At 44.6% G+C, this 71,742-nt stretch overlaps 1 protein-coding gene and 1 long non-coding RNA gene across 3 annotated transcripts; both read right to left on the bottom strand.

The window, feature by feature from the left end:
• Positions 1–26,759: 26,759 nt before the first annotated feature.
• On the bottom strand, positions 26,760–38,672 carry LMO2 (LIM domain only 2). 2 transcript variants are annotated; one of them, XM_030918046.1, is made up of 5 exons: positions 38,555–38,672; positions 37,923–38,201; positions 37,574–37,799; positions 32,825–33,040; positions 26,760–27,760 (listed from the first exon to the last, which is right to left on the bottom strand). In XM_030918046.1, the coding sequence occupies exons 2-5, from the start codon at positions 37,927–37,929 to the stop codon at positions 27,541–27,543; spliced, it is 669 nt and encodes a 222-aa protein (XP_030773906.1). In that variant the 5' UTR covers positions 37,930–38,201; positions 38,555–38,672; the 3' UTR covers positions 26,760–27,540. The 2 variants fall into 2 exon arrangements, with proteins under 2 accessions (XP_030773906.1, XP_030773907.1); XM_030918047.1 differs by having other exon boundaries at positions 38,038–38,201; positions 38,555–38,667.
• A 2,831-nt stretch (positions 38,673–41,503) lies between these two features.
• Positions 41,504–50,048, bottom strand: LOC115893577. The gene is made up of 3 exons (XR_004053611.1): positions 49,950–50,048; positions 46,038–46,111; positions 41,504–41,517 (listed from the first exon to the last, which is right to left on the bottom strand). It is a non-coding gene; the product is annotated as an uncharacterized LOC115893577 (long non-coding RNA).
• Positions 50,049–71,742: the final 21,694 nt, after the last annotated feature.

Below are 71,742 nucleotides of genomic sequence, written 5' to 3'. Positions count from 1 at the left end.
TGGGCTGGGTGCAGTGGCTTATGCCTGTAATCTCAGCATTTTGGGAGGCCGAGGCAGGAGGATCACAAGGTCAGGAGTTTGAGACCAGCCTGGCTAACATGGTGAAACCCTGTCTCTACTAAAAAAATACAAAAATTAGCCGGGCGAGGTGGTGGGTGGTGCCTGTAATCTCATCTACTTGGGACGCTGAGGCAGGTGAATCGCTTGAACCTAGGAGGCAGAGGTTGCAGTGAGCTGAGATTGCACTGTTGCACTCCAACTTGGGTGACTGGAGTGCAGTTGCCTTGGCCTCCCAAAATGCTGGGATTACAGGCGTGAGCCACCATGCCCAGCCCTAAACATTTCTTTCCATTAATGTTTCCACTCAAGCTACCATCCCATTTCTCTCCTTTTACCATCTTTTAAAACTCTTTTTCAAAAAAGTAGGTCTGAAAACTAATCTATGCTGTTAGAAGTAAATAAATCAGTTATTCATCAAGCTATATATATTTATGTGTGCTTTGAAATATATACATATATATATTACTTTAGTGCAAAGTTAAGAGAGAGAGAGTAGCTTAACTAACCTCCTCCTCTCCAGTTTTCCTTCCCTCCTCTCCCATTCAATCATTATTCTCCCTTGCAAATTGGCTTCCATGCATAGTGTCAAAACTGTGGCCCCTGCCACATCTCAGCTTCCTCACTATACACTGTCACCATGCTGTCCTGTCATTCTCCTGTCTCCAGTGTCCACTTGATGCTTCCAGTTCTTTGTCTGCTTTATGAGTCTTGCTTTTCGAGTCTTGCTTTCATAGGGCTATCTACACCTGGGCGGCCTTTCGTCACTATCTCCGCCTGCTAATGTTCTGCCCCTTTGTCGAGATCTAACTCAATTCTGCCCCCTTGTCAAAATCTAACGCCTCCTCCTGGAAGTCTTCTCTGGTTTCCCCAATTCTATGTCATCGTTACTCACTTAGCACTTTAGGATAGTGCCTCTTGTGGGCCAGGTACTGTCTGAGGTAATGGAATACATTCAGCCCTGCATTAGTTATTGGCTTAATATTAAGTTTTGCTATTTGCATCACAAGAAATACAGACTCATTTAAGATTGACTTCAAGTACCTGAGGTTGTATAAAGGTAACGTCTTACCACCTTTCTATCTGAGAATTTGTCTTCTGGGAATAGAAAATAGTAATGGATTCTTGGCCATTGTTTGTAAGCAAAGCATGCCAGAGCTCATGTCACTGTTTTCTAGTAAGAAGCTGTGAGTTTGCACTGAAGAATTATAATCAAAATGTGTAAAGCTCCCTCCCCTACCTCCACTTAAAGTTCTTTTGTTTAGGAATCCTCCTGGTTCATCTGAAAGCTCCCTAACTTAAGGGACAAGTCTTTTTTCCCTTAAAAGGTTTGTCTGGGTTTATAACTCCTCCCCTTCTCCCACTTTCTGCAGAGTCAATGGATTTAGCCTTGAGAAGATTCTACGTACAGCTCTGCCCTCTGTCCTGGGGCAAGTGATGAAAATCTCCAGCTCCCAGTGTGACTCGGGAGAGAAGACAGCCTTCTGCAGAAGTTGAATTATAGACTGTGGCCCCTCCCCTATTTTTCTGCCAATAGTATGAATGAGCAACACCAGACTGGACCTCAAGAATGTTTTTCCAATTGAAATTTCTCTCCTCTGATGGAGAATTGAAAGCAACTATAGTAAAATCTAGGCACGGTGATCTACATTGGGCACTGCACAAGCGCTCCTCATTCAACAAGGTGCCGTTCACGTCAGAGACCCTTTATTATTCCGATAATTTTTATATGTTTATTTTAATTTTGTTTATTGGAAAGATTGACGATTTATATGTTTCTTACAACTTCCCGGCAGATGGCAGTAACGTGTCTTGTTTTAAGACGTTTACTGCATTTTGTTCGGTGTCCATTTACAAAGGAAAAATGGGTCAATATTCAAAATCAACAACACGTCTAACATCATCTGAAAATAACTTTTACTTCTAAACAAGGAATCACTTTATCTAATTGGTAGGTGAGTGTTTAAAATTTTGTTTTAATCCCTATTGTTATTAGAGCTCTGGCTAATTAATATTTCATACTGCATTTCTCATTATCTGCTGTGTTCATTGCACCCAAAAGGTATTCCTGAATTCCTCATTTAAATCTACAAGAACTTTCACTATTAGATTGATCACCATCAAATGACATACACTCAAATGATCCACAAAACGAATTACATGCACATAAATTAGAGATTACCACTTTGTGATCTGGCTAATTCTATAATGGAAATTGCTTGTGCATATCCTGTTAATAAAAATATTAATGCTTGATAATATTTAGCAGTTTGTTAATTCTATATTTTGTATGTTATGTACATGTAAGTTCTGAAATAAAATACCATTGATTTTTTGCTCACATACTACAAAGGAATTTCTAAAATTAATTTCAGAATCAGAAAACATGGAAGGAAATCAAAGACAATCAATTAGACTACTGAATATAATTTTGAAGAAGATAAAATCGGGGCAAAACTGCTAAATTAGGATGTGAATTTAATTTCAATATTTACATCAGACATAACTTGAGGAAAAAGTGGAAGAGAAAAAGAAAACATTAAACTAGATTTTCTTTTCCCTATCCAGGTACTTGGCTATGTAATTTGAATTTTTGTCCACAGAACACTCCAGTTGAAATTTGTCTACAAAATGTATACATAAGAAATTTAACTTTTCATTATATTTAACTGCTATCAGTACAGGTAGGAAGTTTTCAGAAATTACTTATTCATAAATTCTTCCTAATGATAAACTGACCACGCCCCTTATTCTACCTTAATGGTTTCTGTGTTTTCTCTATATTGCAAATTCTTCAGGGATGAAAAAAATATATCAACTGAAGAATAAAGATGTGAGAATGGGTTGGCAGTACTTATCACATAATACTAATAAACAGAGGGTAAATGCACTTCAACAGTGTTAAGAATTCAAGGATTTGAAATATATGTAATATATTAAGTGATAAACAAAGATGCTATGATAATGAGAAGCAATATCATGTGCACATAATATATATGACTCAGCTTTGACAAAGCAACATCTAGGGAGAAGATTATCCGGGAAACTACTAGTGCAGTGATGAAAATTGTCTTCCGGTGGGGCATGATGGCTCCCGCCTGTAATCCCAGCACTTTGGGAGGCCAAGGTGGGTGAATCACTTGAGGTCAGGAGTTTGAGTCCAGCCTGGCCAACATGAGGAAACCCCATCTCTACTAAAAGTACAAAATTAGCCAGTCATGGTGGCGTGTGCCTGTAGTCCCAGCTACTCAGAAGGCTGAGGCAGGAGAATTCCTTGAACCCAGGAGATGAAGGTTACAGTGAGCCCAGCACTCCAGCCTGGGCAACAGAGAGAAACTCAGTCTCAAAAAAAAAAAAAAAAAAAAAAAAAGACAAAGACAAAGAAAGACAAAGAAGGAAAGAAGAAAGAAAGGAAAGGAAAGCAAGAAGGAAGGAAGGAAGGAAGAAATGAAGGAAGGAAGGATGGAAGGAAGGAAGGAAGGAAAAATTGTCTTCCTTAGCAAAAACTATCAAAAATTCAGTAACATATGGCACATTGATACCAAATAATGTTACACAATTTTAAGGGATAAAATATAAAACCAAATAGTTAAACTGATAGCAGAGGTAATGAATGAACTAATTTTGAAAAAGATGATAAATGCTAAATATTATCTTTACTATTTTAGATACAGTCTCTGGTATAAGCCAGGTAGAACACGTATTAGAACTGTAGATTTCCAAAAAGCTAGCATTTCATATGTGGATGTTTGGGTGAGGGAAGTTGTCCAGTAGATGACAAGACAAAAGAAAGCGTGTACAATCTTTTAGAAGACTACTTACAAAACTGAATGTAAAGAAAAGTTACATACAGCAATGCCAAAAGTATGCGTGGAAATCATAATGGATTGCAACAGAAGATCCTAAAAAAAATTCTAGAGCATTTTATACTTTTTGTTATGTGTCTTTACATTTGATATTGAATGACGCAGCAAGTATCTATTTTATAGCACTAAATTTTTTATATCATCTAAGAAATTATGTAACTACTCTTTTTTTCTTTTTTTTCTAAAAAAGAAAAAAAAGAGAGATACACGTGCAGAACGTGTAGGTTTGTTACACAGGTATACATGTGCCATGGTGGTTTGCTGACCTATTGACCCGTCCTCTAAGTTCCCTCCCCTCACCCTCCACTCTCAAACAGGCCCTGGTGTGAATCGTTCCCCTCTCTGTGTCCATGTATTCTCAATGTTCAACTCCCACTTATGAGTGAGAACACGCGGTGTTTGGTTTTCTGTTCCTGTGTTAGTTTGCTGACAATGATGGCTTCCAGCTTCATCCATATTCCTGCAAAGGACATGATCTCATTCCTTTTCACGGCTGCATAGTATCCCATAGTGTATATGTACCCCATTTTCTTTATCCAGTCTCTCATTAATGGGCATTTCTGTTGGTTCCATGTCTTTGCTACTGTAAATAGTGTGGCAGTAAACATACGTGTGCATGTGTCTTTATAGCAGAATGATTTACATTCCTTTGGCTATATACCCAGTAAAGGGATTGCTGGGTCAAATGGTATTTCTGGTTCGAGATCCTTGAGGAATTGCCATACTGTCTTCCACCACGGTTGAACGAATCTACATTCCCATCAACAGTGTAAAAGCATTCCTATTTCTCCACAGCCTCACCAGCACCTGTTTCCTGACTTTTTAATAATTGCCATTCTGACTGGTGTGAAATAGTATCTCATTTTGGTTTTGATTTGCATTTATCTGATGATGAGTGATGTTGAGCTTTTCTTCATATGTTTGTTGGATGCATCAATGTCTTTTATAGAGAAGTGTCTGTTCATATCCTTTGCCCACTTTTCAATGGGGTTGTTTTTTCTTGTAAATATGATATAATTAACTCTTTTTGCTTCAACTAAACGTTGGAATATATTATAAAGGCATTTATGGAACATAAAATTTTAAATCATTGTTGAATATAGGATGGGAAACTTGAGTAGATGCCATCTTGCTAGAAAAACTTCATTAGAGAGAGTACGCAATGCATGTTGATGATATGAATAAAAATGTAGATTCTAAAATGCAAGTCAGAAGTATACTGAAGGTATGTTCTTGAAAATGCATTATTCAGCACAGATTGGGAGTCAAGATCAAGTGAATGTTACATGCAAAATCAGACAGAAACCCAAAGTCAATATATAGAATTCCCTTGAAAGCATAACATTATGGGCTTAGAAAATGTCTGATGAAAAATGAACTTATGATATTCACACGAAGATATTATTGCTGCTAAACAAATTGCAGGGTTTCTCAACATTAAGCCCAATTTCTCCAATATAAAAATACCAGAAAGAAGAGGAGGATTTATTTATTTTTTTCTTTCTTTTTTTTTTTTTTTTTTGAGACCAAGTCTCGCTCTGTCACCTAGGCTGGAGTGCAGTGGCACAATCTCGGCTCACTGGGCTCAAAGGATTCTTCCACCTCAGCCTCCCAAGTAGCTGGGATTACAGGAGTGCACCACCAAACCCAGCTAATTTTCGTATTCTTAGTAGAGATGGAGTTTACCACGTTGGCCAGGCTGGTCTTGAACTCCTGACCTCAGGTGAAAATCCGCTTGCCTCAGCCTCCCAAAGTGCTGGGATTACAGGTGTGAGCCACCGCACCCGGCCAGGAAGATTAATTTCAAATGTCATTTCTACAGTCAATCCACCTGTGATCCCAAATTTATTTCTATTTTTCTCTATATTGGTTACAGTCATATTTTCTTTAAAGGAAAGATTTAGATTGCAGAAGGAATACATGGTCTTTTCTGTGTCTTAGATTAGTATTTCTCAAATGTTCCTGTGCATATAGAACATGGGGGATCTTATTAAATGCAAATTCGGATTCAGTACCTCTGGGTTGGGACCTGAAATTCTGCATTCCTAACAAGCCCCTGAAGATGCTCTGGTGCTGGATATGTGGAGTAGCAAGGTTCCAGATATCTCATGGGGTTTGAAGAATTGCTGTAAATATGAAGCACCAAGGCTGCGTTAAAAATGTATAATTGAAATTGATTGTTGGCCGGGCGCGGTGGCTCACGCCTGTAATCCCAGCACTTTGGGAGGCCGAGGCGGGCGGATCACGAGGTCAGGAGATCAATACCATCTGGCGAACACGTTGAAACCCCATCTCTACTAAAAATACAAAAAATTAGCCGGGCTTGGTGACAGGAGCCTGTAGTCCCAGCTACTCAGAGACTGAGGCAGGAGAATGGCATGAACCCGGGAGGCGGAGCTTGTAGTGAACCAAGATCGCACCACTGCACTCCAGCCTGGGCGACAGAGCGAGACTCTGTCTCAAAAACAAAAGCAAAACAAAACAAAACAAAAGAAATTGACTGACAAGCATATTAAAGACTTTTATAGATAATTCATCAACGTATGAAGCCCTAAAAACCTGAAGTTGTCTTTTAAAATCTAATGTTCTTTCACTAAAATATTGCAAAGTCTTTGTTAAAATAACTTACTAGATCCATTTCCAAATAACTCTGTGCCTTTCAAGATTCAACTAATTTTGCCAATAGCAACATCAATGGAGAATGTGGCTTATCAAAATTAAATACATTAAGCTGGGTACAGTGTCGTGTGCCGGCAGTCCCAGTTACTGGGGAGGCAGAGAGGGGAGGATCACTTGAGACCAGAAGTTCATATCCAGTCAGGCAACATAGAGAGACCCTGTCTCTATTAACAAATAAACAAACAATTGAAATATGTTAAAACCAATGTAGGCCAGGTGCCGTGAGCTCACGCCTGTAATCCCAGCACTTTGGGAGGCTGAGGCGGGCAAATTGCTTGCGCTCAAGAGTTTAAGACCAGCCTGAGCAAACGTGTCTCTACAAAAACCCGTCTAAAAAAAAAAAAAACTGGTTCTGGTGGTGCACACCTGTAGTCCCAGCTACCTGGGAGGCTGAGGTGGGAGGATATCTTGAGCCCAGGAGATCAAGCCTGCAATGAGCCGTGATCGTGCCACTGCATTGCAGCCTGGGGACAGAGCAAGACCCTGTATCAGAAACAAAAAAAACCAACCAATGTGAGGCCTACACTCAATAAGAAAAGTCTACCAATCTGATGATCATTTCCATAAAATATGAGCTATAAAACAAGTAAGCATTAAAACTGCCAAAAAGAATTTTACTTCCACAAAGATGTCTTTTTTACAACAAATTATTAGATCCAAGTGACTTTGAGTTCTTAATATGATAATTAATCATTTGAATTTTTCAATATTTTATAATGAATTATTTGCTTACATAATTTACATGGAATTACTGTCTTAGTCATTGTTATTATTGAGAAATAAATAATTTAACTTTTTAACTTGAGGAAAGAATAGCTTTTTCAAATTTGTACGAAATGCCATATGGGCTGATGATAGCCCTGGTTTGGAGAGTGTACTAAATAAAGAATGAAATTACCCATGGAACTTACCTGCCTGGTCTCAAGCTCTTGATATCCTGAAATTGCTCAGGTGGTTCAAATAATCCAAATATAGTCTGACCCAGAAGGCGATTTTAATGGGTCACCAGATAGATTGTTAAAAGGTTACCTGTGGGACCAAGGAAAACAGGATTCTTGGCCGTGGATCTGCCAGGAACACCAATTACCAAGTCTTCATGGGAAAAATAGGAACCATGGACCTGCGTGGCATAGAATCCTGGAATTGGAAGCTTGTCCAGAGTCTAAGGCAGCTCCAGCTATTATATGAATATAAAGCTTCTTTATCCCCTCCCCAGTAGTCTGCACTCCAGCCATTCAAATAACCCATCCTCTCCCTCTCCTTTCCCTTTCCTTTCTTTTTCTGCCTCTACTACTGATCTCTGTGTAGCTCAATTAGTAAGAGAATCTGACTGGACTAATAAGGTCACTCTTGTTCCTGCTGGACAAAATTCTCCTAACCCCAGACTCGTGTTAAAAGAAACCCTTGGGAAAACTCTTCTAACCAGGGGACAGTGGATGGGGGCCCTTCACTTACCAGACTGGGGATAAAAACTGACTGTGTAGAGAATCTTTTGAAAACAGTTCTTCAAGGCCGGGCGCGGTGGCTCAAGCCTATAATCCCAGCACTTTGGGAGGCCAAGACAGGCGGATCACGAGGTCAGGAGATCGAGACCATCCTGGCTAACCCGGTGAAACCCCGTCTCTACTAAAAAAAAAAAAAAAAAAAAAAAATTGCCGGGCGAGGTGGCGGGCGCCTGTAGTCCCAGCTACTCGGGAGGCTGAGGCAGGAGAATGGCGTAAACCCGGGAGGCGGAGCTCGCAGTGAGCTGAGATCCGGCCACTGCACTCCAGCCTGGGCGACAGAGCGAGACTCCGTCTCAAAAAAAAAAAAAAAAAAAAAAGAAAGAAAACAGTTCTTCGTTTAAAACACTCTTGATGGACATTATCTTTATGAACAGCATTTATTTTCCTGACTATAAAAGTAGTACCTGCTTGTTTTAGAAAAATATAGAAAAAAGTAAAGAAGAAAAATAAAATAATCACTGTCCATTTTTGTTGTTTTTTCTTCTAGTTAAATATGTGTGTGGCTGGGTGCATGGTGGCTCATGCCTGCAATTCCAGCACTTTGGGAGGCCAGTGCAGACAGATTGCTTGAGCCCAAGAGTTCAAGATCAGCCTGGACAACATGGTGAAATCCTATCTCTACAAAAAAAAAAAATTAGCTGGGTGTGGTGGTGCGTGCTTGTAGTGCCAGCTACTTGGGAGGCTGAAGTGGGAGGATCACTTGAGCCTGGGGAGCAACCTAGGCTGCAGTAAGCCGTGATTGTGTCATTGTACTTCAGCCTGGGCAACACAGTGAGACCCTGTCTCAAAAAATATCTAGAGCTCTCTAAATATAATGTATATACATATATATGTTTGTATGTGTATACTTACATGTGTATTTAAAACATATATAACATTTGAGATTATGCTACACATATTCTTTTTTCATTTATTTTGTGAGTTTTTTTCTAAGTGATAGAAAAATTCTTCATAAACACTTTTTGTCAGAAGAGATCCCTCATCTTCCGACAAGAGATGTGCTATTATCAGCAACTTCACTATTGTAGGACAGATGTGGATTTTAACCAGACTTCGCCTGTATGAAAATGTTGGAGGGGTAGCTGTGAGGACAACTCACTGTATTGTGCCTGGGGCTTTTCACCCCTAGACCTGACAGAAAAATTAGCTGGTTTCTGTCTCCAGGTCAGCTCTGGCAGCCAGGACTCCATCCACCAAACACAGGCCTCAAGAGGGGGAAGGCCTGGCACGGGGATGTGGTGCACCAGCTCCTTCTAAAGGGTTACAGGATTAGAGAGCTGAGCTGAAGGGGTGCACCTGGAGGCAGTCCTGCACGCTGGATTTACAACAGGAGCCTGGGAGTCATATAAATGAGTAATGCTTCATGATGCTCTTTTCCAAGCGAGCTGCAAAAATTGGCAGGGGCCCTTTAGTGTGCTGTCGATGTGTCTGGAATTCAAATAATTTGATTCTGAGATACAATGACAATGGGAAGCAAGGCATTACCTTGCAAGAATGATGGCAGAGACAGCTGCTGCAACCAGCATCCATGGAAGAGGTTGCGTGAACAACTGTTCTCCCTTTGCCGTCCCCCTGAAATCTCTATTATGCCTCGCTGCTACTGCCCTTACTCAAGGGCATTAAATTAAAAAGTAATGTAGCTGGTAATTCTTCCTTTCTTTTGCCCTAGTTCAGGCAGTGAAGAATGGGGAAAGTGAAATAAAAACCTTGACGGAAACTGATATGTCTCTTTAAAAAAATGATGCTGACATTAGACACAGCTCAGGAGGGTACAATTTGAATATTGAGTGGCATTGCAACATACAGTATCACTTGCTTTCTTTGCTTTAAAATGTGTCCTTGTTGGCTGAACACGTTAATATTTTTCCAAGGTGTAATAGCTGGGAGGGTTCCATCAGGAATAACAGGAGATCTGGTGAGCACTGGGTTCTTTTATCTTCCAAATCGTAAGGGATTTTGCTTGTGCTGGTTGTCACTTCCATTAGAGGAACTGATAAGCAGATTCTGACTTCATTTGCCCAGATATAATGCTCTTGTTGGTAGAGCATTTAGCTTCTCTGAAGCACTTTATTATTTATTTATTTATTTATTTATTTATTTATTTATTGAGACGGAGTCTCGCTCTGGAGTCTCGCTCTGTTGCCCAGGCTGGAGTCCAGTGGCACAATCTTGGCTCACTGCAACCTCCGCCTCCCAGGTTCAAGCAATTATCCCGCCTCAGCCTCCTGGGTAGGTGGGATTACAGGCACCCACCACCATACCTGGCTAATTTTTGTATCTTTAGTAAAGACGGGGTTTTGCCATGTTGGAACCAGGCTGGCCTCGAACCCCTGACCTCAGGTGATCAGCCTGCCCCAGTCTATAAAGTACTGAGATTACAGGCGTGAGCCAACGTGCCCTGCCAGCACTTTATTTTTTTAAGTCTTTTTTTTTTTTTTTTTTTTTTTTTTTTTTTTTTTTTGTCTAGGCCATTGCATTCTGGAGAAGAGCTCTAGACAAGAACTATGAGCTCTTAGTTGTGATTTCAGATTTGTTGTTGCAGCTTGCTATCTCTGGCTCTCGTTTTTTTCCATCTAGAAAAGGAAAAGTGTTGGGCTTTCCTCTCCAGATCCCCAATTCCCTGATTCTGTTATCTGATTTGATAATTTATTACTGATGGTAGCATTGGCAAAATTCCCAGATATTTTGATACCACCTTTCCTACAAAAGTCACAGTCCTTTAAAATGAATTTGGCAAACAACATTTTGGCTTTTTCTTAGCGTCATAAATACTTAGTTCTCAGAATGTGAACATGTAAATAGTAATGGCAACCAATTACACAGCATTTACTATGTAACAGGTATGGTTCCAATGCTTCATTTAGTCTCACAACAAACCTGTGAGGTATGTAGACAGATAAAAATTATTCTTCTAGCTTTACAATTGCTAAGAAATAATGTATGATATGTCCTGTTTCTGCTACCGAAGTACCTTGGACAGACAGTCAAAAAGGGGTAATGAATGGATAAAAAATCATCAGCGGCATGCCCCTAGATCCAGATTTTCTCCTAGATTCATGAATTCAGGGTAAAACCTTGGACAAAAAGCCAGTGTCCAAGGAGCACAGATAACTTCAGCAGTGGTATCTGTTCACTTTCATGAAAACTGTCTAGGAACGTGGTCGCAGGTTCATACTGACCTGCCTGGATAAACTTGAAGGTTTCTTTCTTGCTACAGAGTTAGGATTGCAACCTGCCTGCATGGAGAACAGGATTCCTTCCTAATTAGCAATTGCTTCTTTTGTAGCTATTGCTCCTGGAGCCAGAGCAACCCACTGGTGCACAGGGGAATCCTGGTGTGCCCATAAGTGGTTACAATGAACCTAAATCATCGACACCCTTGGCAAGGCTATGGGGCCCCAGAAGCTTCCCCGCTGTACTGCTGCATTCCATTCTGTATGTGCCAAGTTACAGGAACGAGTGGGAAACACCAGTAGAGAACGTATTCTCTCTTTTCTCTTTCCTATTTGCTGTCACTGAGAATGAGAATTCAACCAAAATGTCCATTTCACTTCAAGGTAAGGAATTCCTCATGGAACAGAAAAAGAGAAAATCATGTGTAAAACAGAATCGCCACTCAAAAGAATCCAGAGTTACGCCTATTCCAATGCTGAACAGTTTCTTCAAGAAATGAAATCATATTTATTTAGGGTTTCTCTTTGTCTCTTTTTCGTGTGTGTGTGTGTGTGTGTGTGTGTGTGTGTGTCCCAAGCAAGGTAAACTGTTCTTCTTGTACCCAAAAATACTTTTAAAGACCAAAAGTAATGTGTAGGTCAGCCCTCTGACAGTTACTGCTACCATCTTGTATTACCGCTAGACCACAGTGATCCAGAAATGGTGCCAAGGGAGAATCTACTCAGCTGGGCCTCTCTCGTTCCACACAATCTAGGGAGTCAGGTTCTTAGCCTTGCAAGTCTAGATGTACGATCTTCTCAGTGTCCCAGAGAAGACAGGTTATGGGAGGGGAACCCATACAAACCAAATTCATGCAAGGTTAAATTATAGCCCAGAATGCGATGTCAACATTCTGAAATTAAATCATCCAGGCAACTGGTAGCTACTGGGGAGACTGATGCGGGAGGACCGCTTGAACCTGGGAGGCAGAGGTTGCAGTGAGCCGAGATCGCGCCACTGCACACTGCAGCCTGGGCAACAGAGTGAGACTCTGTCTCAAAAACAAAAACAAGAACAAACACACACACAAAAAAACAAAACAAACAAACAACAACAAAATGATTATCCAGGCAACTGGGCCCTCCTAGGGAACTCTCCCTGCAGGGAACCTATGAGGGAAGCCAACCCAGACCAGGAGGTCATCAAATGAGTTTTGAGGCTGTTGAGAAGGCTCTTGAGTGAGTCTGAACAAAGGCAAGAGGCCTAGAAAGTGTCCCTGAGGGCAAGGCACAGGGTGGCTCATGCCTGTAATCCCAGCATTTTGGGAGGCTGAGATGGGAGGACTGCTTGAGCTCAGGGATTTGAGACCCACCTGGACAACATAGCAAGACCTTGTTTCTAAGTTTTATAAAAGTATTTTTTTTTAATTACACAAAAAAGAAAAGAAAGTGTCTCTGTATTGGTGATTGGATAGCCTGCTAGGCACAGTGCAAAGTGCTTTATATATACTGTGTTGTTTAGTTTGGTCCTCATAACAATATGTGATATTCTGTTATTATCCCCACATTACACCTGAGGAGGCAAGACCCAAAGAAGTTAAATTGTCCACTGTCACACAGCTGTTGTTTATGGTCAAAGGGTACAGAAAACTGTGTTTACATATTTTTAGCTCTGTCCAGTAAGAGACCATGAGTTTTTTAAAAATAAGCTTTATTGAGGTATAATTTACATATGATAAAATCTACCCATTTTAAGCATTCAATTCAATGAGTTTTAACAAATTCACAGTTATGTAATCATAATCACAGTCACCATATAAAACAGCCCCGTCCAACCCTTATCTCTAGCTTTTGACAATCACTGATTTGTTTTTGGTCACTATAGTTTCCCCTTTTCTAGAATTTCATATGAATGGAATCATGCAGTGTGTAGTGTGCCTAACTGGCTGCTCTCACTTAGTGCAATGCTTTTGAGATGCATTCATGTTGTATTTGTCAGTAAAATTCATGCTGTAGTTTGCCATAAAAAGGAAAAAAACAGATATAGTCTTCTGTTTGTATATCTTCTTTAGTGAAGCATCTATTGAAATCATTTCCCCATTTTAATTGATTTGTTTTCTATTACTGAGATGTAGTCATTCCTTACATATTCAGGATACAAGTACAAGTCTTTTTTCAGACACAAGTTTTGCAGTTATTTTCTCCCAGTCTATACCTTGCCATTTCTTTTTCTTTTTTCTTTTTTTTTTTTTTTTTTTTGAGACGGAGTCTCGCTCTGTTGCCCAGGCTGGAGTGCAGTGGCCAGATCTCAGCTCACTGCAAGCTCCGCCTCCCGGGTTCATGCCATTCTCCTGCCTCAGCCTCCCGAGTAGCTGGGACTACAGGCGCCCGCCACCTCGCCTGGCTAGTTTTTTGTATTTTTTTTAGTAGAGACGGGGTTTCACCATGTTAGCCAGGATGGTCTCGATCTTCTGACCTCGTGATCCACCCGTCTCGGCCTCCCAAAGTGCTGGGATTACAGGCTTGAACCATCGCGCCCGGCCCATTTCTTTTTCTTGATGGTGTCTTTGCAAGAGCAACATTTTAAAATTTTGGTAAAGTTCATAATTGTGTTTGCCTCTTCCTATTGAGACAGAGGAAATCACCAGCTTAATGTCGATTTTTATAAATAATTTATTGGATTGGGCGTGGTGATTCCCAGGCTGTGCATTTATTGTACATTCAGAACTGTATAAGTGGTGTCTTGAGGTTTTGCATTCTCAGGGAAAACTTTTGTTTTCTCTCATCCAGAATCTAGATAGAGGTTGCAAACTTCCTTGACATCGCTCTGTGCCTGTGGATAGATTTTTTTTCCCAGTCCACCCCTTCACTGTGGATGTAGCCCTTTGCTAGCTCTGCCTTATGTAGGATTCTCACTTCCAACCATCCATTCACAACAATCCTCAATGTATTCTCCCTGCATGGAGCCAGATGGTAGTGGCCAGTAACTCCCCAGGGCATCCCAGTGCCAGCTTTATGCAATATTTCCCACCTCTATTTATTTCTGGACCTGATGTTTTCTATATTTGATTTTCCTGCAGCTCAATTTTGCATCTAGATATCTTTGGATACATTTTATTCATCATTAATAGGTGTTGTGGTTATCTTAGGCTTCCATTTTGCCCGAACTAAACATTCTCCAGCTTAGGTTTTACTTCATCTTTGTGCACAGCTGGATCTGACTTATTTCACCTTCCCCTGTCGGGTGATGCTGGGTTTGTGCCTTCCTGTTCATCTGGGTTTCATTATAAGCCATGGTAAGTAGAATCAGAAGATTCACATTCCTTTCTAATGACCCCGGTTGCCCAGCAGTTAAGACCGACTATCTTTTTTCTCTCTCGCGTGTTTTGAGACAGAGTCTTGCTCTGTCACCCAGGCTAGAGTGCAACGGCATGATCTGGGCTCACTGCAACCTCCATCTCCTGGGTTCAAATAATTCTTCTGCCTTAACCTCTGAGTAGCTGGGATTACAGGTACCTACCACCTTGCTCGGCTAGTTTTTGTATTTTTCATAGAGACCGTGTTTCACCATGTTGGCCAGGCTTGTCTCAAACTCCTGACCTCAAGTGATCCGCCCGCCTTGGCCTCCCAAACTGCTGGGATTACAGGCATGAGGCACTGTGCCCAGCCATCTTTTCTCTTTAATCACTGGGTAATACAGGAAATATTCTGTCTATATTCAAATGAATTTTTTCTTTTCTCAATAACTGATTTCCCCTGATCACACTAAGCAAGTAAAACCTTAGAGAACACAGCAAATTGTGTTGCAATAAACAACTAAGACAATATTGCTTCAACAAAAATCATGCACAAGATGGTTTAAAAAGTCCCTATTGGTCGGGCGCGGTGGCTCAAGCCTGTAATCCCAGCACTTTGGGAGGCCGAGGCGGGCGGATCACGAGGTCAGGAGATCGAGACCATCCTGGCTAACACTGTGAAACCCCGTCTCTACTAAAAAATACAAAAAACTAGCCGGGCGAGGTGGCGGGCGCCTGTAGTCCCAGCTACTCGGGAGGCTGAGACAGGAGAATGGCATAAACCCGGGAGGCGGAGCTTGCAGTGAGCTGAGATCCAGCCACTGCACTCCAGCCCGGGCAACAGAGCGAGACTCTGTCTCAAAAAAAAAAAAAAAAAAAGTCCCTATTATTAGTAGTAAAAATAAAAACTTTTTTTAGTGCCAATGAAGTCATTTTAGCTACCTTTGAAATGTATCTGGAACCTGTTGATATAGGTTGGATCTGTTTCCTCACCCAAATCTCTTGTTCAATTGCAAACCCCACTGTTGGAGGTCAGGCCTGGTGGGAGGTGATTGGATCATGGGGGCACTTCCTTAATGAATGGTTTAGCACCACCCCTTTGATGCTGATCTCATGATAGAGTTCTCACAAGATCCAGTCGTTTAGAAGTATATAGCACCTCCCCCCACCTTCCTCCTGCTCTGGCCATGTGAAATGTCTCGTTTCCCTTTTACCTACCATGGTGAGTAAAAGCTCCCTGAGGCCTCCCCGGAAGCAGATGCCACCATGCTTCCTGTACAGCCTGCTGAACTGTGAGCCAATTAAGCCTCTTTTCTTTATAAGTTACTCAGTCTCAAGTATTTCCTTATAGCAATGCAAAAATGGTCAAATATGCTTGGCTACTTTTCTGTATCCCCATTTTAACACCTTAACCCAAGCCACCATCATCTCTCATCTGGATTATGCAGTAGCCTCCCAGTCATCTCTCTAGGGTCCTCCATGCACACACAGTTAGAGTGATCTTTCAACACACTAATCAGAGTATGTATGTCTCTCCTGCTTAAAATATCCCAAAGTCTTGCCACTGCAGTTAGAATAAAATCTGAGCTCATCTTCAGCCTTGTAAGATCCTATATGATTTGGCCACATGTATCACCTTTCCTCCAGCTACTCTGGACTTTTTAATGTTCCTTGAGCGTGACAAGTGGGTTCTTGGCTTCAGACTTTCACTTGCCTGTTTCCTCCGTTTCTGACTGTGTGTATGACTGAATCTTTCCTGACATTCAGTCCTAGCTCAAAGTCACTGCCTCACAAAGGCTCTTCCTGACCACTCCCTCCCTCCCTCCTCCAAAATGACAACATCTCTCTGCATCTCTTGACATTCTATCACATTGCTCTGTTTTATCCTAATTCATTGACCACTCTCTGAAATAAACCTGTTCATTTATTTGTGTACTTATTTATTGTGTTTCCTCCCATTAGAATGTAAGTGCTGGGGTAACAGGGACCTTGCTGTCTTGCTCACCACTGTATTTCCATTGCTAAGAACAGTGCCTGGCCCCTAGAAAATGCTCAATACATATTTACTGAATGCATGCAAGCATGAATGCCAGCAACTGTTCTCACTGCTTCATGTAGATCACCCATAATTTTTATAATGATATGCTAATGTAAGTATATTATCTTCATTTACAAATGAGAAGACCAACTAGAACCACATCCATTTGTCTCCAAAGATGACTCTTATACATTTACACTCCCTCCCATTTTGTTAGGTAACATTAAATGCAATGAAACATTTATTGTTGGCAAATGCTTTTAACATTTTGTTTACATTGGCTATATTAATTTGTTTTTTTACACAGGGTCTTGCTATGTCATCCAGGCTGCAATGCAGTGACAATCTTGGTTCGCTGCAGCCTTGACCTCTCAGGCTTAAGTGATCTTCCCACCTCAGCCTCTCCTCCCCCCAGTCCCTCAAGTAGCTGGGACAACAGGTGTGTGCCACCAGGTCCAGCTATTTTATTTTATTTTTTATTTATATTATTATTATTATTATTATTATTATTGAGACGGAGTATTGCTCTGTCACCCAGGCAGGAGTTCAGTGGCACAATCTCAGCTCACTGCAACCTCTGCCGCTGGGGGTCAAGTGAGTCTCCTGCCTCACAGCCTCCTGAGTAGCTGGGATTACAGGTGTGTGCCACTACGTCCGGCTGATTTTTGTATTTTTAGTAGAGACAGGGTTTCAGCATTTTGCCAGGCTGGTCTTGGACTCCTGACCTCGTGATCCACCTCTCTTGGCCTCCCAAAGTGCTGGGATTATAGGCATGAGCCACGGCACTCAGCCCTTATTTTATTTTTTGTAGAGACAGGTATCTCACTATGTTCCACAGGTTCATTTTGAACTCTTGGGCTCATGCAATCCTTCCACCTCAGCCTCCCAAAGTGCTGGAATTACAGGCATGAGCCACGGCACTCAGCCCTTATTTTATTTTTTGTAGAGACAGGTATCTCACTATGTTCCACAGGTTCATTTTGAACTCTTGGGCTCATGCAATCCTTCCACCTCAGCCTCCCAAAGTGCTGGAATTACAGGCATGGACCACCACACCTGACCTAGGATTTGAATTCTGTCTCTTTTTCCTTAAAATAAGTGGGAAAGTAATTTCCAGCAGTCCGAAAAAATATATGTTATTTGGTTATATAAAATTAAGTTTTGAGAGATAAACAAATTAATGAAGCTAGAGGCAATATAGTCTAGGATGAGATGAGCTAGATTAATTAAAGTCTCAGCTTTATCCCAAGCCTCAGTTTCCTCTTCTGTAAAATTCAGATAGAAATATTTGCTGTGTAGGGTTGTTGTAAAGACCGTAAAATACTTAGGATAGTGCATCTGCCTGACAAATGCTCAATAAAGTCATGTTTAATAACACTGATGATGATAATGCTACCAAGAATCAGAATTTTATTGCTAGAAAACTGTAAGAGACAAGTTCCATTCACTGAGTGAGAGGTTGGGTTGGATAAGTTCAAAAACTTTTTCAGCTTTCAACAAAGATTGTATTATTCTGATCAGTGCTTTTCAAACTCTGGAGTTTTTAACTTTCAGTCTACCGTGGATTGATACTTTTGTAAAATATAATAAAAAGTGGGTGACTGGAAAAATAAGAATTTAAAAATGCATACAAAATAAAACCCCCAATTTTCAAATCTAGGTTCAACAGATGTAAAATTACTCCTTCGAATTGCTGTAAACATTTCTAAATGTATTCCAACATACCATATCTCCTGAAAAAAAAAAAAAAAGCTCCTAAATACCTTTTAATTATAGCTTGTTGCATAACAAATTGCCCCAAAACTCAGTGGCTTAAAACAATTATTTATCTTGTATCACTTCTGTAGGTCAGAAATTGAGAAACAGCTTTGTTGACTGATTCCGGCTTAGGGTTTTTCAAGAGGTTATATTCAAGATATAAGCTGGGACTGCAGTTGTCTGAGGCTCTGACTGGGCCAGAGGCTCTGCTTTCAAAGTGGCTCATTTATAAGATGGGCAAATGAGTGCTGGCTGATGGCAGGAGGCCTCAGTTCCTCTTCACCACATGGAGCTCTCAGTAGAGCTCTCTGAACAACTTCAAGGCATGACAGCTGTTTTGTTTTGTTTTGTTTTGTTTTGTTTTCTCCAGAACAAGTGATCCAAGAGACAGCAAGGTGGAAGCAACAAAGTATTTTAGGATCTAACCTCAGAAGTCACATGCCATCATTTCTGCAATATCCTATTGGTTAGACAAGTTAGCCCTATTCTATGTGGATGGAGACAACACAGGAGGTGAAGCCAGGAAGCAAGAATCACTGGGGTCACCTTGGGGAATGGCTACCACAAATGCTTCCTCCCAAACTCCATACTTACGTGTCTGTAAAGTCAAGTCTGAGGACCAAATTCCTAGAGATCATCTACGGTAAGCTCCTCAGTTTGCAAATGAGGAAACAGACCTACCTAAAGACATACCAGTAATTAGTGGCAAAATCAGGTTTCCTGATTTCAGTGTTCTTTCTGTGACATCACATAGGCTATTTTACCTACTATATATCTATTTTGCCTGGGATGTAATTACAGGGGGGCATTTGCCTTGAGCTGCTCATCAAGTAATTAGAATGAATGGGGTGGGGTGGGGAGGCTGACACAGAGATGCTGCTGTGGGTTTGCTGAGGCTCACAACAAAGCCATCTTTAAAGTGGTCATCAGACAGGATAATTCAGTGAGCCCAGTTCAAAAGCATCACAATGTGACAATGGAAATTGACTTGATTTAGCTTCAAAGATTCTATTAACTCGGAGAAATGATGATTTTCCGGGAGAATTAATACATGGTCACTGGCAAAGAATGGAAGTGACTTCAGGGCTTTGAAACATCTTTTAACTCAATTCTTAGATGTACATACAAAACATTATAGCTTAGATTCCTGCCCCTATAATACACACATTTCAGGGCCAGATGATTACATCTTGATCCTAATTACAAAGGAAATGCAGAGTTTCTGGTAATCTCATTTTATAAGGTTGAGAAAAAACGTGCTTCAGAAATAAGCACTAAGCGAACCTTCTAAACACATTCTTCACATTATGGGGGAGTGGGTGTGGAGAGGGGAATTACTTGCTTGAGGTACTTTCTTTATTTGTAAGGTCAAAAGTGCATTAAAGTTGTGACAAATGAACAGTAGTACATTACTGAATTCTGGACTATATTTTCTCCTCTCTTTATCTGGCCTTGTTCTTCTCCTAATCAAAACAAAAAGCCCAAAACAAGAAAAAGCCAAGATTTGTGAGTTTTTTTTTTTAAAAAAAGACCTTTTTATTTGGAAATAGTCTCAAACTGACAGAAAAGTTGCAAGAATAAAAGCAGTGTACCAGTACCGCCTTTACCTAGACTCACCTGTTGTTAATACGTTAATCTCATTTATCATTTCTCCTCTCTCTCTCCTCTCTCTATCTCTCTCTCCCTGTCTTGAAACACACACACACACACACACACACACACACACCTTTTTTTCTCAACTATTTAAGTTACATATATCATAGCTCTTTGATGCAGGAGTTTTTCTCCACTCCTTTATCAGACTTGCGATAGGCGTGCCCTGTTCACTCGGCTCTCCATGCTCAAGCTCTTCTGGGGGGGAGCGGGTAGGTGAACGAGTGCAGGATCTGGCCGGCTGCTTTGGGCACCGGCAGGAGCAGACTCCCTGCAGGCCCTGCAGCGGTGCCCAGGTGGGGGTGCCTGTGACTCCCAAAGCCCCAGAGGGCATGTTACAATGCTCTCTTAGCTCCAGCATCTGTGGACTATGGTGTGTTATCAGCTCAGCGGGCCTCTTGCCTCATCGCATGGGGAAGCTGCCACCACCAGTGAGGGCAAAGGGCCAGTGTGACAGCCTTTTTTGGGTACCCTCACTCAGTGGGTCCGGAGCTCTCGTTCAGCATCTGAGAAGAATGAGGTCGCACGGACACTTGCGTGGAGGTGGAGAATTGTATTTATTGATGGAGATGGCTCTCAGTGGAGAGGAGAGCTGGAGAGGGGCTGGGATGGGCAGATAATCTTCCTGAAATCTGGCCTTCTCCAGCTGGCTCTTCTCTGAAGGTAAGCCGTCTCTCCTCTGAAGTCCAGCTCTCCCTCTGAAGTCAAGTAGCCTCTCCCCAGTCAAGCTGCTTCTCTCCTCTACTGACTGAGTATGAGGTCTATACAGGCACAGGATGGCGGGGGGTGGGGTGGGCCATAGGTAGTTTTGGAAAAGGCAACATTGAATTGGTAAAAAGACATTAATCAGAAAGAACCAATGGGGAGAGAGTGGGCAAACAGGGATAGAAGTTCTCACTTTGGGCAGAGGGTTGCAGGGTTTTCGGCTGGAAGGTGGGGTTTTGCCAGGGACCTACCCCTGTCTGCCTAGAATTTCTCTGCTTCCTGCCTCTATCACTTGACTCTTAAATATTTCAGTGTGCATTTCCTAATAATAGGGACATTCTCTTACATAAACTCAGTACAATTACCAATTTCAGTAACATCTTCATTAACACCTAATACTTTTTAACTAATCTATTCATTCATACTCTGACTTTATCACTTGACCCAGTGAAGCCCTTCGTAGAATTTTTTCCCTCCAGCACTGGATTGAGTACAGGGCCAGGTGTTGGATTTAGCTGTCAGGTCTCCTTAGCTTTCTTTAAGCTGAAACATTCCCACAGCTTTCTTTATTCATGACACGAACATTTTCAAAGAATAGAGTCCACACTCCCCCCAACCAACTTTTAAAACTAGAATGTTCATCATTTTGGGTTTGTCTAATACTTTGTCTCATAATGAGACACGTTATATATTCTCAGCAGAACTACTAAAAAGAGTGATCCTGTGTCCTTTTCAGGATATCATATCTGGAGGCCTGGGATGCTCATCTGCCCCACGTAGATCACCTGCTCAAGGTGCTATCCAATTTCTCCACTGTGTAATTAGCATTTTTCCTTCTTATAACTAGTGAGGAATATATGGGAAGGTACTTGAAGACCATCCAAATATCCACATCTTGCTCTTTGTTTCTCTGTTGAAATTTAGCATTTATTGAGAATGCTTGCTTGATTCTATGTTAACTGTCACAGTTGCAGAATGATTTTTCCAGCTTTCATGCTGTCTTCCCATTTACCAGTTGGCATTCAAGATTCTGCTGTAAACACGAGTCCTTCCTTCTCCCTCATTTATTTATCACTGGTATAAACTCATGAATTCTGCCCCCTGCCATGCTTAAAACTCATTACTATCCTTAATTCATTACTGTCCTTAATTGTTTTGATAATCAAATTGTCTTAGATTTGGCTATTGAGAGTCCCTTTAAGCTGGCTCCTTTGTCTTTATGACATGTTTACATCATTTTTTTCATTTCATTTGTTTAGTTTTTACTATTTCCTTACTTTCTGGCAAAACAAGATGCTGCAGGCTTAACTTCTATCTTCCTTGCCCCTTCCCTGCAAATTCTTGGGTTTTACTCCCTACTTTGATTTTGATTTACCATGTAGTCTTAAAATTATAGAAAACCTCATCTCCCCTATTTATTTACTTACTGGCCCTCCCTCTTAGCTACTCATGCCATAAATATGTGTTCCTTCTTTTCCACATGCGTGACACTGGCCTAAATGCTGTTGGTGATGATAAAGAACTTACAGGCTAGTTTCAGAAAAGGCCTTCTTCTCAAATCAAGTTTTAAAGTAGAGAATAGGTGGGGAGTGGTGGCTCATGCCTGTAATCCCAGCACTTTGGGAGGCCAAGGTGGGCAGATCACCTGAGGTCAGGAGTTCGAGACCAGCCTCGTGAAACCCTATCTTTACAAAAAAATACAAAAATTAGCCAAGTGTGGTGGTGCGTGCCTGTTATCCCAGTTAGTCGGGAGGCTGAGGCAGAGAATCTCTTGAACCCAGGAGGTGGAGGTTGCAGTGAGCCAAGATCATGCCACTGCACTCCAGGCTGGGCCACAGAGTGAGACTCCATCAAAAAAAAAAAAAGAAAGAAAAGAAAAGAAAAGAAAAGAAAAAGAAAGGAAAGAAAGAAAGAAAGAAAGAAAGAAAGAAAGAAAGAAAGAAAGAAAGAAAGAAAGAAAGAAAGAAAGAAAGAAGAAAGAAAGAGAAAGAAAGAAAACAAAGTTTTAAATAAAACCAAGAAAATATAACAATCAGACTAGGCATGGTGGCTCAGACCTGTAATCCTAACACTTTGGGAGGCTAGGCAGGAGGACCACTTGAGCCCAGGAGTTTGAAACTAGCCTGGGCGAAATAGCAAGACCCTGTCTCAAAAAAAAAGAAAAAAAGAGGAAGAAAGGAAGAGAGAAAGAGAGAGAGGGAAGGGAAGGGGGGAAGGAAGAGAAGGAAAAGAAGAGAAGGGAAGGAAGGAAAGGAAAAGAAAGGAAGGGAAGGAAGGAAGGGAAAAGAAAGGAAGGGAAGGAAGGAAAGAAGGAAGGAAGGAAGGAAGGAAGGAAGGAAGGAAGGAAGGAAGGAAGGAAGGAAGGAAGGAAGGAAGGAAGGAAGGAAATATCTTGAGCACTATGTGCCAGGCAGGTGCTACAGTCTGGAAAGGGTAAACCAGAGACTGTCCCTGATTTTGTGGGACTCAGGGTTCAGGGTTTAGCAGCAACAAAGGAAGAGGAGTTTCCTGATGACTGTGTAGATTCCTGGGTCCCATCCAAGAGATCCTGATTCTGCAGATTTGCAGTTTGGTTCAGGAGCCAGCATCTTCATAGTTTCTCCTATTAATTAGAAGATTTCTAGTACTGAAATTAGAGAATGACTGGATGAGTAGTTGTAAATTGGAAAGATTGAGGGGGCTACCTGGAAGAGGAGGGGCTTGAGCTGAGGGTCCAAGGTCAAGTCACAGGTCAGCAATGTCCAAAGGGCCCAGATCGTGCAGAAACTGGGAATTAAGGGCACCCCACCAGAGAGTGACAGCATCAAAATTTAAACCCTTCACCGGCTGGCCTCTAGCCAACACCTGCCTATACACAAACTGGGCTCACTGAAATACTCATGCTGCAAGTCAAGGTCCCCAAGTCTTTGGTCTTCCAAGTCCAAGGCCATTTCAAATGTCACTTCCTCTTTACTCCAGACAGACACGCTTGGGCCAATTTAATTGTTCCCTTATCTGCGTTTCCAGAGCACCTTTTACATTGCTTTATTGTGGTGATAATCCTGTATCATTGTGTTTTGTTTACATTTCTGCCTAGACTAAACTCAAATATCCCCAAATAATGTGGGATGGAAGGTGTTCATTCTCCCTCTTTTGCAGATGGGAAACCTGCTGTTCAGTGAGGTGAGACTTGGAGAGAGCAGCAGGGCGCAGGGTGAAGCGCCTTGGTTAAAGTGACTTCTATGACTTCTCAGCCGTAGGACCTTAGGAAGTTTCTTAACCATCTGTGCTTCATTTTCCTTGGCAGCACAATGCAGGTGATAAGCAGTAGAAACTGCCACCGAGGCAGGTTATGTGGCCTCAAGCAGTTAATATATGTAAAACTAGAAGAGGGCCTGGCAAATGGTAAGTGCTGTGTAAATGGTTATTAAGCAATTAAAGTCATGTCACTGGAATTCAAATCCAAGTCTTCAGATGATAAAGCTCCTAGATGCTTGCTCTATTTTAACTTTGTAGGACTCCAAGTTTTCCCGAAAAGTAGTAGTTGTCTTAGAAGCAGCAATAAAAGGAAGCTGGTTTGCGGTAAAAGACATTCAAGAGATAAGAGGAAGCAAAATGTTCCAGCCAATTGCTTTAATGAAGGCATGGACCAGGGAAGAGAGCAGATCGTCAGTTCTCCTGACCCTGGGTCTAGAGCACACACGGTAATACATTCCTGCAAGGACCACCAGGGTAGACCTTGGGAGCTGGTCCCTCTGAGTCTCTTTACATGTCTTTCCCCTTAAGTCAGTTGTGGGTTAGATATTTGGGCCTCTGAGGTGATGTGCTACAAAGACTGCCTGCGCATCCACAGTTCTGCAAGAAGGTGCCATTGACAAATGGAAAAGGTCAATTATTGCTTTGTTGAGCATGACAAAAATATTGGCTGATTTCCTCAATATTAATGAGTGTTGTGCTACAATGGGGATTAAGAATAAAGTTTACATTTCCAACGCAATGATCATTTGTATTTTTACTTAATGCTACTTATAAGATAATTGCACAGATAGAATCTATTACCATTATTATTATTATTACTGTAAACACAGTTTAAAATGGCGAATTAAATTGTGATCGATTTTGAAGATGATGTACAGAAGAAATGAGTGACGAATGTATCGAAAGTTTTCAGTTTAGGGACCAAGGCTAGACAGTATCTACATGTGGAAGAGTTTCAGTGATTAACCTTTGCATCAAATATTAATAACTTAGAATGCTTGATCTTCCTAACTGGGAGATGTTTTAGAACAGCCATTCTCAAACTTGAGCATGCGTCAGAATCATCTTTAAGGCTTATTAAAATACAGGTGGGGCACGGTGGCTCGTGCCTGTAACCCAACACTTTGGGAAGCCAAGGCAGGTAGATCACTTGAGTCCAGGATTTCAAGACCAGCCTGAGCAACATGGGAAACACAATCTCTACCAAAAATCCAAAAATTAGCGGGGCGTGGTGGTGTGAGCCTGTAGTCTCAGCTACTACAGAGGCTGAGGTGGGAGGATTGCTTGAGCCCAAGAAGTTGAGGCCGCAGTGAGCCAGGATCATGACACTGCACTGTAGCCTGGGGGACAGAGAGAGATCTTATCTCAAAACAAACACCCCACAAATTGCTGAGCCCCATCCCCAGATTTTCTGATTTAGGGTGTCTGGGGTGGAGACCATGAATCTGTTTCTTTATTATAGTAAGTTCCCAGGGGATGTTGATTCTGCTGGTCCCAGAGAGTTTGAGAACTACTGACTCAGAACAAACATCCCGTCGCTGATAGCGCCTTTCCACCAGGTGAGCTGGAATGCAACGTAACTGGATTTGTTTTATTTATTTATTTATTTATTAATTTTTGAGACGGAGTCTCGCTCTGTCGCCCAGGCTGGAGTGCAGTGGCGGGATCTCAGCTCACTACAAGCTCCGCCTCCCGGGTTCACGCCATTCTCCTGCCTCAGCCTCCCGAGTAGCTGGGACTACAGGCGCCCGCCACCTCACCCGGCTAGTTTTTTTGTATTTTTTAGTAGAGACGGGGTTTCACAGTGTTAGCCAGGATGGTCTCGATCTCCTGACCTCGTGATCCGCCCGTCTCGGCCTCCCAAAGTGCTGGGATTACAGGCTTGAGCCACCGCGCCCGGCCTGGATTTGTTTTAAATAGGCCACCTTACGCAGTCAGATTTCCCAACCACTTTTAGCATTTTACAGACCAAGAGAGCCATGACTTCATTATTTCTCACTAGAAGAAAAAAATAATCATTTGTCTCTCTGTCCTGGGATTAAAAAAAATTTTTTTTAAAAAAAGATTACAAACCTTAGGAAGATTTTAAAGGAATCTTATAGGTAACTGTAGCCTTAGCTGCATGTTTCTTGTGTCTTAATAACTAAACGCATTTAGACTTCTTGCATTTCCCAGTACTCTAAGGAAATCATTGAAAAGCTTATTCTTCTTCATCCAGGTTTGTCCTTCATTGGGACCCTCTTGGGCTAGCGCGCTTCGAGGTGATGACCAGCAGGTGACGCTCTGCATCAGTTCACGGGGGCGGCCTGACTCGGGTGAAGGCAAACACACAAACCAAGGTGCCTGCTTTAAATCCTCAAAGTAAAGGTCCTCTTAACCACTTGTCATAAAACACCCTGAGACGCCTGTCTTGGAAAATCGAAGTGTCAAGCTCAGCATCTTTGCCACATTTCAAACTAGGTAATTACCTTCTCTCCCAAAGGGAATCTGCTTTATGTATTTGTGTTCTTTCTAGGTTACAAGTTTCCCAAAGGCAATGATCTTGCCTTCCACTCACTCCATACGATGCTGAAGTGAAATGCATATTTTACAATAACAATTTAATTATTCTACATTCCTCTGAGCTACATGATGACCTGTTACATAATTGCCAGTAATATAGAAATGTGCCTGCCTCATACAAACCCTTGCAATCCATGGAAGTTTTTATTTGACCTAAGAGTAAATTGCTTATTTACTTCTCCTTTACAACACAAAAAGCAGAGCATTTCCCCGCCATCCCAAATTGTTGTAATCAAATAAACAACACTGCATTTCAGTCTGCCATTTTTATTAAGCCTGCAGAGCTGTTTTTTTTTTCTACACACGACAAATACTTTGATATAATCTAGGATAATAAAATAGTTGAACAACTTTTTTTTTAAGATTTATATTTGTATAGAAACAATCTGTGGAGCTCCTCACCTCAAAATGAAGGTGTCTAAAAACAGTGATTCATCAGCATTGCTTTAAATAATTGTTTGGTTAAAAGTTGTGGTTTCCATTCTCAACTGAAATGTGTCTCCATGCAGTTTTCCTTGGGTCCAAAGCTTAAGGCCCCGGGAAGGAGGCCAAGAAAAAAGAATGGCCACTCCTTTCTGTCCTTCCCTTGTGCGGAGGACAGTCATTGAAACAGGGGTGTTACAAAAGCCAGGAAGAAAAGAAATCAATTGCACATCTCTAGTTTGCAAGCATCAAAGTCACAACAAGTCTTTACACAACAACTCCCTATCTGTGGATATGAAATTCCATCATGATAGCACAACGCCTGCTTGCCCCTAAATGTTCCTTTCTTCTGCTAATCATGTCAGTTACTACGGATGGCTGTGGCCGTAAGCTCTCCCTTAAGGGCTGGTCCTCTGTCACCTTGAAGTGTCAGCCCTTGAATTATGCCACTTGGATGCTATGCCTTGGTACCCAATAAAGGTCTACCATCCCCTAAGAAATCCCTTACCCCACCCTCAAACCCCCAAAGTGCCTAAGAGTGAAGACGAAGATGCCATGGAGACGGTGTCTTCACTGAACACCTCCCCAAAGATGCCCAGGGACTCAGGCCTATATCATCCCATTGATCTTAGTCCACTCATAGATGTCCTGTTCGCACACTATGTCAGAGTTGATGAGGAGGTATCTGTCACCTACACAGAAATGCTTCTGACAGGCAGCACATTTGAAACATTCCAGGTGATACACTTTGTCTTTCACCCGCATCGTCATCTCATAGGCACGAATCCGTTTGTCACAGGATGCGCAGAGACCATCTTGCCCAAAAAGCCTGGGGCAAAAGAAAGAAAAGCTAAGAAGACAGTGAAAGGGACAATCCTGGAAGACAGGGCTCAGGGATGAGCCCTAGAAAGGAGGCCGAACTTTCCAGATGTCAGGAAGCCAGGAAAGGTCAGCTCCAGAAGGAGGGCCGGCTAGTGCAATCTTTCCGGGCAGGCAGAGGGAACTCAGATGAAACTGGCATTTGGATCTGGCATAACTCCTCCCTTTTCTGAGCCCTCTCCCTGTCTGCAGCAACTGCTCACCATTCCCCTAGGCTGCCCCCTGGCTCCTCCTCTGTGGGCGAGACTCTCAGCTGATGTGATCTATGATAAGGAGTTAGGCAAGTATTACCTGTCCCCTCCCAGGGGAACCCTCATTTCAGAAGAGCAGCTGGAGGGAATCCTTTTGAGAGTCCCTTTGAGAGGGTACTGACCAGGAATGCAATAAAATGGGCATTCTTCTGAGGCTCCCAAACTCTATCATATCAACAGCCACTGATTCTACCCATGGGGAGAGCTGGCCTTGAATACCTCCATAAGCTGCAAAGCACATCTCTACCTGCTTATTCGTTGCGGCCCCAGGTGCTGGGAGACAGTTCCACAGGAAACATGCAGTACAGCTAATCGTGCCTCTGAGATATAGAGGACAAACAGCATCTCTCCGCCATGAATGGAAGATCTTAATTCATGGCCCTCGCTGCCCCATTGTCATGAATCAAAAGTGAAACTTTTTTTCTGACATTTAAACCAAGACTCTCCCAAGCCTCAGTTGATCACTTATTTCAGGCAGTATGCAGTGTCAAGGTGGGAGACAGAACATGGCAGGGCTCAGTGCAGTGGTTCTCAAAGTGTTGGTCCTGGGACCAGCAGCATCAGCACCGCCTGGGAACCTGTTAGAAATACAATTTCTCAGGCTGGGCGCAGTGACTCACACCTGTAATCCCAGCACTTTGGGAGGCTGAGGCAGGCAGATCACTTGAGCTCACAAGTTTGAGACCACCCTGGGCAACATGGTGAAACTCTGTCTCTACAAAAAATACAAAAATTAGCCGGGTGTGGTGGTGCATGCCTCTAGTCTCAGCTATTAATACTTGGGAGGCTGAGGTGGGAGGACGGCTTTAGCCTGGGAAGTGGAGGTTGCAGTGAGCCGAGATCATGCCACTGCACTCCAGCCTGGGTCAGAGCCAGACCTTGACTCAAAAAAAAAAAAAAAAAAAAGCAAACCAACAAATTCTCAGCCCTCCTCTGTCCCTACGCAACGGAAACACCCTGGGGAGAAGGCCCAGTAGTTTGTGTTAACGAACACTTCCGGGGGACTGGATGCAGGCTAACATTTGAGAATCAACAGCAAAAGTGCAGTAACACAAGTACCGGAAGCAGAGTAGACCCAGCTTCAATGTCCCGGTCCAGCCCTGAGTGACCCTGGAGAGACCTCTGATTCTCTGAGCCTCAGTGAAACAGCAGCCATCATAGGCTCCACCTCACTGAGCTGTTAGAACAACCAAACGAAGCATGTCAGGGCACCCATGGTCAAGGGCTAAGCCAGTGCTGGTTATGTGTTAACACATTTTGGGTGTATTCCCAGCTGCACCAGTCTTGCTGCAGGAAGTAATTTTCACTCGTGGCTGAAAACATAGCATGTTAGCAGGTGGTTTCCACATAAAACCTTTAGGACAGTTTTAGGTGAATGCTTGCTCTTACTGGAAGTTCTGATTGATTTCAGGATATCAGAGAATCAATTGGTACATTCTGAGAGGTTGTAGGGGACGTAAGGGCAGTTGACACATTTTGCAATATTTCGGCAAAATTAATGGAATTGAGAAGAGGTGGTCCACGAACGGAGAGCTCATTGTTCGGGCCAGGGCCAGCTAATTTTCCTCTGAATCCTGCTTTCCATTTGAAGATTTCTGAGTGTTTCCAAAGCACCGCCTGGGGAGCAAACTCATTACTGGGGGAGAACATTTTATCCCAACGTAGCAGATGGTGGAGCTGCAGGTAACCGCCACATTGGAGGTCACAGAGTGGAAAGACAGTTCTGGTTTCCTGACTGTTCTGTAAGTTAAGTTTGGGCCTGAGCAATGATGAACGACTGAGAAAACAGTGTGCATGGAATGAATCCAACTGCCTGGGGTGGGCGATCCTTAAGGAAGGAGGAAGCTTATTAAAGGGAAGTCAGGGGGTAAATTATAATCCACATCAGGCAGCTAATGAAGGGAAGGACAAAGGACGAATATGTGAGAGACAAGTTCAGGTCCCAGCATCACCTCTAACTTACCAGGTGACCTGAGCAAATGGAGTCCACTGCACAGGCTTCCGTGACTTAAGCCGTAAAAGCAAGGGAACTGAAAGAGAAGGCCCTTGTAGCCCTTTCCAGCTCTGGGATTCTGAGATTCTAATATTAGCAAAAAATAAGCCAGGAATTGACACCTAACTTGAACATTAACCTCTGGCACCAAGAATTGGTATCTTAGGCTGGATATCCCAGAAGCGGCCCCTGAGGCAAGGATTTATGTGCCAGTGATTTATGAATGATGCATTCTCAGGAAAAACCTGGAAGGCAGCAGGGGAGGCTGGAGGGAAGGGGAGGAGGCTGGAGGGAAGGGGAGGAGGCCAAGCCAAGTTGTGACCTCAGGCAAAGTCCCTCAGAGGGGAGGGACTCTGGAATATAAGTTATGCCTGGCTTCAGGCAAGGCTGCAGGGCTTGGTACTCCCACCATGTCTGTCACTGGTTAAGGTCCACTGGGGGTCTAGCGGGGGCAGGCATACTTCTGGCTCTAACAGATTCAGGTGCTGGCTGTTAAAAGCAAAACCACTGCCATCACCACCACCCCACCACTCCCAGCACACTAGAATTAGTGAAAAGGGATCCAAGGAGATCTGGCTCGGCACAGACATGAACAGCTGCTCTCGGGTTCCCAAAAACACAGCAGAGTTGAGGTTCCGCATGGGGGTCTCATGAATATTTGAAGCAAAATGTCGGAAAAGAACTGTAACAGGCAACTTAGCCACTGGAAATCCTCATGGGGACAAGTTATCCTAGGGGTGAAGAAGAATTCAACCCCATTAGAGGGCTCATTCAGTCACTCTTCCAACTTGCCTTGTTAAAAAAAGATCCTGCCAGATATACCAAGAATGCAAGTAAACAAGATCTTGGCTAAAGGACCATCCCTGAAGCAAAAGACAATTTTTCTCCTCTGTCAAGAGGTGTCCCATCTTAAGCTCTCTGCTGCCCATTTTAATAACAATAATATAAATATTAAAAGATGGCTGGAAATGCCTGCACTAACGCAGAGTTAATTAACATGTTGCCTAGGAATGTGGCAGGGAGAAGAATTATTTCATGTCACCAAGACACAAGTTAATTAACATTGGGTTCTCCCAGACTGTTTTTTTTTTTTTTTTTCTTCCTCTCCTTTTTGAAAATGGAAAGGATTAACAAGCCCAGGCAGCACTGGTTTTATTCCTGAATGTTATATAAAACGGTAGAGATAGGGAAAAGCCGGGGCTCTTCTGACCTTACTCAATCTGCACTTCATTTAATAAGATTCAAATGATTTGACAGGGATGGAGTCAAGGGTCCGATGGGATTCATTTACCCGTCTGCCTTCTCATTGACTTGGCAAAGTGGGAGTGAGCAAAACCAGGTCTGTATTTATCCCAGTTCTATTTTTTGGGACTTAAAAAAAGGAAAACTGACCAAAATTATAAGCATGATCATTGCAAAACCCTACTTATTTTCTCGGAACCACCATATCTGCAAGGACTGCAAGGACTTTATCTGGGAATTCAAGAAGGACAAAAGGCTTCTTCCATCAGTCTTTAGGTAAAGCTTCCTTCACTGTGAACTGCCTGCAGTTTTTTTGTTTTGTTTTGTTTCTGTAACGTAAAATGCTCTGAGGGCAGGTTCGAGGGGAAAAGCTGGCCCAGCAGCCAAGGGCGCTGAGGTCTCAACAAGCTTCCATGGGCTGGATGGTCCGGGTGTATCAGGGAAGCATGCCTCACAGACCCTCTGCTCCAGGAAGACGGAGAAATCCTGACAGCTACACAGGTGAGCAGATCTGACAGCAGAGGGCACAGAGAGAGTTACCTCCACAGCAGCTCATCGGAAACTAGAAACGCTAGTACATTCTAGGCAGAGGCATTCACAGAGTGCTAGAAAATTCGGATGGCCAACAGGATGGCCCAGAGCATGGGAGATACCCTCAGCTCCTGTCTTACTTGGCGTGGTCGAGTTCCTATTTTACCCTTCCATTCTTCCATCCCTTTGCTCATTAGATTGGAAAACAATGATTATGTCATAAGGATAACTTATAAGAGCAGCTAACATCTATTTGATCCATACCGAGTCAAGTAGTTTATCAGCATTACTCCATCAAATCCTCCCCACATCCTTAGAGGTAGGTGCTATTATAATCCCCATTTTACTGATGAGGAAATCGAGTCTTAGGAAGGTTAAGTAACTTTCCCAAGGCCGCCATTCGGAAGCAAGGGTGTTGGGACTCAAACCTCCAACTGCCTGCAGGGCCTTTGCCTTCTATTCTTCAAAGACTGCCTTCCTGCTATGAGTCAATGCTTCGAGCTCCACATGCTTTCTATTTTTAAATTTCTCATCATATAATATTGGAGTCATACAAAAGAATATTTATAACATATATATATATATATATATGTATGTTCTGAAGCATTCAAATGAGGTCCTCAGAGATCACCTCCAAACTTAGAAACACTCCCAGTTCCTTCTGATCCTCCGTGCGTACTCCTCCTCAATCCCATCCCCTGGCTTCTCCCGCTCCTCAAGGGAACAAACTTTTCTGAATTTTGGGTGTACAATTCTCTTGCCTTTAAAGATATTAGTATTTTACCACATAGGAACGTAACCCTGAAAATATGCTTCTCAAACAGGAAGAAATGCCCTCTGCTTGCACGGGAGCTGCGACTCAGTTTCTGCAGCCTGACCTCTTTCTATAGGTGTCTGAGCCTGGAACAGGGTCGGGGGCAACATACACAGACTGCAGATGTCCAGGGACCACCCAGCCTCCCTCCTGAGGGCCCCAGTGGAGTGCCGGGGAGGGTACCTGAGATAGTCTCTCCGGCAGAGCTTCCGGCCCAGTTTGTAGTAGAGGCGCCGGCCTACCTCACCCAGCCGGCAGCCACAGAGGTCGCAGCTCAGGCAGTCCTCGTGCCAGTACTGGTCGATGGCCTTTAGGAAGTAGCGGTCCCCGATATTCTGCTGGCAGCCGCCGCATGTCAGCAGGGATGGGGGGATCTGCAGCACCTCATCCACTGGTTCCCTGGAGAGAAGGCCAAGCATCAGGGACAGCCTCACCAGGGTGAGACCAGCACCGGGGGTCCAAGATCATTTTGGGCCAGACAGGGTACCTCACCTGACTGCCTTTTGGTGACCTAAGGGAGAAGGGACAGGACAATACATCCCTTGGCCAGATTGCAGAGTCCCAACCAACCTTGGGTTAAGACGGGAGAGAGCCAGACCTTACTCCCTAGATCTGTAAGAAGTAAACACAGGGCACCAAGAGGCATCAAAGGCAACTGCAGGTGACACTGTGCCCCTGCCCATGCCCAGCACCACCTGGGCACCTCTGGTCTCCTACTGCTTTTTCCCTCTCTCCCCGCTGACTCTCCCTCTCTATCTTCACAGATTTCCCTCATTTTCCTCCTCCTATACCCAAGGGCACTGCCTAACCTCAGAGGAGGCACCCTGGACTAAAAGAGTCGCTCACCACCAGGGCAGCGGATGACCCAGAGAGCTAAGAATCTGCAAATCTCCTGTTGAATAAAGTGCCATCCTCCCTCCAGCCCTTCTCACCCGCACAAAAGCAGAGGTGAGGAAGAAAGAAGAATGAGACCAACAATTATTTTAGGCTGCTTTCTCTTTCCAAAATAAAACTTCCATCAGGATATAATAGGAATTCTCCTAGTTTTACTCTTTTACAGAAATTCCATTTTCCATTCTTCCTACTGAAGGAATACTTGGAGGAAAATCCCATATTGTAAGGCCATTGTTACACTTATGAAGAACATCAAATAGGCCTTTCTTTCCTTACCTGAACATTTTTATAACAGTAAAGCTGATTCGGATAAAGTTGATTTGAGGAAGAAAATGAAGTGGGGGCAATGATTATTTCAAAGAGAGTGGAAGGCAATTAAACAGTCACTGACATCTCAATCCAGCAATTGTTAATAGGCTGTGACACGTGTTCTTTCATTAATGTGCCATGCACAGTATCTCCTGTTCACTTTGCTTCACTGGAATCTGAATACTTTTTTAACATTTAAAAATAAATAATTTTGCTAAAAGAAAATAAATGAGTGGAAGGAATTATTCTAGTGTCCCCCAAATGGGACACAGTAAACACTTAATACTTGTTGATTTGTAATAATTAGCTAGTGTTCTCTGGAACCTTAAACACAAATCTATTTCTTAAAAATCTATTATGGTTCAAAAAACAGACCTTCTTCCAACTGTAAAATTCCCAAAGGGAGTTTCCTCCTGGGTGCCCTGCAGGTATAAATCCACGTCTCCTATTTCTAACTAGTACTAACTTACCAGGTGACCTTGTGTCCTAATTGGTCTGAGCCCACAAAGCCCAGCAGTCATTATACCTGGGGACAGGAGGCTAGGTGGCTCAATGTCTATAACACTCTGACACTTCAGAGGATTCTGTCATGTGAAGAATGAAGCGTTTCTTGTGAATATTTAGGAGTGCTAAAGCCATGCCCATACTTTCTAGATACAGTGTAACAGCACTTCATGAGATTATCATCTTTGGAACAAGAAAATGTGAAGCTCAAGTTAGATTATCTGGGGGGAAAAAAAAAAAGGCCAGGCACAGTGGCTCACGTTTGTAATCCCAGCACTTTGGGAGGCCAAGGCAGGAGGATCACTTGAGCCCAGGAGTTTGAGGCCAGCCCAGGCAACATGGCAAAATCCTGTCTCCACAAAAAATATAAAAAATTGCCCAGGCTTGGTGGCATGAGCCTGTAGTCCCAGCTACCCAGGAGGCTGAGGTGGGAGGATCACCTGAGTACAGGAATTTGAGGCTGCAGTGAGCACTGCACTCTAGCCTAGACAACACAGTGAGACCCTAGCTCAAAAAAATCAAAACTATAGTTTCTTTTTTTTTTTTTTTTGAGACAGAGTCTTGCTCTGTAGCCCAGGCTGGAGTGCAGTGGTGCCATCTCGGCTCACTGCAAGCTCCGCCTCCTGGGTTCCGCCATTCTCCTGTCTCAGCCTCCTGAGTAGCTGGGATTACAGGCACCCGCCACCTCGCCCGGCTAATTTTTTGTATTTTTAGTAGAGACAGGGTTTCATTCACTGAAGCCTTGCTTTCTTTCCTTTGTTTCTACAGATTGTATATAAGGACTGCCATTTTCCCTTCTAATAACTAATACCCTAGCATTTTTATGTGTATCAACTCGGAATTGCATCTCTTCTCTTTCCACAGCCCATGGTCTTACTCTGGGCTTTCAAAACCACTCATGGGACCTCGACAGACATTGGATATCCCGATGCTGATGCTGCCAAAGGACTGTGAAAGAGGATAATTTGCCCTTAGCTGGTGCAAAACTGCCTGGAATTCAAATGAACTGCTCTTGTTACTCACAGGGGAGGCAGTGGGGGCCACCAGTGGCATAGCAAGGGAATCTCTGTGTTCATGAATTCTGGCTGGCTTTCTGTCCAAATGTTTCATTTGCATATAGCTAGGCAAGTCTCCATCTGTAATTTGGAGATGCTGATTGTAATGACCCAAGTTGGCTTTGAGGAAGTACACAATGAAGCATCTAGTAGGATACTGGACAATAGGAGGAATGTAAAGTAAAAGAGTTATGATGATGGCCTGAGATGAGATGGAGAAGTAAAGTATAAGATATTGGCTCTGTCTTTCTATAACTAATTGATAATATCACATTATACTTAGTGGGCAATCCAAGACAATGAATGAGATTGATTCACCCTCAAATTAATATTTTATATTCTCCCAGACCCTTATCTTGAATATTACACCTGAGTATCATTTCAGCCTGGATTTCTGGGATAATCATAACAATTTCTAAGGGGGTGGGGAGAATGTGCTGCTGCTGCAATTTCTCAACTAGCTTGTCCCTCTCTGATCAGAAACTGTCTTCGCTGGGCAAATAGTGAAGTGAAGGAAGGAGCTGGTGAGCCTCCAGCAGCAGGTATCTGCTGTGTTAGGAAGTTAGGATGTTTCAGTTTTCTAACCTCAGTGAAAAAGCACAAACTTTGAAAGAAGCAAACTTTCTTCAGGGAAATGAAACTTTCAGATTTGCCTTCTATTGAAAGGATTAGTGACTAAATTCTGCTGATCAAAAAGGCATAAGGCACCAATTCATCCAATTCACTCCCTTATTGTGTTACTATGATCTTGCCCAGTCTCTGAAACTCAAGGCTCAGTTGTAATTTTATTTTTAAAAAAGTGATCAAACCACCGTTTAAAACCCATTGTTTACATAAACATACTTTTAAAAAGAAATGTTATTTTTCTCCTGAGAATTTGTTGAAGGAATTGGGGGTTTTGGCTACAACAAACCTAGCTCATTACAGAACTGGCGTCTTAACCTTCAAGACGGAATAGTGATGTTTATATTCTCATTGGATGGTGGTACTTCCTGTGTTTTATGAGAACATGCTGAGCTTTTATGCTGGTAACTGAGGGTAAAACCCAGGTAAATAAACACCATAGAAAGCCGAAATTGAAGGGTGTATGTGTGTGTGTGTGCGGTATTTCAAGCAGGAAAGCACAATTCTTTTAAACCAGGAAAAGAAAAAACAAAACAAATGTCTCTTAGAAGCACAAATGGACAAGTCATTAACCAGCTCCTTTGGTCTTGTGTGACAAATCCCTTCAAAGGATTAGAGGGGGACTTCAAAGGAATAAAAATTCTCAAAACCAGACGGCTAATGACTCTTAAAAGGGCATTTGCGTTGACAGGAAAATGATATCTTAAACACCCCTTGCTACCCATGGTAACACTAAAGAATTGGTGAGAGATAGAAAAACATTCCAAACCAGCACGAGGCTCAGAAAACAGATGCGGTCAATACTCATTAGAGCTCTGGTTCCCTGACCCCATACCCTTTTGAGACCATGCTAAAAACTACTACGAGCCTCTACTCCCCAGAAGAATTCACCTGTACACAAAATGGTGCATTAACTTTCGAGGTTCACAGGCCCCCATGGTGGACCCCGAGGGGGGCTACACGTACTCAGATTTACTCCGGATTTCGCTGCTCTAGAAATCCCCGGAGGCCCAGAGCCAGCTCCAAGGTGGACGGTCGGACCCCTCACCCGCGCGGCTGGCAGCGGCTCCACCTGCGGACCGGGAAGGCGGCCGCTGGGGACCCCGGAGGCCTCCACTTGGAATGTTCCCCTTTCCAAGACCAAATGGACAAAGAGAACGGGCCGAGAAGGAGAGGTGCGAAGGGAGCAGAGTCAAGCACGGAACGCTCTCCGGACTGCACCTGCGCGCCTCCAGGCTCCCCTTGTGCCTGCTCCCGTGCAAACTTTCTGGCCCGCGGTGGCTTTAGGCAGCGTCCTGATAGCCTGGAGTGGCCCGCAGAGGCGCCGGGCCGACCCCTCTCCCTGCCGCCCACCGCCCAGTCCCTCTCCCAGGGCCCCCGAAGTCACCCAGGAGGAAGAGGGAGCCCAGCGCTCCGCACAGGGGGCCAAGAGCACGCCGCGGGCGCGCACCTGGAGTCCCCTCGAAGGCCGCCCGGGTCCCCCAGCCGCTGCGGGACGCGAGACCGTGGACACCGGAGGTGGCAGGGGCAGGGGCGCCGCACTTACTCTGAAGGGTCCAGGCTCTTCCTTTCGATGGCCGAGGACATTGGGGAGGGAGGCGGCGTGCCGGGCGGCGGGGGCGCTCCCTTTGTGGCGCGGGGCTGGCCGGCTGCCGGGACTCGGACCCCCTCGGGTGCTCGGGCGCCGCCGCCGCCGCTCCTGCGCCTCCGCTTGCTCCGGCGCTCCGGCGGCGAGCTCGCCCCTCCGCGCTCAAGGACAGTCACCGCGCTCCCTTCAAATGCCAAAGAGAGAGAGCGAATCACCGGGCTGCGAGCGCGCCGCGGCCGAGGCGGGGGCCGGGGCGTGCAGCCTGGCCCCGGGCGGCTGCAGCAGCTGCTGCTGCTCAGGACTTAACCTTCCATCCAGGTCCCGCCGCTTCCGCCGCCCGGTCCCTCTCGCGCGCTGTCGCCGGCTCCGCGCCGCCCTCGGGGATGGTGCGCGCCCGCCCGGCCGCCCCGAGCCCCTCGCACCTTCGGCCCGGGTCGCGGCGCGCTGCTCGCCGCCGAGGGCAGAACGGGGGCGGCGGCCTGGGGGCGGGGAGGGAGACCGTGCGTCTCTCCCCGGGCTTCCTCCTCTCTCGGGAAGGTCTATTTTCGCTCAGCTTCCCTCTGTCTCTGGTTTCATTTCCTTTTTCCTGATCACGATTCAAATACAATAGAAGGAAATCACATTTAAAGAGACAGCTGCCCGGTTCCCCCACCTCCCCTTTTTTCTTTTCTTTTCTTTTTTTTTAAAGGGGGCTCCTGGGGATTAGCAATACAAACAGCAGCATCAGGACTGACTTGGCTTCTTAAAGGGGCCAGTGTCGGGGACGGGGAGATCCGCTCAGCTAACACCTCTCCTTGGAGAGGAGGCTGGGCAGCCACTAAATCATTCTTCAGAGCTTCCCCTCTTCAGCCTTTCCCTTTTGGTTTAACTAAGGCAGAAAGTAACCCACGAACAGCTAGAGCAAGCAAGAAAAAACAAGAATGTGAAATAAGCACCTACAGAAATGCAAGTGTTCCGAGTGGATTTTGAGCCCGTCCCAGGTCCGAGATCCCAGGTCCACGGACGCCGAGCACCGGGATGCCCCGGACAGCGCGGCTCTGCGGGCTATCGGCTGCGGGCTCCAGGCTGCGGCCGCACTCTGCAGAGGCGATGGGGGTGCGCGAGCCGGGACCGCACGGGCCGGGGACGCCTGAGCAGAGCCAGGGCAGCTAATCCCAGAGGGAGGGTGGCTGGGAGGGACTTCGTGGGGCCAGGGCTCCTCCAGTCGGCTGGTGTCGGAATCCCCTCCCTCAGCACCTTTCAGAAAGCGGACTCCTGCGGTTAAACTGCCCCCCATGTAAAATGCCAGTAGTACCCCGACCAGAGAAAGTGTTTTTCCAGTGGTACAGAACAGTATTAGGGAGATAATTTTGCCCTGGGTCAGGCACAGAGAAAGAAGGTGGACTTGATTTGGGGGTTCAGGCTTCCCCCCCTCAGCCTCCTTCTAGAAAGAGGTAGGAACACAGAGGGTAAGAAGGGGGAGGCCAATAGTCTGCCCTTCCATGGAGAAAACGTTTGGCTCTCCTGGGCCTCAGAGTTCCTTGAAAATATCTGCGTTCAGAAACTGAAAGGCCTATTTGTGCGTGATGCCAGTCACTAAGGCTTGCAAAGAAGGAACGTACTTTCAGGATCCATAGTTTTATATGATCAGTCTGGATCATAGGCATACATTTTTGTTCCCATTTTAAAGATGACACATGGGTCTGGATGAGCTCACCCTGAAAGGTGGTAGTTGAAGTCAGAAGTGAATCCCTGAGTGCTTCATTTTCCCTGTTCAGAGCCAAAGCTTCATGACTTGTTACAAGTATAACCATAGTTTACTACTGCCTGCATGCTTTTGTCATTTTCTGGTCCCTGTGTCTCAAGGCTTGGGTCCCTCATGGGTATAATCAAAAGCTGTGTGTGTATGTGTGTGTGTGTGTGTGTGTGTGTGTGTGTGTGTGTCTCAAAGAAAGCCTTAAGAGCAAATTTTTGTCCAAGTGGAGCCTTCAGTATACAAAAAGACTTTTTTTCGGCTGTGCTCGGTGGCTTATGCCTGTAATCCCAGCACTCTGGGAGGCCCAGGCTAGCCTGAGCAACACAATGATACCCCATTCCTACAAAAAAGAAAAAAGAAAAAAAATTAGCTGGGCATGGTAGTGCTTCCCTGAAATCCTAGCTACTCAGGAGGTGGAGGTGGGAGGATTGCTTGAGCCCAGGAGGTTGAGGCTGCAGTGAGCCATGATCACACTACTGCCCTCCAGTCTGGGGAACAGAGTGAGACCCTGCCTCAAAAAAAAAAAAAAAAAAAAAAAAAAAGTTGGGTTTTTTTTTCCAATAGACCCTTGTTTTTAATCTAAAAAAGAAAATTCTTAGAATTTTAGGCAAGCCTAAACTATGTGATAAATATGTAACCTACCGCACTACCACACTACTTTCATTTCTAACAGAAACGAAAATAAACATATAGGTTGTGATGAACAGTTTACCTACTTTAACCAGTCAATGTGGTGGTTAAATGCTAGAATTTTGGAACCCAACTGCCTGGGTTTGATTTAGACTCTTAAAACTTATCAGCTAGCATGGCCTAGGAAAATCATTTAATCTGAGGAGGGAGTATGCAGTAGTAGCTCTGGAGTCAGGCTACCTGGATTCTAGCCCACTCTTGACCACCTGTGTGAACCTGGGCTCACAGCAGGAATTTAAACTCCCAGTATCCTGGCCAGGCTCGGTGGCTCACACCTGGAATCCCAGCACTTTGAGAGGTCAAGGCGAGGGGATCACTTGAGGTCAGGGGTTCGTGACTGGCCTGCCCAACATGGTAAAACCCCATCTCTACTAAACATACAAAAATTAGCCGGGTGTGGTGGGAACATGCCTGTAACCCCAGCTACTCAGGAGGCTGAGACAGGAGAATTGCTTGAACACGGGAGGCGAAGGTTGCCGTGAGCCAAGACTGTGTCACTGCACTCTAGCCTGGGTGACACAGCGAGATTCTGTCTCAAAATAAATAAACAGATAAACAAACAAATAAACTCCCAGTATCCTCATCTGTAAAATGGAGACAACAGATCCTATTGCCTAAGTTATCGCGGGGATTATATGAGTAGTGCACAAAAGGGTGGCACATAGATTTGTAACGGCATGGGGGTAACAACAGATAGGAGGTTGCTTGCATGAAAAGCAACTGGTATATAGTAAGCACTCATAAATGGCAGCTGCTATGTTATGGCAAAGGGCATCATGAAGATAATTTTAAAAGAGCTTGACATTAAATTTAAAGGTGAAATGGGGGTTTAAAATAAGAATTGCCCACCCAAATTTGGAAACTATTTCCTGTGTTGTAAAAGTAGGAAACAGGATCCCTTCACCTCACCCCCTTCTCCTAAATAAAACATGTAAGCATTTTCCATTTGCATGTTCATTATAGTGGTGACTAAATGACCTGTTTGCATCTGCTTGGGTGTTGTTTGTTTGTTTGTTTTTTGAGATGGAGTCTCTCTCTGATGCCCAGGCTGGAGTGCAATGGTGCAATCTCAGCTCACTGCAACCTCCGCCTCCTGGGTTCAAGCAATTCTCCCTGCCTCAGCCTCCCAAGTAGCTGGGATTGCAGGTGCCCACCACCACGCCCAGCTAATCTTTTGTATTTTTAGTGGAGACGGGGTTTCGCCATGTTGGCCAGGCTGGTCTCAAACTCCTGACCTAAGGCGATCCACCTGCCTCGGCCTCCCAAAGTGCTGGGATTCCAGGCGTGAGCCACCGCGCCTGGCCACATCTGCTTGTTTTTATTTAATCTGATAAATTATTACTTTCCTTGTTACAGTTCTGCATGGGGCTCAAGTCAGTTGTTAAAATAAATATATCCTTGAGTTCCAAGAGGTAACCTCAGAACAGCCAACTTCAGGGCATAAAGTTTCTTTTTAATAATATGCTTCTACTTTGACCTGAGAGTGTAAAGAAAAAGAGATTAGTGCATATGACTTTGGGTCAGTTTCTTATCTTGCACAACTCTTTGGGGAGAACTTCCTTAGAGAAGGTGAATATTTGAAATGGTATCTTAAGATTTCAATTTCACACACAGTGGTTGTAAGAAATAACTGCCTGCCGGTGGGATTTCATTCCTATTCAACGGGCAATTAAATTGCTCAAATTTAAGTTTAACATTTAGAATCAAGTCTCAAAATGTGTTTTTATTATGAATAATTTTACAGCAATCATGACCTTATTGTATCCTCCCATAACAACTAGTACATGCCTTATGCAGAAGAGAGACTCAGGAACTGTGAGGTGATTGGGACATGTAAAACGGTTCTTTAAAAGTTGAGGAAATCTCTATTTGATCCCTGCCAGTGGGACTGAAATTTCATTCCTTTCCCCTTTCCCCCAACTCCTTGCAAATCTTAAATATTCTAAAGTCTAGAAAATGTTCAAGTTTTCCTTCCTGAGTAAGAATGCTAGAAGAATGAATCAATCTATGTGATGGCTCTGACCCCAGATGGATCATTTTTTTTTCCCCTGTGGGCATTTTCTATTCTTTTTGCTTATTACGTTTACAATTGTTTTCTAGGGAAGAGCAGTTTCAAGTGACTAAGGTTACATTCCTTTGCTAAAATGGACTTCTGGTAGAAATGAAAATGCAAATATAATTGAGATCCCAACATTATGATAATTTACCTCTCTCTTTTTTTTTTTTTACAACCATTAGAAGCCAAGTTGCAACATATGCTTTGTCACTTGTGACATTCATATATAAAAATATGACATTTTGTTTCTAAATGTGGCATTCAGGAAGAAAAATAAAGATCTGTCTTAATAGGGGTTCAGCTCCCATGGAGAATTTTTTAAACTATTCAGTTGTCACAGGCATCTTGCACTCAGACCCATTTCAGAACATTTCAGGACCAGCTGATAGATAAGTTTTCACAGATGTTAGGCCTATTAGTAACCTTAGTGATAGGCAAATTCGGTTTTCTGTATAGTGAAGAGCCCAAAATACATCTTTTTAAAAATCCACTTCAACTGAGTCTTAGGATAAGCGTAGAAGCTCAGCTGTTTGCCAGCTCTGTGATCTGGGGGAATTTACTTCACCTCCCTGAACCTCAGTTTCTGTACCTGTCAAGTGGAGGATGGAGGCAATCATGTCACCAGGGCCAGAACTAGGATGGGGCCACTGGGGTGCCTGCTTGCCTCACAGGAGTTTTGAGAGGATTCAATAAGATATGTATAAAAATGCTTTGCACAGTGATGCTGCACAGTAAATGGTCAGAAATGATAGCTGTTGGTTTTACCCCATCTTTCAGAAGTAATCACCACTGTATCAGGAAGCAACAATCTCCCAGCCAATCAGGACATCCGCCAAAGAGTGCTGAGACTGGGGTGCTGTAGAAAGAGCTGAAGTTCACCTAAGACCTTGGCAGGCCTCAGGCCAGAAATGCAGGGCTGTGCCCATTTGGGGGCCTGGGTAGGCTGCTGACAGCTGCATTGCTTCTCTGCTACACTGACTGCTTCAGCCACATCCCTGATTCTTCATCTGTTTTCCCCCTTCCAACAACTTTCAAACCACCATTTATAATTTTAAAAAGAAGCCAAACAAAGCACTGAAGTAGCCACCCCCAAATGTCACCATTTCTCAGTGAGTTCCTAGCAGTGTTAAGCTCATAGTGTGTCCTAGTGGAAGGGGCCTGAGAAATGGGATTTTCTAGCTTGCTCCTTGGAGCAGTAGGAGTTTGAAAGCGCCTCGCTAGTGGGCGTCACCCACCCCTGCTCCCACTGCAGCAGTTCTGCGTTCGTTGACCTTGGGCATGCTGCCCAACCTCTCTGCATTTGAGCTTCCCCATCTGTAAAGTGGGAGTATTCAGAGTACCTGTCTCATGGAGCTGTTCTAAGGATTCTGTGAAATGAAGCAGATCAGGTGCTTGAAGAGGAAAGTGGCACACTGTCAGTTTATATGGAAAATTTTGCTTATAAAAAGAGATTCTAATTGTAAAATGTTTGGGCAGCCGGGCACGGTGGCTCACGCCTATAATCCTGGCACTTTCGGAGGCTGAGGCGGGTGGATCACCTGCGGTCAGGAGTTCAAGACCAGTTTGGCCAACATGATGAAACGCTATCTCTACTAAAAATACAAAAACTAGCTAGGCAAGGTGGCCAGCACCTGTATTCCCAGCTACTTGGGAGGCTGTGGCAGGAGAATCGCTTGAACCCGGGAGGCAGAGGTTGCAGTGAACTGAGATCGCGCCATTGCACTCCAGCCTAGGTGACATGAGTGAAACTCTGTCTCAAAAAAATGTTTGAGCACCCATTGATAATTCAAACCGTTTGATGGACAAGGTAAATGAGACATACATACAGGGTCAACAGTTCCTTCTTCCGCCTCAGGCAATCGTCAGACCTTCCCCACCTTCTCTCTTGGGTACCAAACCCTAGACTTCATTTGCTGCTTCAAGTTCAAGGTGGGAATCAGAGCCAGGTGAGCTGACTCACTGAGCTGTCTTTATGCTCTTTGTGTATACAGTCTCTCTCCTTTCTGTAGCTATGCAGAGGTACCACACCTGAGTGACACACCACAGTGCCTGGGACCCCGGTACAGCATATTTGAGATCCAAACTCACTGTGGCCTGGAAGGCCCTATTATCTGGCTTCTACTGCCCGCCCTGTCCTTTTCTCCAGCATGCCCCTTCACTCTGTCTGCTTGAACCACACTGGCCTTCTTCCTAGTCCTTAAAACAAACCAAGCTGATTCCTACTGTAAGACTTTTGCACTTGCCATTCTCTCTGCTTGCAATGCTCTTCCCCTGGATCACCCCATGGCTCCCATGTACTTCATTCAGGTCTCTGTTCAATATTTCATCCTCAGAGGGGCTTGATAAGATTCTGCTTCTCCTCACTCTCCATCCCTGTTATCCTGCTTTGTTTTTCTTCCTAGCATCATCACTGCCTGCTCTTTACTACAGATGTATGTGCAGGGTTTTGGTGTGTGTTTTGTTTTGGCCTTTCCTCCCAGCTAGAATGTAAACTCTGTGAGGGTAGAAATTCTTTCTGACTTGTTCCCAGTTGTGTCTTCAGCACCTAGAATGTGCCTAACTGTGGCTGGCCCTCAATAAATATTCATTAAAAGAATGACTGTACAAATGGCAGCACCATTCCCCTTGGCCAAAGCATGCCTGCATGATGCCCTCTGGGTGAAAGTGGAGAAGGAACTTCAAGGTCCTTTGTTTTTCTTGAGCATCATTACTGGGAGAAGAATAAGGGTCCAGATACCATTTGTATTTGGGCCCAAGAGTTTGATTTGGGAAAGAGATCAGGCTTTTGGCTCCCAGGAACAGAGAAACAGTGGTGTCTAGAAGCCACAGGGCCACTCTCTGAAGCCTGACTCTCCACTGCAGAACCTCTGCCCTCTCCAAGGACTGAAGTGTAGAATGCAGTCAATCATACGAGTAAAAGCAAAGGCTTTGGAGAGAGAAAGCCTTGTGTTTGAGTCTTGGCTCCTTTAAGTAAGTGGTTTTAGGCAAATTATTTAACAGTCCTGAACCTCAGGCTCATCATGTGCGAAACAAGGATAATAATATCTTCATTATGGGTTGTAGGAATAAAATGAGATCATGCATGCCAAATGCTGAGCCCAGTGATCAACATGGAATAAGTGCTCAATGGATGGCAGCTATTATTACAATTAATTAAGCAAAAAGAACCTCAGAGGACAATAGTCAACCAGGGCAGGGCTTTCTTGGATAGACATAGATGGATAACTGGAGTTCTGCCCTACAAGGGCTTAGTTCAAGCAAGGTGGGGTCAACATTCTTGCCTGGGGAACAGAGTGTCTTGTCTTACCTCTCCCAGTATGTTGGCCTCCATGGGACAGGTGAGTTACGTTCACAGAGGCCTGGCCGAGACTCACATTCAGGAAGGCAACATAAAGAAGGTGCCAGAAGCCATTCCTGGCCATTGGCTCTTCAGAGTCACGTGTCACTGATCTGAGACATTGCACCCCAGACAGGCTTTCTATTGGAGGAAGTGGGGAGGATGGGGACAGGCCGCTGCTGGGGAAGCTGTGTTTTCTGGCATTTGGGCCATCAACGGGCGCTGAGCCTGGCAGGGGAAGGTGATTCTGACCTTTCTGATGGCACTTGCCCCTACAAGCTGTCTCCAGATTTTTTTTTTTTTTTCTTTTGAGACGGTGTCACACTCTGTTACCCAGACTAGAGTGCAGTGGCGCGATCTCGGGTCACTGCAACCTCTGCCTCCTGGTTTCAACCTCAGCCTCCTGAGTAGCTGGGACTATAGGTGCACACCACCACGCCTGTCTCATTTTTGTATTTTTAGTAGACAGGATTTCACCATATTGGTCAGGCTGATCTTGAACTCCTGACCTCAGGTGATCTACCCGCCTTGGCCTCCCAAAGTGCTAGGATTACAGATGTGAGCCACTGTGCCCAACCTGTCTCCAGATTCTTAAGCGACAAACCTCAGCAAGAAGGAGTAGAGCTGGAATCTCCTCTATGATGCTCCCTAGAAATATCCATTGTTGAGGGAGGTATCCTTTGGAAAAAAACAGAGAAAGAGCTGCTTGTTTTTTTCTGCCAGTTTTTGCTGCTTCCCTTCAGTCACCCCTCATGTGTTTTACTGCCACACTAACTGATCTGGAATACTGTTTTCTTCCCTGTCAACACCATGCTCAAGAATTTGCAATGGTTCCCTATCATCTATGACCATCCACAAGTTGCTTAACCTCTTGAGACCTCAATTTTCTCATTTTATAGAGAAAAGTGGCAGACTGGAAGGTTAGAGCTGAAATTCTATGTGTGATTCTGTCATTCTAGCAGGTCAAGACCAAATTTCCCATGATTCCATTAAAGGCACCCTGTAATCCTGCTCACTCCTTTGATCCAACTTTATATCCCACAGTCCTGGACCCTGAACCTTCCCATCCAGCCTGTTCTCCTCTCTGATCTTAAATATCCTGCCTCTGCCATTTATGTGCACTGTGTTATTCTTTTCTCTCTGTCGGGGATGTCTGCTTTCTCCCTGTTTTAAAGCTTTGGTACTACAATAGTAGAGTGATTAAGAGTAGAGGCTTTGAGATAAATAAACCTGGCTTCAAGTCTTTGCTTTACAACTTACTATCTGGGTCATCTTAAGAAAATCTCTGCGCTTCAGTGCTTGCAATGATCAAATAGACAATGATAAATGTAGGGTTAGGAGTAGTCATTGAGATAATGTATGCAGTGGGCAGAGCACAGTGCTTGGAACATAGTAGGTGCTCAGTAAATGGCAAAGATTATTGCAGTTAGTATAAAATCCTCTCCAGTCTTCTCTGCTTCTCCAAATCTTGTCCAGTGTGGACCCAGATTAAGCTACATCTTTACCCTGAAGGTTTCTCTGTCCCTTGAAGCTCATGGTGGTGATCCCTTTCTGAGTTCTTATAGTCCTTGGTCCTAGTGCCTAGCTAGGTGCCTCATTAGATTCTGCCTTGCAATGCAATAATTTCACGTGTGTGCCTGCAACATCTTGCCTTAAGTCCCTGGAGAAGAGAGACCATGGTTTTCATCTTCACTAGCTCCCAGGATACTGATATAAATATGGAGATACTTAATCATTCCTTTTGAATTGAAGCCTTCAAATATCACGTTCATGTCATCAATTGCCCAGTTCCTAGATTCACGCTGATATTTACAAAGCCCTGAGTGTTGTTGCTTTGGTGAGGAAGTCCTTCCCAGAATCATTATTGAAGACAGAGCATGCATTGTCACAAACCTTTTAAAAACCTGGTAACTAAAACTGTAACATTCTTAAAGACAACCTAGGGGAACAGCTTTATGACATTGGATTTAGCAAGATTTCTTGGATATGACACGAAAGGCACAGGCAACAAAATTAGAAATAGGTAAATTGGACTACATCAAAATTTAAAACCCTGGTGCATCAAAAGACACCATCAACAGAGTGAAAGGGCAACCCCCACAGAATGGAAGAATATATAAGTCATATATCTGATAAGAGATTAAGATCTAGAACATATAGGCTGGGCATTGTGGCTCATGCCTATAATCCCAGCACTTTGGGAGGCTGAGGTGGGTGGATCACCTAAGGTCAGGAGTTCGAGACCAGCTTGGCCAACATGGTGAAACCCCCATCTCTACTTATAAAAAAAAAAATTAGCCAGGCGTGATGGTGTGTGCCTATAATCGCAGCTACTCAGGAGGCTGAGGCAGGAGAATAGCTTAAGCCCAGGAAGGGAGACAAATGTTGCAGTGAGCTGAGATTGTGCCACTGCCTGGGCGATAGAGCCAAGATCACGCCTCCAGCCTGGTTGACAGAGCAAGACGGGCTCTGTCTGGATTTAAACAATCCAGTTTCAAAATGGGCAAAGAATTTGACTATCCATTTCTGCAAAGAAGACATACAAATGGCCCACAAGCTCATGAAAAGATGTTCTACATCACTAATTATTAGAGATGCAAATCAAAACCATAATGAGATACTTCTCCGCACCCATTAGGATGGCTAATGCACAAGTGTTAACAAGTATTGGTGAGGATCTGGAGGGTTTGGAGCACTTGTGTATTGCTGGTGGGAATGTAAAATGGTGCAGCCATTATTGAAAACCGTATGGCGATTCCTCAAGAAAAGTAAAAACAGAATTACTATATGATCTAGCAGTTCCATTCTGGACATACACCCAAAAGAATTGAAAACAGCAACTCAAACAAATATTTGCACACCCATATTCACAGCAGTATTACTCACAATAGCCAAAAAGTGGAAGCAACCAAGTATCTATCAACAGATGGATTTTTTAAAGTGATATATACATACTATTATATATATACACATATATATGTGTATGTATATATGTGATATATATGTATACACACACACACACACACATATGATTCCACCTTAAAGAGAAAGGAAATTCTGACATAAGCTACAACATGAATGAAACTTGAAGACGTTAAGTGATATAAGCCAGTCCTGAGAGGACAAAGACTATATGATCCTACTTTTGTGAAGTTCTTAGAGTAAACAAAGTCATAGAGACAAAAAGTTGAATGGTGGCTGCCAGAAGCTCGGGGGAGGGGACAGTTATTGTTTAATGGGCAAGACATTTCAGTTGAAAAAGATTTAAAAGGTCTAGAGCTAGATAGTGGTGATGGTCACCCAACAATATTTATGTGCTTAATGCCACTGAACTGTACCCTTGGGAGTGGTTAAATATTAAATTTTATGATATGTGTATTTAACCCCCACACCTCCCCAAAAAAATCTGACAAAAGTTAAAGACCATTCCCTAGGCACAGCTCTATTCCTACATGCAGAATTTTACATATTGTTCCAGGGAGCTCACAATCCTCTCAGGTTCATCTGCAGACCCATTCGACAACCGAGTGTTAGGGGGAAGCCAGTCTCATGAGTTCCAACACATTCTTCAGTGCACTCAATGGCAATCCCTGCCCACTTAGGCCTTTTCGAATAGTGCTCATCCCTGACTTCTGGATAGACTTCTTTGCAGAAGCCCATTTGGCTCCAAGGACAGGAAAAAAGAGTGCAGGTGGTTATTACGCAAAGCCACAGCATTAAGGAACTCAACATTCTTCTAGATATCTGCCCTCCTCTCTGAGAATCCAGTATTTAGAGTGTAGCAGGTCCCAGCTCCATTTGGGGTGGCGGTGGTGGAAAAGGCGGCGTCTCGGATAAACAGAGAATCTTTAATGCCTGCTCAGGCCAGAGCCCCTTTCCAAAGACTTCGAGACTGCCGTGGGCCTGCTGACTCCTCTCACGCTTTCAAGCTACAGTGCTTCCCATCACATTGCAGAAGGCCGCCTTGGGTCATATCTCACAAAGGAAGAGCTATTAACAAATATTCCATTTGTATTTCCTGCGTGGCCCTCCATCTGGAAATATCTTTTATCTGGCAACTTTTGCAAAATGAACCGAATCTTGAACGAGGTCTTGGCAGGTTTATGCTAGCCTCTCTATCACTCCAATAAGTCATCTCCATTCTCACCTTCACAAGGGTCAAGCAGTTGTGACTTGGGCTAGGAGACAGGGCTGGCATGGAATGGTAGCAAGTCATCTGGGCCCTGAGGCATCTTTTTAACCCTGAAAACGTCCACTTGGAGGGCAAGAGCCAAATCTAAAAAATTATTATACATACTGTCTTTCAGCTTAAATATGTATGCTCTCACTCCAAGTTCAGATCACAATTTACAATTCCACATTTTGTAATTGTTAAGTGTAGTCTGGCTTCCCCAAAGACTGCAAGCTCATTCTGCCCATCTGAGAGCCTTCTTAGCTCAGTCTCTGGCATGCAGTAAGCATACAATAATGGAAGGAATGAAGGAATGAACAAATGAATTAATTAAACCCACCTTACCTGCCTCTCCACTAGTTACTTCAAGTCCAGGTTGAAAAATACCTTCTTTTCAGAGCAGTTGTTACTGAAAGAAAATGAGAGGAGCCCTCTGGTTTAGACAGCTAGAAGTAGAAAGGAGAAAGAGAGAGAGGAAAAAAAAAAAGAATTCTTATCTTCAGTTAGAGAAATGTTTCCACAGGTCCTTGATAAACTAGGGAAAAAGACCCCCAGGGCTTTCTGATAGCAGGCGGGTGTCCTTGATAGTGTGACGGGTGGGGCAGGCGGAACTTTGGCATCAGGGCTCAGGGATGGATTCTAACGGTTTCTTTGCTGGTTGAAGAGGCTGCTTCCTGCCGACTTCTTTTTTTTTTTTCTTCTTATTCTTCATGTACCAGCCCAGCTTGTGAATGTGAAGGAGTCGTCCCTTTTCCAAATGAACAGGACTGGTGTGTCAGGTGGCCTTGCCATTGCACGCGTCTGCCGGTCTGAGAAAGCGAGTGTTCGTCTGTGTCTGCGACTGTTTGTGTCTCATGCTTTGCACATCTCTTATCCCTCTGAGTCTCAGAAATCCCCCATGAGTGAAAAAGGACAGGTAGCCTGGTGCCCATTTGATAGGAGAGGAAATGAGGCCAAAGCCCTTCCAAATCTTAAACATGCCTAAACTAGAGAACTGCATGACCCTTATTCCTTAGACTCGGGCATTCTTGCTCACAGGCATGTCTTTTGAGTATTTTTCAAGAGGAAGAGTTTCATGAGGCAAAAGCCAACATACAGATACCGTATTACCTGTGGTATTTATTGGATTTGTCTCTTGAATGATTCAAACAAAACATTATGGTTATAAATAGATAGACCTAATTGCTGCAAATAATACCTACCTTTTATTGAGCATTTATTATGTGCCAGACATTTTAAATACTTGATCTTATTCAATTCTGATTTTAAAAAAAAAACCTCCTGAGATCAGTAGTGTTATTCCAATTTTACAGAGGAGGAAACTGAGAGAGAAGTTTCAATAACTTTCCCAGTGTCATACAGCCACATAAATGTAGGAGATGGAATTTAGACCTAGGTCTTCTGACTCTATGCCCTCATCTCATTCACTATGCCAGTGTTTCCCAAATTTCCTACGTTTGCATGTTAGGAATACATATTCTTAGGCCCATACCCAATCTCCCAGATCAAGGGAGAAACCTCAGAAGGCCTTTCCCTGATCTAAAAAATAGCCTTCTCCCAGGCACTAACACACCGCTATTTAATTTTCATCATTATATTTGTCACTACTTGATATTTTCTTATTTGTGTATTTGCATATTGTCTTTCTTCTCCACTAAGGGATGAGTTCCATAAGTGCAGATACAAGATGTCCAAAGTTTTAATTTCTAGAAACTGACTAACAGGGACGGTACCTAGCAAGTACTCAATACATATTTATTAGATAAGTTAGTGGACACTGTCCAAAGTATTGTGTTAGGAAGAATTGTGAGTCTGGACCCAGGTTCTGGAGAGAAGAGGAGAACACTGGTGTGTGTCCTGAGATTTCGGCATGGGAAAATGTTGGCACATAAGCCATGTATTTGCCATCTGAGAGAAAGAAACTCAGTCCCCCCAAAATAAGAGGAAGATGACACAGCAAGTCAGTAGGAGAGCCAGGTAAAATACAATCACTTCTTTCCAGGACCTTTATCTCTTACTTGGAAGTCAAAATGAACACGTTTGTAATGGAGAAGAAATCCACAGTCAACAGTGAGGTGCTGACCAAAACTGCAATCCGATTGGATTAGGGAGCGATCAGAGTGGACATCAGCATGGAAGGCTTTCTGGAGGAAGCAGAAAATCGAGTTGCCCCTTGATGAGCAATTATCTGGAAACTTTCTTTGTTTTCAGGCTTGTACTATGAGCTTTACATAGAGTGCTTTTTTTAGGCCCTTGCAACACCCTAACGAAGTAAGTATTGTAATCATAATGTTATGGGTGATGAAACTGAGTCACAGAAAGGCTACAGAACTTGCTCCAGATCACAGAGCTACTAAGGACTGAGTAGGAATTAACAGCCAGTGATTTCAAAAATGGTTTTCTTAAGCAGAGCAGGTGTGTCTGGTAGGAAACAGCCCAAGTAAGGGTCTGGGTATCTGGTCAGTTGGAGGAGCTGGAGGTGCAGTTCACAGGTAGTAATGAAGTCAACTGGCTGCAGAATTGGACCAGAACAATATTCCAGTGAAAGGAACCAGATCTGCTGTTCACTCCCATTTGAAGGCATTGGATGCCAAAATACACCACACCTGACCCAGTGATTACAGGCAATTCAAAGGTTTATTACTTATGCAGGCATAGGCAGCGAGGGGAGCCCCTGGTTGAGGGCCCCACTGAGAATAGGGCTCCCTGACCTCTGGGGAAGAGAGAGAGCCTGGTGCTGGGGACCTAGGTAGATATAGGACAGGAGCCCACCTGTTGAACAATGCCAAGAGGAGGTATGAGGGGAGATTAATTTTGAATGATCCACTCTAGTGGGGGTCAGGCTGGGGGCAGTCAATCAAAAAGAGCAAGGGTGAGTTTTCTTGCATGTGATTACTAGGTGCTGCAGAGGTGAGCGGGGCTGAGTGGGTGGTGAGGGGCAGGGGGTGCCCTGATGGTTTCTGCCCCAGTGGGTGTTAATTGTTTGGCCAAATGACATTTTGCTGGGAGCAACTTTTTGCACTCAACTCAATTTCTTCCAAATTCACTCCCTAACGTTTGGTTCACCATCCCAAGAGCTAATATACTTGTATACAGGCTGTACCAATTTTACATAGCCAGTGCAGTATGTAAGTCTACTTGTGGGCAGGAGGGCCTCCTAAAACAAGGTCACCCCAGCCTATAGGGGACATCCAAGTCCTAGGGAGTTCAGAGTACCACATGTAGAATTTGGTTTCGGTTTGGTGGCACATCCGTTGGGCTATTTGGATTACTTTGCCTTCAGTATTTATCCACATCCAGCAGGATACACTATGTCCTCTGAGAGCGTATACTCCTTCTGGGAAGCTGGCATGTCATCTGGAACTAGTCTCTTATCTGTCACCCTGGCAGTTAGGGGTTTTTGCCCTTCAGTGAAAGCTTCCAGTGCTGCTGATTTTTGTGTTACAAGGGCTGATAGAACCTGGGACCTTTCTCTGAAGTATCTGTTAGTTTTCCTGGTGTGATCATATTGTAAGACCTTAGTCCCACTCTTCTAGCCCCAGGTCATGCTTATACCTAGGACAATGGGTAGGAAGACGGCCCATCACCTCTGACTAGGGACTGTGACCAGCAGGGTTAAACTGCAGAACAGTTAGAAAAATGTGAAGGGGGTTGTCAGAGTTAACAGTGTGCGGGTGAGTTTAGGTAGTTGGGATGTCAGGAGGAAGTTATCTAGGAGTGGAACAGGTAAAGCAGGTTCCCTCTCGGGCTTCCAGTCTCTCATGTTCCTTTAATATCTGGGGTGGGCCATGACACTGGTTGTGCTATGTGGACCTAGGAAGATACAAACATAGGCATGTATTTGTACATTTGGATAGATTCATGATCTGGACTCATGAGCCAGGGACCAGACTGGATAACATCTGAGCCAGCATAGGACAGGGCAAGACCTAGGAGCCTAGACCAGAAGTGTTTGGTGTTGGTGGTTTTGTGGTGCAAATAAGGGAGTGACCTGCTTATGGGGGCAGATAGGAGGCCCAGCATTGCACGAGGTCCAGCCACTGGGATGTGGCTTTATCTATGTGTACATACAAGTTAGCCCGGAGATAACCTTGGGCAGTAGAATTGCTTTGGGAGGCCCAGGAGGGGAAGTTCCAGCCACAATAGCAATGAGGTTTATTGTGCCCAATGGGGAGGAAGTGGGAGGAGAGAGTTATAACTTTGGTGGCCTGTCTGGTGGCTACCCTTTTCAGGTATGTGACAAATGCTGATTAAGGGATCCCCCAAGGGAAGCTGTTTGTGCTCCAGCAGGGGGGTCCCTTGGTAGATGATGTGGGTAACTGGTGGGCAGCCTCCAGGATGCAGTGGTTGGCTGGGATGTGGTCATCACCTGCAATGTGGCCATTGTCTCCCTGGGCTGGTACAATTTTTTTTTTTTTTTTAAGCTGGAGTTTCGCTCTTGTCACCCAGGCTGGAGTGCCATGGCACAATCTTGGCTCATTGCAGCCTTTGGCTCCCAGGTTCAAGCAATTCTCCTGCCTTAGCCTCCCAAGTAGCTGGGATTGCAGGTGCCTGCCACCACGCCTGGCTAATTTTTTTGTATTTTTAGTAGAGACGGGGTTTCACCATGTTGGCCAGGCTGGTCTCAAACTCCTGACTTCAGGTGATTCACCCGCCTTGGCCTCCCAAAGTGCTGGGATTACAGGCGTGAGCCACCATGCCTGACCACAACTCTTAAGTCAGATTTGGGTCATGTAGGTATAGGTTGACATCTGGAAGGATGTCACAAAGATGCACAAAGCAGAAGGAGTGCTTGAAGGCACATTTAGAAGGGGTGCTGGAGGGTACCACATGCCCTGGGCTGCCAACTGGGTATCATTACTATGATAAAGGTAGTTTGTGGGGGAGGTGGGACTAAACATACAGGACCACATTCCTTTCTGTTTGTCCTGATGGCTGCTCAGGATGATGTGATATTCCTGGCCCAGGGTGTTGTAGAAGAATTGTATATTCTAAACAGACAGGGATGACACTGCAGGTGCAGTATTGCCCAGGTGTCCCAGCACTGAGTAGGGAAACTGTGTCCCAGGCCACCAGCCATATCAGGCATAGCAAACTATCAAAAACCAAAAGTTTCCACAATAATATTTTCAGTTATTAGAGTCTGTAATAGCATTTAGGGCTGGCCTTTTCTAATGACAGGGGCATCTGTATCCCACAGCTGTGAGTGGCTGTCCGTGCTTTGGCATCCATGGTGGGGAATAGACAGCGTCAGCCATTGCTATTTTAGAACACTAATGTTGGGGGGCTCTTTCGTCTTCCTCCAAGATCCACATGGTGGTAGGTGTCAGTCCAGGGGCCAATACTTCTATTCCCTGTGGAAAAAGCTCCACAGTAGCCAGCCTTTAAATCCATCACAACTGGTAGATGTGTTAGGGGATGGGAGAGCCTCATTTCCAGGCTGGTAGAAACCTGTTGTCAGGGACTTCACTGTTCCATCCATAGCCAGCAGGTCCCACTTATTATTGCCATTGGTTTGACACCAATGCTTTGTGAATTGTGGATACACTGGAAAAGGATAGAGGAATGAAGGATCGGAGGAGCAGGAGGAGCAATCCCATAAGGGAATCCATGGCTTGGAACCTGGGACTCTTGTCAGAACTAGTAAATGTAAAACGAGGGCATTTTATTATGGATGAGGGGCCCATAGGGGCAAGTATCAAGGGAGATAAGAGCAGTAAGAGAAAACTGATTTGGAAACCACAAGCCATTTTGTAGCTTTAAGAGAATATACATCATTGTAGAGTTTGCGGTAGCCTGGTGGGAGAAGTAAGCCAGTGACAGACAGGAATACATGTCCACCATGGTTAGGGCATATTGCGGGGTTGGGGAACCTGAGGGAAGGACCCATTACCATCAGTTTTCCATCATGAGTGTGGTCAGTTTCCTCAGTGATTCTGCTAGGAGTGACATATTGCAACCACCCATATTTCTCCACAGGTATTCAATATGTTTGGGATAGCAGTTGAATATGGGTGGGCAACGTACATGCAGTATCTTATTGTAGAAGGCCTTAGTTGCTAGTCTCCAAGACTGTGGATTTATTTATTTATTTGTTTGTTTATTTATTTATTTTTTGAGACAGGGTATTGCTCTGTTGCTCAGGCTGGAGTGCAGTGGTGCTATTGTTGTTCACTGCAGCCTTGACCTTCTGACTTCAGGTGATCCTCCCAACTCAGCCTCCCAAGTAGCTCTGTGCACCACCACCCCTGGCTAATTTTTTTTTTTTTTTTGGTAGAGATGGGGTTTTGCCATGTTGCCCAGGCTGATCTCAAACTCCTGCGCTCAAGCCATCTGCCTGCCTCAGCCTCCCAAAGTGATGGGATTACAGGTGTGAGCCACTGTACCCAGCCAAGAATGTGGATTTAATGAGCCATTAGTCCATGGAAGACTCTTGAACAGGGGAAGGATGTGAGTGGAGTTGCATTTGGGTTGGGTTGGGGTGAAGGGTTGAAGAAAGGAGTTGGGGGCAGTGGGAGTGACTGAGTGGGCAATGACAGAGGGACCCATGTGACTGGCCAAGACTTGTCTGCAGCAGACAAGAGAGCTATAGCCAGGCAGCTGCAGAGCCATTGATAGAAGCTGCCATGGCTTGAGCACTTGCTCTGTACCATACTCATACAAGCACATTCATATATGATCTCGCTCATCCCTCACACTGAGGTCATTTGTGGGATGCAAATGGCCAGCCTTATGCTTCTGCCCCGTCCACACAGGCCAGGGGCCATACTCTGTGCCGCTGCCATGGGGATCCTTTCATAAACTGCATCAGATCGTCTCACTCCTCTGCTTGAAGCCTTCCCAAGGCTTCCTTCTTGGCCAGAGTAAAAAGCCGAAGTCCTATAAGGCCCTGCATATCTGGCCCCAGCCCTCTCTGTGTCCCCTTCTCTTACACTCCCTTTCTCCTTCCCTCCCTCTGCTTCAGCCACACAGGCCCCCTTGTCATTCTTCAAATTCTTGCTTTAGGGCCTTTGCTCTTCTCCTTCTTCCAGGAACATTCTTCCGCAGATGTGAGTTCTTCTTACTAGAAAGGTCTTCCTTCATCACCTGAGTAAGACACTAATAACCCAGGCCAGCACATTCCATTTTCCCTCACTCTGTCTGTGTTATTTTTCTCCCTTGCACGTATTGCCATCTGGCATACAATATGTGTGCTTGCTTATTTGATTGGTGTCTGTCTCACCCTCTCAAGTTTGTAAGCTCCTTTCAGGCAAGAGCAATGTTTGTTTTGTTGACGTCTTCGTATCCGCAGTGCCTAGAACAGTTCCTGCTGTGTATGGGACGCCCAGTAAACGCTTGCTGAGTGGATGAATGAAGTGTGTATTATCATCCTGATTCGATGAAAGGGAAAACTGAGGCTCAGGAAAGGTAAGCAACTTCTCCAGGCAGGACAGCTAGTAGTTGCCAAAGCCAGGGTTCAAGTCTGACTACAAAGCCTGTGCTATTTCTGTTAGGGTAGAATACCCTCGAGTCTTGGATCTTTGTAACTGAGGAAATTGATCTTTTTTTTTTTTTTTTTGAGGCGGAGTCTTGCTCTGTCGCCCAGGCTGGAATGCGGTGGCCCAATCTCGGCTCACTACAAGCTCCGCCTCCCGGGTTCCCGCCATTCTCCTGCCTCAGCCTCCCAAGTAGCTGGGACTACAGGCTCCCGCCACCATGCCCAGCTAATTTTTTGTGCTTTTAGTAGAGACAAGGTTTCACCATGTTAGCCAGGATGGTCTCGATCTCCTGACTTCATGATCCACCTGCCTCGGCCTCCCAAAGTGCTGGGATTACAGGCGTGAGCCACCGCGCCCAGCTGAAAATGGATCTTTAACAAACAGAAATGTGGAAATTGAATGGATTTGGGTAATAGAGGAGAGATGACAAGTTCATTTGGAACTCTGCTCTTCTTTGACTGCAGTGGGACCTCAGAGGCTAGGGGTAGCCATTTGAGCATCTTCTGTGTGCCAGGCACTGTGCTGGGCACTTAGGATTTAAAAATAAACAAGACACCATCCGTACCCTTGAGGAGCTCACCAACTAGGGATGAAGTGTCCAGGACACACTCTCTGAGTTCCTGTTGTGGCAGCTAACCATAGCCAGACCACAGCACAGAGATGAGCTGGCAGCCAGACTCTCCAGGCCAGATACGGGCTGGGTAGCAGCATCTAACTGTCCTGTGCATCTGTTCAACAGAATCACTGAGCAGTTCTGTTGTGCCAGACAAAGCAGTAACACTAGAGATACAGAAGCAGGTCAGACAAGGGTCCATTCTCAGAAGCTCACAGCAGTGAGGAGGAGGCATCCTTCACTCATTATTCATTCATCTGTCAGCTAGAAAACAAGCACTTGCCATGTGCAAGGCTTATAAAATTTACAACACTTATGAAAACACTCCTAGGCTCTTGTTATAAAGCAATGAAGGAAAGAGAGATGATCCCTACACTCAAGGAACTTACAACTGAGTGGCGATGCGGAGAAAAGAGAACTCTTAAATGCTGTTGGTGGAAATGTAAATTGGTACAGTCTCTAGGAAGAACAGTATGGAGATTTGTCAGAAAACTAAAATTAGAACTACCATTTGATCCAGCAATCCCACCACTGGGTATCCGTCCAAAGGAAAAGAAAGTATTAGATACCTGAACTTGTAGGTTTATTGTAGCACTATTCACAATAGCAAAGACGTGGAATCAACCTAAGTGTCCATCAGTGGATGATTGGATTTAAAACTGTGGTGTATATATGCGCAATGGAATACTATTCAGCCATAAAAAAGAATGAAATCATGTCTCTCGAGGCCACATGGGTAGAACCGGAAGCTGCTATCTTAAGTTAAAAAAGTCAGACACAGAAAGACAAATACCACATTTTTCACTTATAAGTGGGAGCTAAATAATGTGTACACATGGCCATAGGGTGTGGAATGATAGACACTGGAGACTCAGAAGGGTGGGCGGAGGATGATGAGAAATTAATTAATGGGTACAATATGTATTATTCTGGTGATAGATACCTTAGAAGCCCTGACTTCACGACTATGCAATTTACGCATGTCACAAAATCGTACTTGTTCCCCATAAATTTATATAAGTTTTTATGTTTTTGTTTCTGTTTTTATGAGACGGAGTTTCTCATCATCCAGGCTGGAGTGCAATAGTGACATCTTGGCTCACTGCAACCTCCGCCTCCCGGATTCAGCGATTCTCCTCTCTCAGCCTCCCGAGTAGCTGCGATTACAGGCGCCTGCCACCACGTCTGGCTAATTTTCGTATTTTCAGTAGAGACAGGGTTTCACCATGTTGCCCAAGCTGGTCTTGAACTCCTGACCTCAGGCCATCCACCTGCCTCAGCCTCCGAAAGTGCTAGGATTACAGGTGTGAGCCTGTAAGCTTTTAAAAACTTAGAGGTGAGTAATTATAATAAGTGATATTATTATTACTCTTATTAACAATGACAGTGACGAATGATGAGGGCTAAGTGCCAGCTACTATCCAAGCACTTCCATGATTTATTTCTATTATTTCTCACAATGACCCTATGGGTACCCCTATATTACAGATGAGAAAACTGAGACTGCCATCTTTCTAAGGTCTAAAGTGATTTTCTGGGAGCACAAACAAAAGCTTAATTAATTTTAACAGATAAAGACAGAAAAGGCTTCACAGAAGATTCACCTTTTCAGGGCAACCTAAAGAAGTATGGGTTTTCTTTAAGCTGAACCATTAGGGCAAGAATCTGGAATAATATCTGCTTCAAAGGGGAGTTATGCAAAGTCAACAAGATAAGATGTGTAAACCCAAGCACAGTACCTGGCACAAAGTAGATACTCCCAAATGTTTGTTCCCCTTCATTGATCCTCTGTGGTAGAAGGAACTTGTAGCCACTTTCCCCATCCACCTTGGTTTTTCAAAAACACCCCTTGAAGTTATAACCTCCTTGGGAGCCAAGGCTTCTCTGAAGCACCCCATTACAATCTTTGCCCTCAACTCAGAACTGGAATGTGTTTGAAAATGCTAACAAGGACAGCAGCCCCACCTCTTCTTCATTGCCTAAGGTTGTTAGGCAAACACACACGCACATGCACACACACTCACACAGTTGCTGGGGAGATCACGGTAAACACAGCCTCTTTTTTGGATCAGAATAATTGAGTGGTCTCCCTTTGTGGCCAGTGTACAGGAACAAATTAAATGGGTAAATTAGCAGTTCCCGAAGACATTAGCAACCAGCGGCTCACACAGCAAGTGCCTGACTCACCGTGGGGCCTCTCCAAGTCACAGCCTATGAATAGGCTCTTCCTCCCTCCAAAAGAGAAGCCAGAGTCCCCGGAACACCATAGGGGAAGCTTGAAGGCTTGTACCCCTTTGGAGTCTTTTTATTTTAAAAGACCGATTTAATTACCACTCCTTCTGGCTCCTTGAAGATGAAAAAAGTTCCCTTGCAATCCTCCATTCATCGGAGAATTAATGAAGCCTACTCACCGCAGATGATGTAATCCTGGTGGCTTCCCCCATCAGATCTAGGCTGCCTGCCCCACGGATACCTTCTGGGCTAATTGCCTGCTTTGCACCTGTTCCTTCTCGGGAGGCCCTGGCACCCTAGCACCTGGTGCCTGTGCCATCTCCTCTCTGCCAGGACACCCACAGGCCCTTGTGAATAGCAAAGCCCACTTCAAGGCTGAGGGCAGGTGGGGGTATTTCCTTCTCAATTCTGCTCAAGGCCCGTTGCTGTTCTTTGAGGATGTTGCAAATCCAGGGTTTGCAGGGCTGGGCCTCTCGGTGGCCTGGTTGTCTATCTGATAGGGCGGAGCCTTCACCTCTTGCAGCGAGCTCTGTTACACCAGATTTGCTCCGTGTGGAATCCTAGCCATCAGGGGATGACCTCAGCAAGCCCTACAGGGCCCAAATCCTAACTCAGACCCTCATCCTCCTACTCAGAACGTGGAGACTTGTGATCCTGAGTTTGGACGAATTCCAAGAGACCTTCCAATTCCAAGAAGCCGTCTTTGTTTCTGTTCACACATAGCTCCCTCTCCCTCCTAGGCCTTCCCCCTTTGAACTTCTCCCCTACACCATCAGCCTATATTTACTTCTCCTTCTTGCTCAATGCATTACTGTATTATCCCAGTTAAGAGGGGCTGCAGGTTGTATCAGAAAGTTCAGAGGCTCACATGACCTGGATTGGAACTTGGCTCAGCCACTGACTAGCCAGACAAACTCAAATAAAGTACACAGCTTCTCAGCACCTCGGCCCCCTCATTCATAAAAAATCAGGGACAATGGTACCCACTTTGCAGGGCTGTTGCGTGGGTTAAATTAGACAACACAAGGAAAGAACTTTCCTAAATTCCAATGCCATGTAACACATACAGTATTGTCTTACCCAGCAACAATTTTGGTGCATGGATCTGATCATCTCTCTGCTTTTTTTTTTTTTTTTTTTTTTTTTTTTGAGATGGAGTCTCGCTCAGTCCTCCAGGCTGGAGTGCAGTGGCGCGATCTCGGCTCACTGCAAGCTCCACCTCCCAGGTTCACGCCATTCTCCTGCTTCAGCCTCCGGAATAACTGGGACTACCGGTGCCTGTCACCACGCCCGGCTAATTTTTTGTATTTTTTTAATAGAGACGGGGTTTCACCGTGTTGGCCAGGATGGTCTCGATCTCCTGACTTCGTGATCCGCCCACCTCGGCCTCCCAAAGTGCTGGGATTACAGGCGTGAGCCACTGCGCCCGGCCGGATCTGATCATCTCTTAATTAAACATGGAATTCTCCTAATATGGTTGTTTTTTTGAACTCCTTAGGGTCTGAACAGTTATAAGTGCGCCGAAGTTGGGTCTTCACGAGCTGAATAAAAGGGGGCTCTGACTCTCTTCTCTTTTGTCCTTACCATGAAGTTCTTATCAGCTGCTCTCCTGGCCCTGCCTCTGACTGTGGGCTTTGGGGCCACTACAGGCTCTCCTTTCCTTCTCCCTCTCTGAGTCCTGAAGTCCTGGTTTGCAATCTGCTGTTGCCGTTCTCTGGAATGGCTGCTTCCCCATGCGCCCCTGTCTGTCAGCTACCTCCCCCGCATGCATGTCTGTCTGCTGGGCAAGGCCCTATTCCAAGGTGACATCTCACCGGGCCTCACCCACAAGTCTCTTCCAAGCATTAGCAGCCCACCCCAGTCCAAAGATATCTTTTATAGCTGATCTCTGGCGGCACCTCCTACCTTCCAATTAGGAGCCTGTCAACACCCGGGCCATCACTCTTCCTGCAGCGGCTGACAACACACACGCCTGCCACGGCTGCTCGGGGAGAGTCAAGCAAAATTATTTCCATGGTGGTGGTGGCCTGAGCACAAGAGTCGGAATCTAGGTGAATCCGAATCTAGTTCTGCCTTCTCACTTTGCAAGGAGGTGATTTCTTTCTCTTTGAATTGGCAGCACCAAGCATCATGCCTGGCACACAGTAGGTACTCATAAATGAACACGTGTAAATTTAATCGAAAAGGCCAAAGACACATTGCTAGCTTACGGATTCCCTTTCTCAGTGTCTAATGACATCCAGTTCATTTCTTTCTCTTACACGTGCAGATCAGAAAGTTAGCTCATAATTCATCTGTCGTGATTTTTTTCTTTCCTTAACTTCTGTGGTTGAAAATAAATTTACCCCAGAAAAGAGAGAAAGAAGATGCCTGATTCCTTTGTCCTCCCTCTTCGATCCTCTCTAAATCTCCGGGTCATGGTAAGGCTCTCTGAAATTCAGGGCCATTTTCAGACACTGGAGCTGATGAGGGAAGTATGACACAATCGAACATTTTCTTATCTGGCAGTATGGTCTGGTGGTTAGCATACGGTCTCTGCCAGTCGGAAGTCTGCCTTTCTATTTCTGGGGCTTAGGGGAAACCAAGAAGCAACAGTCTTTGCAGCCTGCTCACTCTTGCTTTCTCTTTCTCTTGCTCCTGTGGAGTTCACATTGGACCTGCTTACCCACAGCAGTCACCAGCTCAACCAGGGAAGGAAACGCACCACCTTGCTAGCCCTGCTTCAGCCTTGGGTGAGGCTGTGAAGGCTGGTGGTAAACCGATGAAAGATAATCCAAAGAAATGAAAGTGAGGGTGATGAGCAGGAGAGTGGTTTGGGGCTGAGGGTATGAAGATGCCATGATGACTGACTTAACCACATCAAACTAAACCATGTCTCCTACTACAATTCATCAGCCTGAAATTGTGAGAGGCTCTCGGGGGCGGAGATTTCGCTGGCGAAGGGGCACCCTGTGTGCCTATAAGAGGAGGTGGGAGGGAAGTTAACCTTGCATTGTCCTCCAGGGTGCAAATCCAGACGTGGGAAAAAGGGGAAGTTCTTTTATCTGAAGTAGAAAAAGGTCAGGGAGAGAAGGAAAAACACCCAGAATGGCAACAAATTTGATGAAATCAGAGAGGTACAAAAAGAAGAGAAGAGTATTAAGATCAGATCTTCTGAAGGGCAGAGAACTACAATGACACACTTGCTTTATTGCTGGACCTAGGACAGTTTATACGGCGGTTCGGAAAGGCCTCCTGAGGGGTTATCTGTGTCAGTCCAGCCCAGCATCGATAGAAATATGAATCTCTGAGGAATTCTCTTACGCCTGAGGCTTCAAAGTACATAGAGATTTGAACAGTCTTGAAATCGATAGGAAACTTTCAACATTTGATCAGTCGAATTATCCCACCATAACTCTACAAGTTCTTGAGCCACATCTAGAAAGAACAAGGCAAGTTAGGGAAAAATCATCATTTAACATGCCATTTCCTTCCTCATTTTACCCAAATGATCTTTAGGTCTCAATTCCTGCTACGGTTGCTGTTTTTCGCAACCAGGAAGCTGTGAGACCTTTGGGTTATCTTTAGAGTGAGACCCTCTAGAAGGTTTTAGGCTGAGCCTTGGGCTGGGTGATCAGATGGCATTGGCCTTGGGCTGACCAATGCCATTGCTTTGGAGTTGTGAGAATTTCCTCTCTGCAAAGGAGGTTCAAACACTATGTTTTCTCGGCTAATTTTATGTGCGTTATGCAGAGCGTCAGACTATAGTCAGAATATAGTGTTTTACAGGATCCCAGTGTTAATATCACAGAAAAGTCCAGCTGACATTATGTGATGTAGGGTGCTTTAAAAGAAAACAAACAAACAAACAAACAAACAAAAAACAATTCCTCTGCAGGGGGCAACACTAAGAGAAGGATACTAGTTTTGTTTTTTTTTTTGATAGAGTCTCAGTCTGTCGCCCAGGCTGGGGTGCAGTGGCGTGATCTCGGCTTGCTGCAACCTCTGCCTCCTGGGTTCAAGCGAGTCTACTGCCTCAGCCTCCCGCGTAGCTGGGATAACAGGCACCCGCCGCCATGCTGGCTAATTTTTGTATTTTTAGTAGAGACAGGGTTTATCCACATTGGCCAAGCTGGTCTCAAATTCCAGACCTCAAGTGATCTGCGTGCCTCAGCCTCCCAAAGTGCTGGGATTACAGGCATGAGCCACCATGCCCTGCCAGGATACTAGCTTTGTGACGAGAAAAATCTGGGTTTGAATTCTGTCTTGGCCCTTACTCAGGCAAGCCACTTACTCTCTCCTCCTCCACTTTTCATCTGCAAATGAGGATTACAAAACCCTCTTAAGGCTGTTGTGAGAATTTAATCAGATATACAATTAGTATAATCTCTGGCACATAGCAAGTTGTAATTTATTGCCCCTCTGTCGCAGAGTGCATGTGGAGACTTAATTTTTAAATATTAAAAACGAAGTGTTCCCTGGGTTTCCAGTCTGTTGATGTTTATGGAGAGAAAGCTTTCAGCTGACAAAGGCTATCCAAGTGACAGAGCCCATTTCAGGATGGCGACTAAGGCTAATGATGTCCTGCTCTTAAGTGGAGATCAGCAAATGTTAAACAGGGGCCCCACCTGCTCTACCAGACAGCAGCAAAGTGCTTGTCTCATTTTCTTTCCAACATGTTACCATCCCTGTGTCACAGACAAGGTAGTTTAAGCTGGGTCTAGACATGTCTGAACCAGTCTGGAAGACAATAGGACGCCCTCCCCTCCCAGACCTAATTACTTGCAGGATCAAGGAGCCTCTCAGAGAACAATGTGTCCCATGGAGAAGCAAAGTTGAAGGGGCGTTTGTTTTATTCAAGAACAACAGGAAATAGCAGAGGGAGAACAGCTCTCGGACCCCCAGTGGAGTCCTACAGCAAGACAGCTATGATAAGAGAGGGAGTGAAAATTGAATCAAAGACTTTTCACTGAGATATCTGGGGAATAGCATGACAGAAAGCTCTGGGGCCAGCTGCTTGGCTGTGAATAAAGATGATGGCACTGGTGGCTTCAGAGGATGGTGCCCTAAGGACCAGTTTTGGCGACCTTGGTTTGGGCAGCATCGCTCACCTTTGAGGTCATTCACACTTACACATTCACTCATTCATTCATTCATTCATCTAACACATTTATTGAGTGGCTATTATGTGCCAGGTGGGGCATCAATGCCTTTGGAGTAGAAATGAGTATCCTTGATACATGTGAATCCACAAGAAACATTCCTGGGATTTGCTGGGGAATGTGACGGATCTAGCACCCCATAGTGCAGGAGCCAGGGGAATCCACCAACTCCTGCCTGGTTACCACCTCTGCGAGCCTGGTTTTATCTGAAGGCTTTGTGATCCAGCTTGACTGCTTGAATTATCAGCATCCGAAATGATCCCCATCCCTCATTCCTCCCCTTTATCCTCTCTATGGTAGGATCAGGCACGACGTTGCTTAAGCCTCTTCGGCCATGTAGATTTACAGGCCCAGAAATGTTCTCTAATTTGGATTTCAAAGTGAATTTTTTCATCTTTTAAGTAAAGGCAAATAATATTTTTTCTATTTTGTTTTTGAGACAGGCTCTTGCCCTGTCACCCAAACTGGAGTGCAGTGGTGTGATCATAGCTCACCATACACTGCAACTCCTGGCTCAATCAATCCTCTGCCTCATCCTTCTTATTACCTGAGATTACAGATGCAAGTCATCATGCCTGGCTAATTTTTCAAAAAATCTTTCGCTTTTTTTTTTTTTTTGTACTGATGGAGCTTGCTTTATTGGCCAGGCTGGCAAAAATATTTTTTAAGTTGTGCACGAGCCAACATTGAGGACAAAAAATTAAAAATCAGCAGGCTGATTTTAACTAATGGCTACCAGTTTGCAACCTTTGATTTTCATAATTAGGTATGGATTGACTCAGGAGAAATGGGATCCAGCCATATCTGGCTGCTACCTGGCTTGAGCGGATCATCAAACTTCTCTGAGACTCAAGTCTCCTCATCTTAAGATGAGATTTTAGAATTCAGTCTTCCTTCCAACTCTTGACAGTCTGTACCTGTGTTTTAGAGCACTGGTGTCATGTGTGTACTTGTTGGCTCGTGAATATGTCACTGCTTTTGCATTCAAGACTGGAAAGTGTGTGCATGTCCTTTTTGCTGGGAGGTAGGAGGTTCCAAAAAACGTATCATGACTTTACCTTTCCTTTTTGTATTAGAAACAATTGAGAAATAGACCAGGAAGCCAAGTGAGAATTAAACTATAATATGTGCTCTTTTGCTGGCAAAGCTGAATAATGACTGCCCTTTCAACCTGTGGTCAAAGTAGAGGTCATTACCTCCTCCTCAAGTTTAGGCCAAAGGATCTGCCTGTGGGCAGAATTTGGGCTGCACAATAGAACTTTACACTGACAGCCATACTGAGGATCTGGCCTTCTCACATTGTGGGAGCATCACTAACAGTCAGTGCCCAGCACATTCCACCTGGGTCATGTTCCAGGTACGCTTGCCTGGCCCAGTGACTCCTGGAAGCAGGAGATGAAAGGAAACCTGACTCTACATGCAGACAGATCACTGAGCAACAAACTTCAGAGGAAGCAGGGTTACTGCTGCCCACATGATGCCTCTGTAAGAATTAGAAAAAGCTGCCTCTTCCTCTGGGCAGACACTGCCACATCAGAGTGCGTGGCTTAGCAAGCAGGAAATAAATTATATTTCAGCTCAAAACTCATCTACCCTGCTGCACAACCACAGCAGCAGCTTGGGCAGGGGCTCCCATTTTATGGGCTGAGGATGGGACTGCAAGATGAGGGCCTTGAGTCATTGTCATAAGTTCTGCGAGTATGCTGTCCAGAATGGTAGCTGCTAGCCATAGGTGGCTATTGAAATTTACATTCAAACTAATTAAAATTAAATAAAACTAAAATTTCACAGCTCAGTCTTACTAGCTTACTGTAAAGTGATCAATAGGCCAGGCACGGTGGCTCACGCCTGTAATTCCAACACTTTGGGAGGCGGAGGTGGGTAGATCACTTGAGGTCAGGAGTTTGAGATGAGCCTGGCCAACATGGTGAAACGCTGCCCTTACTGAAAATACAAAAATTAGCTGAGCATGGTGGCATGCACCTGTAATCCCAGCTACTCAGGAGGCTGAGTTAGGAGAATCTCTTGAACCCGGGAGGCAGAGGTTGTAGTGAGCCGAGATCGCACCACTGCACTCCAGTCTGGGTGACAGAGCGAGACTCTTGTCTCAAAAAATAAAAATAAATAAATAAAGTGCTCAATAGCCACATGGGGCCAGTGGCTACCATACTGGACAGGCAGATGTAGAACATTTCCATTGTCAATGAAAGTTCTCCCATTGTCCTATGGGACCACTTTCAGCTGTATTAGCCACTTCCGAGTCTTAACTAGCTTACCTTTCTCATCTCCTCCCCTGCCATCCCACATAACGGACTGCATTCTCTAGTCCTTCTCATGCGTTCCCAATATCCCGAGTGGAATCCAATCATCATACTTTTTGCTCCTGCTGTTCCCTCTTCCTGAAATGTCATTCCTCTACCAAGAACAATCCACCCAATCAAATCCAGCTCGCTTTTCCAGGCCCAGATCACATGACAACTCCCTAAGTTTCCTAGGTGGGTACTGTTATCTCTTGAGAGCACACTGTACATTTATCTGTCGTAGTACGTTTAGCACTGATTCTAGTCGAGTGTTAGGCTGTCTTGTGGCCCCTGCTCACTGTGTGCCTTTGAGAGCTGGTAGCTGTCTTATTCACCTCTGTGTCTCTAGGGCCAGTGTACAAAAGCCCCTCAAAGCTATACCTCTGGGAGGAAAAGTCTCTTGAACCCTATCATTAAGACCTTGCATCAGATAACTGTGTAATGATATTTTAATGCCATTAATAGTTTTGATAATTTAATGTTTAATAACTCAGCAATATTTTTCATCACAATGCCTTGAGCACTCTCTGCCTGTTGTTTCTCTGAGCCCTTCTAGATGAGTACAATTTTCCCCAACTCACTGCTGAGAGAACAGAGGCGCAGGGATGGGCAGTCATCCAGGGTGACTCAGCTAGGAAATGGCACAGTGACATTTGGACAGAGCTCTTCCTGATTCCAGGGCCCAGATGCTGGAATGCCTCTCATTTGAGGAAGTGGTCTATGGAAATGGTCTGGCAGATCTGCATTTGTTTAACCGAGGCAGAATGGAGGATGAAGAGCTCACATTAGGCAGAGGGTTTGTTCGGGGCAGCTGCCCCTGCTGCACATGGATAAACCCAGAGAAGGTCAAGGCGAAATTGAGGACGGGTCTCTGGGAGGCTTTCTCAGGCTTCATTCCTCTGGACAGGGTTGGGCGGGTCAGGGGACCTTGTTTGAACTCTCCTTTTCCTCTCCTACTCTCAGTCTGTCGCTTCTTGCAAAATTGGATGTTGCAGAAAGGCAAGTTTGACTCTGGCTGGGAGAGGATCGTGTATCCCCAACTTTCCCTTATGCCTCAGCTTCAGGTCAGATGCTCTGATCTCCTCTTCATCCTTGGGGGCACCATTTCCACGGCAGGCCTAGGTGAGCTGGGAAGTTTTATGATGACATTAAAACAAATTCCTTTCTGCAAGAGGCTTTTACCTTGAGTGTCAACTAACTCTGGACATCTTGTTACTGAAGCTCTTCTAGCCTGGGGAGAGACATTTTATACTCAAAACTCATTAACGAGAATGGGAAAACCGGGGGAAGGAAGCACAAGTTATCAGGTACAGCCGGTCCACTCATGGCTCCCTCCAACCCTGGTGTAGGTTTCTGAGGGGCAACGCTGTGGGGCAACACCAGTAATTGCCAAAGCACAAGTCTCTGACCTCCCGCTAGAGTGGCCTCGGTTTTCTCTTTTTTTGGCCTTGTCTTCCTTCCTCTTCTAGTTTTCATGTTCTTGTTTCTCATTTTCTCTTACCTCTGTACATGCCTTAAATCTCCTAGTGAGTCCCCTGGGTATCGTGTGGCCCTACTGGGGGTATTCAGCTCAGAAAACATCTTCATTCGGTTTTTGAACTCCAGCTATCCACCTCTGTCCCCCTTCCCAACCCACGGTAAACATCCCCGTTAAATGTTTTGAGGTCCAGATTCTATGAATATAAAAGGGTTGAATTATGAGCCAAGATATGCACTTGAGGAAGGAAACACCTGCATTTAAGGGGCCAGGTCAATTGCCTCCTGGCAGATCACCTTTCTCTTCAGCCCTGCCCTCCCCAGATTCGGGTAACTGCACTTGTTATTCTGACCTTAGCAATTAGATTCTGAGCCCTTCTGTTCCTGGTCTGAGTTCCTCCCTGTTGGTGACATTGGTTGAGCCTAATGTCTAGGTTACGACAGCCTGATAACCCGTTGCTAACTCCTGGTGATGGTTCTGTTTTGGTTTGGCATAGTGGGACTGTTCCCCAGCTCTTGTTAAGCCCTTTGTAAGACCTGAGCCTCTCCTCCTAAAACTGAGCACTATCATGTAGAAGTTAGGAGCACAGCCCCTAGTATCGGACCGGCTATGTTTGGATCCTAGTTCTGTCCCTTGCTAGATGTGTAACCATGGACTCGTTATTTTAGCTTGCCATGACTCTATTATGTTTCCTGTAAAAGGTAGGAATTATAATGCCCATTTCACGGTGGTGGTGTAAGGATTCACTGCGATAAGACCAAAGAGATGGGACCTTCTCTCTTGAGAACTTGACAGTTAGGTCCAAAGAAGTGTGAGTAAAACCCAGGTGCAATTTAGGCAGGTGACAATAACCAAGGAGCCCGACCTAATGCAATAGGCAGGAAGTTGTATGGGGAATAGATGGCAACAGAGTCAGAAAGCAAATAAGTAAGTATTAATACAGAGAAAAGTGAGATCCATAGGCAGAAATTCTACCTAAGGCCAGGCTCAGTGACTCACGCCAGTAATCCCAGCACTTTGGGAGGCCGAGGTGGGAGGATCAAGGTAGGTCGGGAGTTCAAGACCAGTCTGGCCAACATGGTGAAACCGCATCTCTACTACAAATACAAAAATTAGCCAGGGGTGGTGGCGTGCGGCTGTACTCCCAGCTACTCAGGAGGCTGAGGCAGGAGAATCACTTGAACCCAAGAGGCAGAGGTTGCAGTGAGCCGAGATCACACCATTGCACCCCAGCCTGGGAGACAGAGCAAGACTCTGTCTCAAAAAAATGATAATTAAAATTAAAAAAAAAAAGAAATTCTATCTAAGAGCCCAAAGTAGCCCTCTGCCCTCTCCCATCTCCTGCAGGGCATGGCACCAGTTCCAGGTTAGGGTAATCTGGAAACTAGCCTTGAGTGAAGGGGCTGAAAAGGCTCAGGCAAGCGGGACAGGATTTGTAGCCTGCTGCTGGAGTTCTGAATAAGGACTCGAGTCCACCTTCCCAGGATTTAGAAGGGCTAGGTGTAAAGGTGCAGCACAAAGCTACAACCTGAACATAGCACCCACTCACCTCTTGGTACTCAGTGTGGTTGGCTCCTTGGCACCCTTGGGAAGCCATTCCTTCCTTACTCTTAGTCCCTGTGTTCTTGGTGGAGTTCCCACATCCAACTTCCAGAGTAGACCAAGTGACCATGCCTGGCTAATCAAAGCATGGTGCCTCCCAGGCCACTGGGACTGGTTCAGAGAAGGGTCACCTCAGGTAGCTGATGTTGCTGCAGCTATCTTGCCACCATATGGAGCCAAGACTGAAAGATGAAAGACAGCAGGGCAAGGAGGAGAGGCCCAGAAAGACCAATGACATTGTTGGAGACACAGGACAAAGATCCTAATGACATTGTTGGAGCCTTTGAATCCAGCTGTGCCTGGAGCCAGCCCCTGACCCTGGAGTTTTCAGTTATATGGATCAATAAATTCTCTGTTAGCTTAAATCAGCTTGATATGAGTTGTCTATCACTGTTAACCAACAGCATCCTAACCAAAGGCTAAAGCAGCTGAAAATAGCCTATTTCCAGACCTCATGTGCTCATTAATAAAGAGTAAGTTCCTGTGGTCCCATGAAGCCATGATACCATTGGCCTTGTGTCTGGATAAGGCTCAGGCTAAAGATGCCTGACATTACTGTAAATACCTGGGCAGGAGTGAGTTGGCAGAGCAATGACCAGGGATACAGAAAACCAGGTTCATCCTGATGCCTTATATCCTGCTTTAATATTTCCATCTGCCATTGAGGAGTTCCATTGGTTGCCACCATTTTAGAGAGCATAATGGTTATACTTTGCCTTCAAAAAAATCTATCATCTATCAATCAATCAATATCTATCTATCTATCTATCTATCTATCTATCTATCTATCTATCTATCTATCTATCTATCTTGCTATCTTGCTATGGAAGAACCAAGGCAAAGAAAAGTGTAAAGATGATCCTACCAATTGTCCCAGAAGACAGCCCCTGGAACAATCATAAAAAGAATCCCAGCCGGGCGCGGTGGCTTACGCCTGTAATCCCAGCACTTTGGGAGGCCGAGGCGGGCGGATCACGAGGTCAGAAGATCGAGACCATCCTGGCAAACATGGTGAAACCCCGTCTCTACTAAAAATACAAAAAAAAAAAAAAAAAAAAATTAGCCAGGCGTGGTGGTGGGCGCCTGTAGTCCCAGCTTCTCGGGAGGCTGAGGCAGGAGAATGGCGTGAACCCAGGAGGCAGTGGAGCTTGCAGTGAGCAAAGATTGCGCCACTGCACTCCAGCCTGGGTGACAGAGAGATACTCCGTCTCAAAAAAAAAAAAAAAAAAAAAAAAAAAGAATCCCAAAGCCTTTGAACTTTTTTGTCTATGACAAATAGCAAAAGCATCCATTGC

Source organism: Rhinopithecus roxellana, chromosome 15, assembly GCF_007565055.1.
Source record: "Rhinopithecus roxellana isolate Shanxi Qingling chromosome 15, ASM756505v1, whole genome shotgun sequence".
Taxonomy (NCBI): Eukaryota; Metazoa; Chordata; class Mammalia; order Primates; family Cercopithecidae; genus Rhinopithecus; species Rhinopithecus roxellana.
The sequence above is the reverse complement of the archived record's forward strand: the minus strand, read 5'-3'. Positions and strand labels throughout refer to the sequence as shown.

Bases quoted from the DNA above. Each gene is read 5' to 3' on its own strand.
- LMO2 (XM_030918046.1), bottom strand. The intron at 33,041-37,573 runs GTAAGTGCGGCG...CCTTCTCTCCAG, and splicing joins AAGAGCCTGGACCCTTCAGA to GGAACCAGTGGATGAGGTGC. The intron at 27,761-32,824 runs GTACCCTCCCCG...CTTTTGCCCCAG, and splicing joins TGCCGGAGAGACTATCTCAG to GCTTTTTGGGCAAGATGGTC.